Source organism: Neofelis nebulosa, chromosome 9 (genome assembly GCF_028018385.1).
Source record: "Neofelis nebulosa isolate mNeoNeb1 chromosome 9, mNeoNeb1.pri, whole genome shotgun sequence".
NCBI lineage: Eukaryota > Metazoa > Chordata > Mammalia > Carnivora > Felidae > Neofelis > Neofelis nebulosa.
In genome coordinates, this window is record NC_080790.1 from 58,137,037 (window position 1) to 58,209,125 (window position 72,089).

At 44.9% G+C, this 72,089-nt stretch overlaps 1 protein-coding gene across 1 annotated transcript; it reads right to left on the reverse strand.

The window, feature by feature from the left end:
• Nucleotides 1-1,321: 1,321 nt before the first annotated feature.
• SLC1A4 (solute carrier family 1 member 4) lies at nt 1,322-23,508 on the reverse strand. Its single transcript, XM_058683909.1, has 8 exons — nt 22,982-23,508; nt 14,671-14,713; nt 12,397-12,459; nt 10,902-11,068; nt 8,065-8,298; nt 6,676-6,870; nt 6,234-6,368; nt 1,322-4,259 (listed from the first exon to the last, which is right to left on the reverse strand). Exons 1-8 carry the CDS (start codon nt 23,506-23,508, stop codon nt 4,025-4,027), a joined length of 1,599 nt encoding a protein of 532 aa, XP_058539892.1. The 3' UTR covers nt 1,322-4,024.
• Between the last annotated feature and the right edge of the window lie 48,581 nt (nt 23,509-72,089).

Genomic DNA, 72,089 nt, shown 5'->3' on the forward strand with positions numbered 1-72,089 from the left:
GATTTGAGAGCCAACAACTGCCAAAGCACATTCCATGCACAATAGCCTGTGCCAATGGTAAGAATATTATCCCCATTCAGGGGCACCTGGGTGGCTCAGTCGGTTAAGGGTCCGACTTTGGCTCAGGTCACGATCTCACGGTTAGTGAGTTTGACCCCCTCGTTGGGCTCTGTGCTGACAGTTCAGAGCCTGGAGCCTGTTTCGGATTCTGTGTGTCTCTCTCTCTTTGCCCTTCCCCTGCTTGAGCTCTGTTTCTTTCTCTCTCAAATAAATAATAAAACATTTAAAAAATTAAAAAAAAATTATCCCCATTTTAAAGGAGGCTGAGGCACGGAGGGGTTATTGTGCCTGGGGTCACAGAGAAGGCAGACAGTGCGCACTCCTCCTTGCTGCGTCATATCTTCATTGATGCTGTTGGAAGCAGGCTCAGATGATCCAACAGATCAGCATAATTTCTGGTCCCCTGGGAAGAGGCAGCTTATGGAATTTCTCCTCTTCATTTGGCTGTCTTGAAAAGCAGAAGCACTGAGTACTGATCTCAACCTTCAAACACTCTTCAAAACCAAGAAGCAAGACAGCTGCACTCCAAGGTGGGAATCCAAATTGTCCTTAGTGGCAGGCCCCATCAGGCCCTTGGTCTGTGTAAACTCTGTTCTCATCCCTTTGGGCCTTGCCCAGAAATTAAAACTGGTGTCCGTATGATACGGAGAGCTGGAAATGTCCAAGGTCAGAACGGGACCTGTTTCTTCAGAGGCCCCAGGGTCCGGAAACTAAGGCTTCCAGTGTGAACTTGTAGGATAATCTTTTATAAGAGGCTTCTAAGTTCCCTAATTGTGCTGGAATGTGGTATCATTGAACATGAGATTATATAAAAGAATGGGCTGGGTGTGGTGTGGATGATGGTGGAGGCCTGGGCCAGTGCCTCATGGAGGGACTATCTCAGTAATTCTATGGATGGGGGCATTCTTCCAGTGTAGCTCATGGCCTACAGATGCTTAGTTAAGGCCTGTTGACCCAGTTGTTCCGACAAGACTTAATTTTATGGAGGTATGTGGCAAAACCACTCACTTTTTCACGAGCCCTGCTAGTGTTGAACAGGAAGCAGCCAGGAGCAGCTGGACGTTCACCTCCTGCAAGCCGCATCAGTGACCGTCCTGCAGGGTTCTGCCCCCCTGAGTCAGCCTACCCTGCCTCAGGGGGTCAGGCTGGTTAAGAGCTGCTAGAACCAAAATCAATTCAGTCACCCTCAGGCGATGCCCTAGCAGAGCTCCATTGGTAAATGCCACTTCAAACATAAGAAAGGAATAAAGGAGCGTGCAGATCCTAGTAGAAATACTGTATTCATTTTGAGGACTGCTATGTTTTAAGGCAAATGTCACACATAGAAAACAGTCAGAGATTAACAGTATCTGAACAGTATTTATGACAACATGTTAGAATAGCAGGGGAGACAGCTTCAGACAACGAGAAAGTGGGATTTTCCCCAGCTGGGTCACTCCTGCTCTGATTCCTCTTGTGGACTGAAACACGGGGAGAAACACGGCACCTTCTTCCTCCCAGGAGAAGTGGGGCGATCATCAGGATTTCATAGAGAGCACCCTTCTCCAGGCCACAGCATGCTACCTACTGCATTGCCAGTTTCGGGACAGAGCGTGTGCAGTCACTGGATGTACGGCTTTGATGTTTATATTTTGTGAAAGAATTCACTTTTAGAAACAGGAGAATCAGTTTGCAGAAGCCCTAAAACTTAGGGTTAGATCACCTCTATCCAAACTCAAACTTGCTTGGATTGGAGCTAAAACAATGTGTCTAACACACATACACATGTGCATTCGTGTGCATATGCAGCCATGGATATATGTGGGAGAAGGAAAGATAAGATCTCTAGAAGGCAGAAAAATCGTGAATGTTCACTTGCGATTTGGGATCAGTGTGATTGTCTCTCTTTTAAAAACAGAAGGGGATCAACAACCAGCCAGAGTGTAAAGGTTTCCAGGCACTTCTCAGCTTGGTTCCTGGTCACTCCTGGCTTCACAGGGGACAGGAGAGACTTAGCTGGTTTAAAGAGATTTGGAGGGACTTGGGCCTCCCCACCAGCCGGACTGGCTCTGTGTAGCAGGGCTCTTCCCCACTCCTTCCACTCAGGAACACAACCCCCGGTTTTAAAACGGAGAAGTCTGACGGTTTCCGTCCTGCCCGCCCATTCTCAGTACAATGGGACACACATCCTAACGTGTGTGTGTGTGTGTGTGTGTGTGTGTGTGTGTGTGTTTCGCTTCTGCAGGGCCTGGGTGACAGCAATGCCACGGCAACAGGGAAAATAAGAAAACGAAGGATGCCGACAGTCTGGGAGCCGTTGTGGCCTGTTGTGAGTGGCAGAGCTGCTGCCGGGTCTTGGAGTCACACGGAAGTCAGGGACCCAGAAATGTGGTGGAAGGTGGGGGTGGCTGATTCAGGAACACTTGAACGACATCAGGAGGTTGCACTTGATGCTATCAAATAACTACAAAGAGAACGAGGGGCGTGATAGAAGTGGTTAATGCACACGGAGCACAAAGCCCTGGTCGTAAGGGATATTTTTACCAGCAGGATGAGGCCTCTGTGGAGAAAGGTATCACTTAGGTAAAAACTAAGAGCATTGGGGTGTCAGCATTTGATATCCAAGAGCTGAAATGGTTGTTTTCACGGATTCACTAACTTTGCCTCACCAAATCCCTCTGAGGTAGGTAAGAGGCAGGTGACATCAGCCCCATTTTACAAATGGGGTAAAGTGAGGCCCAGGACTTGCTGCAGGCCACACCAAGGATACACACCACAGCCACAGTGAAATAGCATTCTTGTGCCTTTCAGTCCTCCCTGTCCCTGGCAACGCCGGTCTTCTTTATGAAGCCTCCTCGCCTACATTCAAACCCAGTCAGTAGGCATCTGGAGGAAGCGGACATGTGGCTTATAATTTAAATCTTGATGTACTGGCAGGAAAAGAAACTAAGCCCACAGAAATCAGCCAAAGCTGGGGGGTTTGGGGACCTTGGAACGGGGGCATCCCACCCTAATTAGTGAATGGGTTTGTGGTTTTCTTTTTGTCTTTGTTTTGCTGTAGTGCAGCATTTTAGGGGTCTGGTTGAATTATAATAATAGGCTGATTAAACCAACAAGGGTTCTGAATGTGATGACCATGGAGGAAGAGGCCCCTCTCTGCCTATTGCCAGATCAGAGTGGATGGGGATAAAGCTACAGTGTGGTCAGAGGCCAGGTCACAGAAGTAGCAAATTTCCCCAGGGGCTGGGACGAGAATAAGGATGACTGTGTGTGTGTGTGTGTGTGCCCATCCTGATAGGGTGCATCCCTTCCCCTGCAGGCTGCATGCCCCCTCCTTTCTCTGACCTCAGAATTTAAACCGTTTACTTAGTGCCCCTGACCAGAGACCCCCGCAGTGCTAACACCATCTAGAGTATTTCTAACTTGACAACATGCAGTGCCTCCAAGCCCACAAGCAACCAGTGAATCAGAAGCCAGCCACACCTCGCAACAGTACAAAATCTAGACACCTCGAGTCCCAGCTCAGTGAATTCCAGCCAAGGGTAAGAATTTAGGAATTTTTCCAATTACTCCGGCTCATGAGGCAATGCGACAGATGACTGTAAACCCCCTGGGTTTGCCCAGAGAGCACCCAGTGCAGAGCTGACTGGGCGCAATGAGGAGTACATGTTCCACACTCTGACTGCCAGGACCTGTGAGCGTGCTACGCACCCAGCCTGGCAGCTGAAGGGCGTGTTTCCAAACAGAGCACACGCGGTTGCACCTGGACACGGATGAAGCCGAATATCAGAGTGCCCTGGTCTTCGGTAACCAGTTCCCACTGGGAAGCCCAATGCCTGTGCCGAGAGGTAATCCTCAAACTGGTGACTGGGCCAAAGCATTGCTTGGAGGCTAAAAGTCAGAGAGCGAGCGCGGTGTCTGGCATTCGGCAGCTGCACTAACAGGCCGGGCACCGCCGCTGCAGGCAAGCCCAAAGCGAGCCCTGTCACAGAACCGACTCCTTGGATTCCAGTTCCGGGGCGCTGGCCGCAGGGCCGGCGGGGTTCTGGTGTGTTACCAGGGGCGATGTCTCCTCCTCCGATTTGCAGTTGGGGACGGCCTCCACCTTCACCTCGCTCAGTTCCTGCTCCTCTTTCTTCATCGCCTTCCGATTCAGGTGGTGGAGAATGCCCGCACCCAGGGCGTCCCCTTCCACGTTCACCACGGTGGTGGTGCGGTCCCTGCAGGAAAAGACAAGGCAGGCCTCACACCGGTGCTGCGGTGACAGCAGCCTGCAGGCCCTGCTGTTTTCTGGACAGCAGGCTACTAAGGGCACAGGCCTCACTTTACTCTAAACTGATTTTCTTTCAATATTTCTTATTTCGTGAAACTAATAACCTGATTGTGGAAAACCTGGAAGAAAGAGAAATATAAAGAAGAAAACAAAAGTCAGCCATCCATACCTCACAACTCTGAGAGAATCTAGTAACATTTGATCTGTTTCCTTCCAGTCATCTTCCTGTGTATGTATTTTTGGTAGAATAGACATCATCATACGAAAATCACATATAACTAGGACGGATAGTGTAGACGTGGTTTTGTATCCAGCTTCTCTCCCACTCTCAGTACACCGTGGGCACACCCCTTCTTTTTCTCACCTCAACACTGCGTCTCTGCTGAATGTTAATCTTCGTATGTATTCCATGGTGGTTGGCAAACACCATCTCACAGCACTGTCCTTTCCAGAAGCTTGTCTTCCCATAGATTAGCCCAATAACCTTCCTCTCTCCTGGGGCTCAGAACAAGTACAGTGCCCACTTTGAACAGAGGGGAAAAGGTGTGAACTTGCCTGACTGCCCCAGAGAAGCTGAGGGCTGTGGAAGCAGAGGCCACAGGGTGGTGGAGGGCTCACCTCCTGAAGTAGAGACTTTAGGTCTCTACTGTGTGGCCCACCTGGGGCCCTATTTCCCTGTTCCTGACTAAGTGCCTCTTAAAGGCCTGCCTTCCCCATGCAGAGGCAACTGAGTAAGAAAGCAGACGGGGCCTCTGATGCTCCACTCTGGTCCTGTCCCACTCACCAGCTCAGGGACTGAGTTCCATCTGATGAGCTGTCCGGATGATGCGGGTTTCTGCTGCACATTTCAACCTCATTGTGCTGAGGAGCCATAAGGATTCTGAGAGACTCCTTCAAATCTCCAGGGCTTACACAAAGGGCTGGAGACCACCATTCCCAGCCACAATGGGCAGAGCCGCAAGCCCAGTGCCAGGTTCCAGTTTAGGTTATATGCCATGCCTGGCTCTGGCTAGCCAGGAGTGTCTTTCTTCACTAAGGTACTTGTTTACCACCATCCTGGAACTCTTCTATTCACTGTGGAGGTGCTAGCTCATTTAATCTTCAACACAGCTCTGATGTAGGTTGTGCAATTATTCCCACTTGACACGTGAGCACATTAAAACACAGAACAGTTCCAATTACACAACTAATAAATGGCAAAGCTGAGATGTAAACCCAGGTACCTGGGCTCCACGGCTCATTTTCTTATCCATATGTTGCTACTGTCCAACATTAGTAACTCAGGTGAACTTCCCTATAAAATAAGTATTGTTTATACTCAAACAAGGTATCACATGACTCAAGGAATCAGAACTCAGAATCAACACTCACTGTTCCGTGCCGTTACAGGAGCGCTGGTGATGGTGGTGCGAATCACACCTCCTTCCTCACTCCATTTCCTCTGCAGTCAAATGCTCTACCACTGAGCTATACCCCCTGAGTCCGCTTCCTCTGAGCCCAAGCCACTCACATCAGCTGGGTTCATCTTCACTTCCCTCTCAGAAATCACTCCTTGGATGTTCCAGGCCAAGGACAATCATTCCCAAAGGCTCCTTGCAGCCAACAATCTCCATTAGACCCTGTGCCGCCTCGGCCTGCACAGGGGGCCCAGCCTGGGCCTTGGACCCCTGCTTTCCTGGATGCTCTGACCAAGTTCTCAGTAATGACATTTCATGATCATTCATGGGCCTTTGTCTCTCATATTGTTTAATTTTTTCTAGCTCTAAATTTTGTCTTGCCGGCTCAACTGTAGGCTCCCTTCACAAAGCAGGGAGCATGTGTGAAGTTTCTCTGCATGCCCCAGGCCCTGTAGGGCACCGAGCTCCCAGGGAAGTCAGCACAGACTTTCTTTTATTTAGTGCCCTTAGGACTTGCTACTTACACAATCCAGTCCACAGCCAGGATCAGAGAAAGGTCATGAGTGGGCAGCCCAATGGCCTCCAGGATAATGGCGATGGTGAGGACCCCTCCAGCGGGCACGCCAGCTGCTCCAACGCTGGAGGCTGTGGCCGTCACTCTAGGGGGTGGCACAGAAGATTAGCCGTTAACACAGAACATGGTGTGGGCACAGAGAAATATGCAAAATATGGCAGCTATGGCTTAGAAACTGAAAACCACACAACCCTAGATTCTGCCGGCTGTGCCCTTGAGAGATGATTCACTCTCTTCAAGTAATGAATTCACGCTGTCGTTTTCCTAATGAGACATCCCCAAGTCATGGTGAGACTGGTATTCATGAGGTTTTCCGAAAGAAATCACACATGTGCAAAACCCCTCGAGTTTTGACCCAGGCCTAGAGGTGAAGAAAAGAATAGTGCGCTTACAGAATCGTGAAAATCTGTCCTGCTTTCAGCTCGATGTTGTTGAGCTGGGCGATGAACACCGTGGCCACACACTGGAAGATGGCCGCTCCGTCCATGTTCACGGTGGCCCCGATGGGGAGGATGAACCTGCTGATCCTCTTGTCCACACCGTTGTTCTCCTCAATGCACTTCATCATGGAGGGAAGTGTTGCTGAGCTGGAAATGGAAGAACAACCCACCGTGAGAACAGTCCTTCCCAGCCAGGCTAATATATCACTCAGCTCAGATCCAGGAACAGAGCAATTAGCATCGTCCTCGCTTTTGGCCCCCGCACTCCGAAATCGGAGAAGAATCGGAATTGTTTCAAAGTTTCTGTCATGATGTGGGGTTTTGTCAATTCCCAAAGTATTCAAGATCTGACTCCCTAGATTTACCTGTTATTTACCTACATACACCTGTTCAAAATATTTCAAGAAACTACACACTACCTCATGGTGCAAACTGTTCTCAAGAGAACAAAGAACTATTTATTCATATGCACATCTCCTATGTTGAATTTTTCCCCCAAAAAAGTAAAAGGCAAGCTATGATTTTTTTTCCTTTTTAGGGCAAGAAGTAGCAGTGGCTGTGAGTCTGGAGAGTAACTGTGTTCCTAGATAACTCGAAGGTCAAGCCCTACTCTCTCCAGCCTGCTCTGCAGGCTCCACAGAGGGTAGCTGGCACAGCTGAGAAGTAGATTTGTTTCTGTCTAAGCCAGAGAATTTACCTACCTAATTCTTTTTACCACTCCTACTGTGTCATATAAATAGCCAGTCAGGATGGGAGGAAACATGCAGTAGAGAGGCAAAAACCAAATGTATAAACGCAATGGGCCACCAGCCTTTGAAAGTTTTTTTTAACATATTTGGAAAGCCCAACTGTTTTGAAGGATTTCCAATAATGATAAGGTGCATCTTTTGTACTAAATTAAATAATCCCACAATACTGTGGATGACGCATCCCTCACCGTGATGCCTTGGTCTTATTTTCTAATTCATGTATCCAGAGGTAGAATTGGGGAGGTGTCATTCTGGAACTTCCCTGTGGTGCATTTTGAGTTAAGTGGTTGCCTTCTTTTACTCAGGCAAAGGTCTTACTAATTAGGGTGAGGACCCACAACTGGGTTAAATAATGATTCGACCTCTAAGGAGCAAGAAGGAGGAGGGAATGAGGCAATCCCTCTTTTTGGCAACCCCAGAAACCCACTTCCATAAAACTGTGGGACTGGTAATTTGAAAAAACCAGACAAGACCAACTGAGAGTTTTCAAGAAATTAAAATATGTCGAGATGTTGGTTGTGCATCACCGACTGGGCTCTGGTCCCACAGTAATATGGCTCCGAGCAGCCAAGGCCGCTTGAAACCGACTCACCTGGAGCACGTGGCAAATGCTGTTGCAAACGGTGTGAGGAGGCCCAGGAGGAACCTGAATGGGTTTTTTCGTGTGAACACAAAATAAATAAGTGGCAGAACAATTCCTCCATGAATAAAATGGCCCAATATGGATGTGAAGATATATTTTCCAAGGCTGGTCACCAGCACAATGATGTCTTTCATTTCCAAAATCTTGCTTCCAACCAGGAACATGATGCCCACAGGCACATACCTAGGGCATGAGCATAGGGTACTTGTCAGTAAGAGTGACATGATGATGGGGCTGGGAGATGCAGACCCTTCCTGAAACACAACACAGGGACTTCCAACTAAGTGGTCTTCATTTCTCCTTAGGATAAGCCTAGGGGCTCCTGACTGGCTCAGTGGGTAGAGCATGCAACTCTAGATCTCAGGGTAGTGAGTTCATGCCCCACCTTGAGTGTGGGACTTGCTTAAAAAAAAAAAAAAAGAAGAAAATGAAGCTCTCCCTAGTATGATTCTGAGGAATAGAAAAGGATGGGCCCATTTTATAGGCTGTGAAACTAAGTAAAATTAACATGATAAATCACCAGGGATAAGAGAGTCAGGACCAGAACCCAGACTTCTTTCCCCTTGGGTATATTATGTTCTTAACAGAGGGATGCTACCAACCACCTGGGCTCATCAGTGGAAAGCCAAGGAACTCCTCAAGATCAAAGCCTCTCGGACTGAGAACTTGACTTTCAGCCGTGGTCAGGCTTGTTCTGAGAACTTAGAAAAACAAAAGACTAACACCTATTTTGCAGAATTGCTGTGATACAGAACTGAGCCAAAGCTGGGACTTTTGTGAAGTTTTAAAATCCTTGTGGTTTGCAAAACATGATTCCGTGGGAAAAAGTCATTAACAATGACCCTCAGGGAACACTCCTCGAACGTGAAGAATTTTTTAATGGCAAGATGGGAGGAAAAAAGGTAAGAAATGAACTATGGGAGCTACAGAAAACAAAAGTCAGCTGTTTTGAAGTTAATATAAATTTAGGAAGAATTTTATAACCATTGACTTTGTAAGTTTCAATTACATAAATATAATGTCACATAGTTCAAATGTGAAAGTGTTCCAAAGGATGAATAAAGTCTCCCTCCCACTTCTCCCTGCAAGTACTCAGTTTCCTTCCCTGGAGATAGCCAATGTCACTGGTTTCTTGAATTTTCTTTACGGATATTCTAAGCAGTATTATTAATTTTAAATTCCATAGCAACTCATGAATGCACTGTCCTTTCAAAAAATTAGAACACAGATTAGGCCAAAATCCTCTTTAGGCACCACCCTCATGCCAGACTCCTCCTCAGAGAACTACTTTGCTTACTATGCATTTAGATACATAGGTATGTATTTAAGACTTTTAAAAGTTTTATTTATTTATTTATTTATTTAGAGAAGGGCGAGGGGCAGACAGAGGGAGAGAGAATCCCAAACTGGCTCTGCACTGTCAGCACAGAGCCTGACGTGGGACTCGAACTCACGAACCGTGAGATAATGACCTGAGCCAAAATCAAGAGTTGGATGCTTAACTGACTGAGCCACCCAGGCGCCCCCAGGTAAGGCGTTTTAAACCCTAATTCTGGTGAGATGCACTTACTGGGCAACAGATCGCCACTCCAGTCAGACACACGGCAGGCTCTGCCTCTGTGACTAGTACCTTGAATTGAAGGAATGACTATAAATTGGTTTCCAGATTGAAAGTGTCTTAACCCAAGAACATCACTTTCTTGAATAATCTCCTGTAATCTAAATTTTTGAGAAGATTTTAGACTAAAAATATAAGCCAGGAAAAGAACCTGACATGTGATGAAAATACTTTTTCCTTTCTGAAAATATTTTTCTCCCCAGAACAACAACAGTCATATGAAGGATCATATTTGCAAGGATAGAGTCAGATTCTGGAATTTTTGGTTGGGGAAGATAAACACCACCAGTGGGGGCTCTGGACTTGGCCTCCCATTAATGATAAACTTCACTACCAAATTCCAGGCTTCTGTCCTAAAATCTGCCACCCTGATGCTATCTGATAGAAGTTCTGGGATATTTAAGGGTTTACAATAAGGAAAATGCTTTGTGTATGAATGGATAAACTAAGTTTTTTGACAATGTATGTGGAGAAGTTAAAACCCATAGAAGTTTGACTTGAGTAAAACAGCAAGATAAAGCTTATAAGGGATAGGTGCTGGAATTGGTAGGATTTCTAAGAAATCATTTTGAGAGATCTGGTCCAATTTTTACTTGTTAGCCAGAATCAATCAAATGGTTTTTATTAAACAATTGCCCTTTTATTGATGCACATAAAGAAACATTTATGTAAAAAGAGACCATTCCAAGTTTATATATGCGTGGGATGAAAATGAATTTGTCCTCCATGCTGTGAAATATTATAGTAAGGGGCCCCTTTGAAGCCTGAGGTGTATGGTTTTAAGATAAATAAGCCTTATTTTACATAGCAGATAGCAGATTTATGGAGCTGATTGACCCACAAGATGGTATGGGCATCCTATATGATATGGATAATGGTAGAAACCCATAAATAAATCACCAGTGACAGAACCATAAGGGGTCACCGTGGGTGGTGAAGAAGGCACAGGTAGCTATGGCACATTCCTGATTCTCTGAGACTGGGGACGTGAGGAGAAACCTCTCCACCTCCACCACCCCCTCTATCAAGTCTGGCCTAAGGCGCATCAACCACAGATGGAGTTCTGAGCCAGGTTGGCCCCACAGGGGTGACCTCGGACAGTAGACTGGGATTCTTTTCTGGATGGCAGGAGAAATGAGAGGGAGACTAATGCACAGGCCAAACTTACCACATGATCCATGACACCAGCACCATCGTTGCCTCATTGAAGGCATTGAAGAAACGGATGAGCTCTTCTCCTTCGGAGCCGAGTTTCTTTAGGGCCACTCCTAACACCAGGGCAAAGAGGACCAGTCCTAAAATGTTCATCCCTTCGATCTCGGTGCCAATGGGGATCTGTGGGATCAGAAGGGACAGAGGATCTAAGTTTATAATCTATGAGTGAGAATTCAAGTAGAGGTCAGACGATCACTTCAAAGGGTTGCTTTTAGGAGATCTGGTTAATATAACATTGTATATCAACTACACTTTGATGATAAATATAAAAAAATAAATTTAAAAAAATAAAAGAGCTGGTTGGTGAAAAGTTTCTTCAGATCGAGAGTCAATGATTGTAATTGTGCCTCCCAAATGTCCACAAATTCTTTGTTGCTAGACTGTTGTGGTGGCCCTCCTAGCTGACAAATTTCACAAAAGATTTTCAAGATCAACATGGATATTTTTAGGATATTCTTTCCTAAGTCACTGACTTAAAATATATAGACATACTGTATTCCTTTTTTTTCCCCATAATGCTCAATCGCACTACTACAAGCATATACTGGAGTAATGTTTATTCCATCAAAACACACCATGAAATTCTGAACAGGAAACATATGTCAGCACGGCAAAAATAGAAACAGCATTTTTACCACAGATCTGAGTTCTAGTCCCAGCTCTGATATTAAATGACTTCTCAGACTTTCAGCTTCTTCAACTGTCAGATGAAATGGACTGGACTAATTAGTAGTTTTCAACTTTTTTTTTTTAAGTAGAACTTTTCCTCAATCAAAGAAAGACTGGGATAACTCAGAGCCCCTCAGCCCTCAGAAGCTGTATGTGTGGGGGTGGGGAAAGGGTAAAGTACCTGCTTCTTCCCATGACAGCTCTGGAGAAGCACTGAATAATCCTCAAGGTCCCCTGTCCCTTCCAGCTCTATCATGAAGGCTGGGACCTCACCCAGTGTCTGGCCAATAATAGCTGCTCCAAGAACATGTGTGAATGAATGATGGCAATAGTGAGTTAAGGCCCCAAGATAAGTTCTATGTGTAGAGGTAGTTATATTTTATTAGTTATATTTCAGGATGGCAGAAGGGGTGTTATAATATATATATATATATATATATATATATAATATAAATATATAAAATATATTTAATATATTTTAATATATTTACATATAAAATATATTTAAAAATTGATAAAATATATTGAAGAAAAGGGATATTAGTTCCAATTCAATGAAATGGATCTACTAAAGATTCCAATACTACAGATGCTGGCCTTTGGCCATGTTGGTAAATAACCTAAGGAACAAACCTAATGTATGTTCTTTGGACAGTTCATTCAAACACCAGAGTTTTCAACCCTGCTGAGGAAAAGATGCATCACATAAGCTCCTGCAATTAAAAGCATTATTTGCTTTATAAGTCATTTGCCACAAGTGATCTTATAAAGAGTTTTACCTTTTCATGGGTTATGTTTCCAGAGCTCGTGTTGTGGGTCATCTCTCTATAATCAGTTGCATACTGGGAACAAGAGAAAGAAAAACCCGCTCGCTGTTAGTTCACAGGTGAAGACCAATCAGAGGAAGGGAGACGACTGTGGGGCCTCTTGTTATTCCTCACTATTCACTCCGAGTGTTCTCAGAATTCCTCACTCGGTTGGCCTGACAAGGGCCTATGAGAACTGTACAAAAGTTACTTAAGGCCAAGGCAGCATACACCCCAAGAGGCCTCTGCATTATTCAGGGACCCACAGCGTTAGGGACAATGGTTTGGAGGAGGAGGTCTGCACAATTTCATCCTGATAGTTTGATATTTCAAACAGCTGACACTTTATGTTATTTGGAGAACATTAATTTCATAATGCTGAAGTTTACTTTTCAATGTCTTATTTTATTTTTTTAATTGATTTTTTTAAATGTTTACTTATTTATTTTTTTATAGAGAGCACAATGGAGAGGTAGAGAGAGAGGGAGACAGAGGATCCGAAGCAGGCTCTGCACTGACAACAGTGAGCCTGATGCGGGGCTCAAACTCACAAACCGCAGAATCATGACCCGAGCCAAAGTCGGAAGCTCAACTGAGTCACCCAGGCGCCCCTATTTTCATTCATACATTTATGCTCCACTTTGTTCCAGAACTTGTTTGAGCTTGACTGCTTTTTCAACATCTACTTCTAATTTGCCTTGGCCTCTACTCTCCAAAGCAAAGGATGTGAGGCAAGATGGCATTTTCTGGCTAAGTCATCTGGGAGACTCACTTATAAGTACAATGACTCTCCAAACTCTGGTCCTACAGTTGACTTCACATACTTCTGCCTGATGCACACAGCTGTCTCCCTGTGGCGGTATGCACAATTGAATGGAATCCGTTATAAAACACCTTTCCTGACCTCTTCTAAGGACACCTGGCTCTGAACTGTCCCGAGGAGCCCTTTAGGGTATACTGCTTTGTGCCTACTGTTGATGAGGTCTGGTTTCTTTCAGCTTTGATTTATCAAGCTTTCAGACAGACAGAGGTGTTCAGCTGTCCTGTGATTAAGGGTGACAGGGGAAACAAAACCCACCCTACACCTTCTGCGACAAGCACTGAAAACTCCATAAACCTTTTTACTTTTTTCCTATCTCACAGTATAAATACAAGTCACAGCTGTGTTTACATGCAGTTCTTAAAAAGAGGGGGGGCACCTGGGTGGCTCAGTCGGTTAAGCAACTGACTCCTGATTTTGGCTCAGGTTATTTTGATCTCATGATTCGTGATCATCATTTTGATCTCATGATTCGTGAGATCAAGCCCCTCATTGGGCTGTGCATTAACAGTGCGGAGCCTGCTTGGGATTCTCTCCCTCTCTCTCTGTCCCTCCCCAATTCACGTGCAAGCTCTCTCTCCCTCTCAAAAATAAACAAATACACCTTTAAAATAAATAAAATAAAAATAAGAGAGAGGGGGAGAGGGCTGTAAGTAGAAACAGAAACGTTTGCTTGGAAAAGGTAATGAGATTAGTCTATCTAATCTAGATCTTTATATTCCTTCTCCTCACAAAGCAGGACTATAGGGACATTACTTGCAGTCTTGCAAACATTAGAGAAAAACAGAAACAATCTATCAATACGGGACTGACAGAAAGAAATTATGATACAGAAAGAAATTATGATATGCTCATACAGTGGAATACGGCCATTAACATTATGCAGAAGGATATTTACTGACATGAGAATGTTTATCATATGCTGCCTTAAAGCAGAGATTAAAAACAATATGTGTAGTATGTGTACATACTATTAAAATGTGTAGTATAATTATTTTTATTTTCAAAATGTGTGTGTGTGTGTGTGCACATGCAGAGAAAAAACATATCTGAAGGATGCATACCAAAATGTTAATGGATATCTCTAGGTAGTGGTTATGGTGATTTTTAGTTTCTTCCATATTTTTCATATTTTGCACTTTATTTTTTTGCATGAGCATATATGACTTTTATAATCAGAAAAAAAGATAAAAGTATATATATCTTTCCCAGGTGATACGAAAAGATGATGGAACCAGGGGGATATTTCAGGAAACCTTTCTGTTTTTTGTGGTTTGGTTTGTTTTTACTCCAGGGTCCCCTCTATAAGCCAGCATACCAAGTTTTGTTAACAATACTACCCGGCCTGTCCCGCCTTACCTAACTCTACAGCCGAATTTATACACCCAGTCAAAGTTTCCCGTTCTTAACAAAGCATCAAGCCTTACCGTGCGGAAAGTGGCAACCACAAGATTTGAGGGAAACAGGTTTCTGTTGGAAAAGAAAGCACTTTGTCAGTGTTCTTAAGATTCAGCATTCAAAGCGTCTGCTCTAAGATGCCCATTCCTGACAGCTCAACACACAATGTTCCCTCTCTCTCCACCTCCAAAAGTTACTGTGGCCCCTGCTTGACCCAGGCACCCTACTATGCCTTGGCTGCTGGGCCACAATAGATGCTCTGAGAGCACAGAGTCTTATGCTCATCTCCCTCGTGGTACTCCAGGAAAACCATAGCACTCTCTTTTCCCCAAGAAGTTAAGCCCTATTGCAGAGGTTTTCAGCAAGAGTGGTACAGCCCACTGGTGAAATCCAAGGGAGTGTTTTCATTGTCAAAATAATTGGGGGGCATTCCTGCAGTTGGAGGAGTGTGTATAGCGGAAGGTGCCAGGTCCCAGCTATTCATTCTACTGAGGCCCTCACGTGGCCCTCACGCTGTCCAAATGTCCTATATACCTGTAGATGAAAACCTTATTTATAATTACCTCAGCCTAAACCAACTCCAAAACAAGGTTGGTTTTTGGGTTTTTTGCACAATTTGAACTTACACTGAATTTTCCAGAAATGCAACTACTGTGTAAAATGTGGGAGAATTTTTTGCTTTATTCAGAATCTTGCAAAAAATTGTTCATCTTTCTGGAAAATCGCATCACGAATGGCAAATTGTAGGATCTGAGTCCTTAATTACCCACACAAGTATCAAGTACCAGCCTGCATTTACAGCTGTCTCATTCACAGTGAATGTAAATTGAGAAGCAAGCACCTAACCACTTTGTTTTAGGATACTTATGTATTAAAACATATTATTTTTTATTATACATTACTCTCCTTTTATCTTTTTATATTACTGTTGAGTCATGTTGATGCTTTGAGATTATGTGTGTAGGTAAATTCTATTTATGGATTTCATTTCAGGATGAAGAGTTTTATAAAATATTTGTCATAAAAGGAGGGCAATAGAACTGATCAAATTAAGCTAGATTTTGAAACCAAAATCTATTCATGCAAACAGTTTTTACTGAGAGCCTCCTTTGGATCAGGCTCTATGCAAGATGCTGGTCTTAATATATAACAAAATTCCAGTGACATTTCCCTGTCCATTGGTTGTACCACTTCCTTTAAGAATAAGTCTAGAAGAGGGGTGCCTGGGTGGCTCAGTTGGTTGACTGTCCGACTTTGGCTCAGGTCACGACCTCACAGTTTGTGGGTTCAAGCCCTGCATCAGGCTCTGTGCTGACAGCTCAGAGCCTGGAGCCTGCTTCAGATTCTGTGTCTCCCCCTCTCTCTTCCCCTCCCATGCTCATGCTCTGTTTCTCTATGTCTCTCAATAATAAATAACCGTTAAAACAAAAAAAAAGAATAAGTCTAAAAGAGTGAACCACTCCAAATCATCCTTTTCAATTTATGTCAAACTTATCCAGTAATTCTGACTTCTGTGGTTGAATTGTTTCCCTAGCACTGGAATCTCTATGCAACTATTTGCAATGCATTTGGCTTCAGAGGTAGGCAGCTCTGACTGCAACCCGGCTTGGCAAGCGGTCTAAGATAGGCTCCTGGTAGTCACATCTTGTGCAATGCCCTTCCCTTCAGTGTGGGCTAGAAGGACCTCCTTCTAGCCAGTAGAATACAGCAAAGGTGATGGGGTGTCATTTTCAAGATTCAGTTACATAAAATCGTGGCTTCCTTCTTGCTAGAAGACTTTCTTTATTGCAATTCATTCTGTATTAAAACTCATTGAACTGTACACCTAAAATGGGTGCATTTTATTGTACCTAAATCACATCTCAAAATTGCTTAAAAAAATAAAAAGATACAGTGCTAACTGCAAAGAAGATTTTACAACCATAAAAATGCATACTTTCAATGGGATGACTGAACTTTCTACAGCTCAGCTCTCAGATGTGAATCCCTGGGAAGGCACCACCTGGGGGCAGTGAGATGGAGCTCATGCATCCACAAAATCATTCTCCTCTCCCTTGGTCCCTCTGGTCACCACAGAACATGCGCAGTCCCTCTTGCCCACACCAAGGGCAAGGAGCTGAGATTGTGGCAGTAAAGCAAAACATTTCTCTGAGCTCTTGACAGATTGTGCCTTTGGTGTTGTAGGTGGGGGGCGGGGGGAGTGGGGGGGTTGGTATATAGATACAGGTGCCATAATTTAAAAGTGTCAAGTCCATACTAAATTCAGAGAGCCAAGTCAGACCAAATCAGGAGACAGTGAACGGACAAGCCTTTCCAGTGCTATAGGAGTCTTTGGGTACACTACTTAAACAGAAAAACCAGTGTGGGCTGAGGCTGAACTGCCGGAAGAACTTCTGTCAGCGGTAGCATATGCTCCCGCAGCTCACACAGTGAAACACTTCAAAGATGTTTCTTCTTTATACATTGGGTACCGTTTGCTCTTCTGATCCTATTTGTCAAGGGTGGTCTGCATTTCCCTGTCCTATATGAAAAGAATGGAAAACAATTTACTTTTGCTTAGGTATATTTTTTGTTCCAGAAATATTTCCTTTTATTTAAGTTCAAAAATTCTTTACCAAATTTATGAAAATTTCAAAGACTCTTCAGAACAGGATATGGCACGGTATGTGCGCCTGCTATATATTTATTATCCTTAGTGTTTATTGTTAGAGTCCGTTAACAGGGACATGCCCCTTCAGATCTTGCTACCCCCTACAAGGCTGGGAGCAGAGGAAGGGCTGGGGGTCCTGGGCTTGCACTATGGTGACAGTAGGGGGCAGGGGGAGTAATCTACCCTCTTCCTAAGGCCCATATGCAGTTTTAGATTCCAGCTAGTAAGGTTACTGCTGGGCCCCCGGGGTGGGGGACTTTTGGGGAAATGAGGCTAAGAACAGCACTAATTCTCTGTAGTAAGTAGCCTGAGGGCTGTCCTTGAGGGGCTGGGACACTTGAGAATATTAGCAAGACACTCCAATATTCACTCATTTAATACTCATAACAAGTGTAAGTAGTAGATATTATTATTAGCCTCATTTTACAGATAAGTAAACTGAAGCACAGAGAGGCTAGCTGACTTGTCCACACAGCTAGTAAGTGGCAGAGCTGGATTCAAACCCAAGTCTGTTTTTATTTGTTTGTTTGTTTATAAGGTTCATTCTTGACAGAGAGAGAGAGAGAAAAAAAAAATGGGAAACAGAGCACGAGCAGGGGAGAGGCAGAGAGAAAGAGAGAGGGAGGCACAGAATCCCAAACAGGCTCCAGGCTCCAAGCTGGCAGCACAGAGCCTGATACGGGGCTCAAATTCACCAATCGCAAGATCATGACCTGAGCCAAAGTTAGACATTTAACTGACTGAGCCACCCAGGAGCCCCCTTCAGTGTCTGCTTTTAATCACCACCCATGTGGCCTCTCCGGGGGCTCTTTTCAGTCTCTCAACTATTCAGGTAGCCTCCTGGGTGGCAGAAGGAAAGATGTCGGGTTAAAACCTTTTAGTGTTTGTTTTTTTAAAACAACAAAGTGTCACCTTTTCCCTTTAGTGACTACTTAGGCTGAGAACCCTCGGTTAATTTGGATCCTTGTTAGATTTGCTAAGAGTCTTCATCTTGCCTATAGAAGAGAGACATAGGGCATGGGTCAAACAACCTGCTGAGGCCCAACAGCTAAAAGAAATTATTCACTATTCACTGTCTTGACTGTGATCTCGGGGCTAATAATAGAGCTCAGTCTGATAGGTTTCTTTGCAGCTATTAAAGAAATGTGTCTTTTGCAGAAAGGCATCCTATTCACACCAGTCCTTGAAAGGAAAAGGAAGTCCCTTATGTCTCCCTCTGCGAAGGGAAAGGCTTGTAGCACTATCCACTGTTGAGAAAATGAGCACGAGAAAAAAAAAAAGCCTAGAAAACTGAGCAACAGGCAAAATCTCATTTGTGTTTACCATGCACACGGCTGCACCCTGCTACGCTTTTGCAAAAAACAGTGGCCCAGGTCCATTTTTCTGGTTGCCAGTACAGACGGAGCCCTGAGCCCAAGAGCTGTTCCTACCTGCTACCTTTGCAGATAAGCCTCTGGCTTTCCATTTGGAAACTACAAATTTTAGCACCCAAAGGAATGTTAGGAGCCAGTTGTCTCAGTCCTTCCCACTTATAGCTGAAGAAAATTGAGGTCAACTTTGGAGATCACAAACATATAATGCAGGGAGGAACAAAACTGGAATGTCAGGGAGGATATGTGAAGATTTCTGCTCCCTTTTAGAATGGAAGGCTCTTCTGTGTTTAGTTTTCACTTTTCCACATTTTCCAAATTTCCCGTAGTGCTGATTCTATCAGTCCAAAATATAGTAACTGTTCACTTCTTTTTCTTCAAGCTCGTGTGGTTCCCAGCACACTTAAAGACTACATTAGCTTCAAGTCCTCCTCGGCTGTCCCCGTCTGTTTACTCTCGCTTCTTTCAGACTACGGAAAGAGGGCCATCCCCATAGAGTCACGTGAAACAAAAATCCCAATCGCTCTTAATACTGCTCCATTTATAACAAGAGCAAGCATATATTGGGCGAGCCCTGTTCTAAGAGCTTTACAGACATAACTCATTTAACCCTCAGAACAATCTTCTGAAGTAGTACTTTCATGATGGCCGTTACAAAGATGAGGAAGCTATGACACAGAGGTTAGGGACATGCTCTAGCACTCATGATCAGGAAGTATTGTTAGGGACCAAGAAGTTCCATAATTTTTTTTTAATTTATTTTATTATTTTTTAATATAATTTATTGTCAAATTGGTTTCCATGCAACACCCGTGCTCATCCCAACAGGTGCCCTCCTCAATGCCTGTCACCCACTTTCCCCTCTCTCCCAGCCCTCATCAACCCTCAGTTTGTTCTCAGTATTTAAGTCTCTTATGGTTTGCCAAGAAGTTCCATAATGACTGAGTTCCTGATAACCTGTTTCTGTCTCTTTGGTGCCAAAACCATTTCATTTGGGATGGAAAGTCACAGCTCAATCACTTGGGTCACATCCAGTTCTGAGAGTCCTGTACGGTTCCGGGGCCTGGGCACAGGGCTCTGGGCTGCTCAGGAGGAGACTGGGACTTTCCCACCTGCCAGTTGCCATCCACCAACTCTATCCCTTCTCAACTCTCAAAGGGCCTGCTTCTAGCAGTGCCTCACACCCACTTCCCAGCCCGTTATTTCTAATCCACTGTGCGTTGGAAAATCAAACCACTCAGTAATGGCATTCTGAAAACCTTCTAAAAGTTACAATGAATATCTGTTAGCTTCATTTCTTTCTGGCTTGTAGCTCCATCTTGAGAAAAATTCAAAATCTAGGCAGAGAGACCCTGTGGGAGTTGTGAGGCCCTCACCACCAGGAAAGCTCATGGGCTTTAGCAAAGCCTTGGCAGCAGCTGCACAAAGTCATCAGAGACTTCTCTCTGGTATTTAAGTTCTGGGCCCTTACCCGCTGAGGGCCTGCTGGATAACTGAGGTGTTTTTGCTGGCAGTCTCATTTCATTCACTGCCCACAGGCAGACAGGACCACACCCTGCCTTTGCCAAGAAACACGCCCAGAATCACATAAAATCAGCATCTGTGGGGTTTCTTTGAAGGAAGCAAATTTAAAACTTCTACCCAGAGAGTGAGGAAGCATTTAGACATGGCTCAGAGCTCAGTTTCCTCTCATAAGCTGCTCAACGTCAAAGCCAAATCTGAGCAGCAGTAAATAGGCTTTTCTTTGCTGAAGAGGCTCAGATCCTCTGTTTAGAGGAAGTGGGCATTGGCCCTGACCCAAATTATATTCTTACCTGATTCCCATTTGGCCCAGAGCAAATATTTCTGAGATGGTCAGACTAGACCAGCAGCATGGCATCATTACTATGGCATTTTGACTGGGGGAAGGGGAGAGTGGGAGAAAAAGAGCCCTGGTACACAAGACCCGTAGTTTTTTTCTTTCTTTCTTTCTTTCTTTCTTTTTTAAAGATTTTTTTTTTTTTTAAGTGATCTCTATACCCAACATGGGGCTTGAACTCACAACCCTGAGATCAAGAGTCACATGCTTCACTGAGTGAGCTAGCCTGGCGCCCTGACCCATAGTTTTTCTAATCCCTCTTTTGGTAAACCACCCTGTGACCTTGAGCAAATCACTTAATCTCTCTAGTCTCAGTTTCCTCAGTCGTAAAATAGGATCATACCACCTGCCCTACCTTTATCCGAGAGCTGCTGGATTAAAGGAGGTTGGCTGTTGGAAGCATTATGAAATGCAACCTATTCCCAACAAGCCACAACAAATGTTCTCTTAGTCCTTTCCTGCAGTCCAGTCACTGAAAAGTCTGCACCAAGACTGGTCAATAAGCCATGATGCTGGGCCACCATTCACTTCAGAAGCAGCTGCTGTAGGGGCTTGGATCTAAAACTAGAAAACCATTTGGGGCGCCTGGGTGGCGCAGTCGGTTAAGCGTCCGACTTCAGCCAGGTCACGATCTCGCGGTCCGTGAGTTCGAGCCCCGCGTCAGGCTCTGGGCTGATGGCTCGGAGCCTGGAGCCTGTTTCCGATTCTGTGTCTCCCTCTCTCTCTCTGCCCCTCCCCCGTTCATGCTCTGTCTCTCTCTGTCCCAAAAATAAATAAAAAATGTTGAAAAAAAAAATTAAAAAAAAAAAAAAAAACTAGAAAACCATGATCAGGAAATAAGATGTCCCTTCTGGGAAGGGTGGTAATAAAGTAACCCCTCACCTTAACTTGCCCCATTTTTTGGCCACTGTCCCTCTTTTGGAGAGAAAAGAATGCTACTGAGCCTCCTTATGGGATACCACCAGCAGGTAAGGGCTGGGCATCCACATTGCCTTCTCTGGGCTACTGATCCCTGCAAAAGAGAATCCTTTACACCCCCCCCCCCCCCACGCCCCCCAACCACCTTCCCTCCCAGGGAAAGCTGACTGATATAGTACTGAATGTAATGAGCCAAAGGCAGTCTCAACCTCAGCAGACTTTGTTTTCAGTGCCCTATTTAAAAGTTCCAAAACTTTAAGGATCTCTAAAGACTCCAAATATTAAGCTGCCAGATACCAGAGACTGCGATCATATCAAAGTCCTAATGGGCCACTTCCACCTGCCCTTTTGGTAAGAATTTTTTGGTCCCTCTCATCAGACGTCTTTTTTTTTTTTCAAATGCAAGTCTTGGACTTCCTGTTGTTATAGTTTCAAATGAACACACTCTCTCTTAAGTGGCAGACAGTCATCACATTTTCCAGAGGGAGCAAAGGAAGTAGCAGGAAGTCAAATCACTTTGCCCAGGGTTTGCTGTTTTTCACGGCCTCAGCAACGTGGAGCTTTGCTTCGTGACTCAAGACAAAACACACCTCCAAGGCTCTGAATCTAGAATTATCGGAAACCTGGAGAGGGAGCCAGCTGAGCTCCTCACTCAGCTGAACCTGGCCAGGCCAGAAGGTGCCTCCAGGGTGCAGTTTTCCCATCTGTGAATTCTAGGCTAACAGAGAAACCAAGGGATGCTGAGGCTTTGGATAATCCAAAACAACAGAAACAACACTGCATCTCAAGGGATAAAATGCAACTTCTAAGGGTCACAAAAAGCAGGCAAAACTTCCTCCCATCTTGAACTCACTCTTCCAGAAATAAAGCTCCTTGAAACTCACAATACTCTACAGTGGTCTTGACTATGGGGTGAACAGTAACCTGTCCCAAGCCACCAGAAGAGTCAGGTTTCTGGGCTATGGGCCTCATACAGCTAACCCCACCCTTGCTATCCTTGGGACCACTGACAACTCTTCAAAAATTGCCACCATCCGTGTGCGTTGGTGGTATAGTGGTGAGCACAGCTGCCTTCCAAAAATGGCCACCTTACTCTCAGCCAAAGGGCTGAAACAGGGACGGCCAGAGATTACAGGTGAGGATGACCCAACAAGTACAATTTAACCAATGCTCCCAGAAGTTTTCAGGCACTGTGCAGATAAAATGGGGTGAAGATATCCGGCCTGATTGGAACGTTTTTAATGGTGAGGGTGGCCAGAGAGCTTAAGGAGTACAGTACAGGTGAGACAGCTGCCTCTTCCCTCACACACACTCGTACCTAATGGTGGGGCTGGTTCTTGGCTATAACATGCAGACGGCATTTTCATATTAAAAAAAAATGTTAAAGTCCACCAGCAGCCAATTAAGAATGAACTCTTAGCAGTATATGAGGGTGATATGTGTGTGTGTGTGTGTGTGTGTGTGCGCGCGCGCGCGCGCGCACTGGAGTGTATTTGAGAGCTGGCATTCTTCACTGTGCACTTGGCGAGGTGGGGGAGCGTTACCTGGCCAGGTCGAGGAAAGAGTCCACTGTCTCTTTGGGGACCGGAGGGGACCCCGACTCTTCCAGTCCCAGGTCGCTGGACTGAAGGGTCTGCGCGCCAGACCCAGGCTTGATGATGAACGCCAAAGCGACGGCGAGCGCCGAGGCGCCAAGCGTGGTGAGGCCGAAGTAGGCGATGGCGATGCCGCCCAGGCGCCCGAGAGAGCTGGCGTCGAGGGAGGCGGCGCCCGACACTAGGCTGCAGACTACCAACGGCAGGATGATCATGCGCAGCATGCGGAGCAGCATTTCGCCGGGGAAGGCCAGGTAGGCTACCTGCGTGCGGCTGAGGCCGAGCCCGCGCAGCGCCGCGCCCAGGCCGGCGCCCGCCACCACTCCGGACACGGTGAACAGCACGAGCGCGTGCCGCCGTAGTAAGCCCGCGCAGCGCCGCGCGAGTCCCCCCGCGGACCCCGGCGCGCCAGGCCCTGCCGCAGGCCCCGCCTGGGTGCCGTCCAGGTAGCCGTTGGTCTCGCTGCTCTTCTCCATGGCGGTGCCCGCGGCCCCGAGCTGTTGGAGGCGGGGGACTTTGCTCTGGGATAAGACGAGGCTCTCAATGAACGGATCAGGCGGAGCTGGCGACGTCCGCCAGCTGTGTCCCGCGGGTTTTGGGAGGCGGCCCGCGGAGAGCTCCCGACCTGGGCGCAGAAGCAGGTGTGGAAAGGGCCAGGAGAGGCGCGGGAGAGAGGGCTGGAGCACCGGCCTGAGTGTGTCGCGCCGCGCCCAACCTTCCCACAGCGGTCGCGGGCTGGAGATGATGCAACGCGGGAGCCGCGAGAACGGACGCAGATGGGAAGAACCGAGGGAGCTGGGAGCGGCCCGAGCCCGCCCCTTCACACCCGCCGCCCCGCCCCCCGCGACTTCGGCCAATCGGCGTCCGGGAGCCGCCCCCGCGCGCCCCTCGCCCTGGCTGCCCGCGCGGGGGGAGGGGCGGCCGGGCGGGGGGCGCTGCTGAGGCCGCTGCTGAGGCCGCTGGGGCGCCTGCCGAGCGGGCCAATCCGGGCGCCGGCTGCCGCCTCCCGGCCCCGCTAACTGGGGCCGGCTTCGGATGACCTCCGCGGGGCGCGGCCTGAGGGACGGCCGGCGCTCGTTGGCACCTGCCGGGGCCGCTCGGGTCGGCCGGGGTCTGGGCCCTCAGGGTCAGAGGGCCGGGGAGAATGTGGAACCCAGCGGCGTTCACTGTCCTGGGGATTGGGGGAGGGGAGGGGTTCCCGCCGGGGTTGGTGCTTTCGCTCCCGCGCGGCCCCGCGGTCTGCGGGAGAATCTGACAACCTTTCTTGCAAAGGGGCTGCGCGCTGTAAGGGGGCCACGGACTCCAGGAGTCCTGTACCATAAAGCACGCCGGGGTGTCCATCTTCTGTCCCTGAGACAGGAGATGGATGGCTGGATGAATTAGAAAAACCTTATCCCAAGTTCATTAAAGGCTCTAACAAAGATTCACCTGTAAGTGAAACGGAGCTCTGGGTGGCACCAAACCCAGCGCACGGGTGTGCCACTGCGCACGCTAGCGCGCTCCGAGGCGTGGGGCTTAAAGCCTCCGGTATAGGCCCAGGGTTACCCGGCAGCTGTCTGCAGTATGTGGGCTGAAGACGGAAAACTCTTCCAGGATCCACAGCTCTCTCGCCCTGACTTCCAGTTGCGTTTCTACCACGTAGAAGGCACTAGGTTTTTTTTACCCTTTTCCATCTCTTGGCTTCCAGCAGTCTCAGGAAACCAGTACATATAGTGGTTTAGCCAGCCTGCAAAGATGGTTTCTTAATGTTAACATCCGATTCGTTTCCTTTTTATTTTAACTTTTATTTAATAGCTGCTCTGGTCATGGCAGATATCAGAGACCTCTGCAGGGTCGTTTTACTCTGTCACATGTATTAGTTTTTTGTATTTTCTCATTCTGCTTTTAAAAAATTGTTCTTTTAAGACCAGTGGAAAGGAAGTCTTGCATGTGGCTAACCTGAGTTAAGGAGGAAAGCAGTTTGCTATAATAATCTCTTGCTGAAAAGGAGTCATCTTAAAACGTCCACACAGATATTTGTGCAAATCAAAATGCCTTCTTAAGGAACTTTAAGGAGCTGTCCAAATTTTGAGACACTGAGGATTCCCTTGCTTGAAGCCAGCCAGCCAAGCCATTGACTGGACTTTGTAGGTTTTTTTTTGTTGTTGTTTTTTGTGTTTTTTTTTTTTTTTTTTTTGACGAAGGGAGGGAAGTATGTGTCAGGTGACCAGCATATTTTTATGTTTTCAGAACAGTTTATTTCTCTTGTGTACACTGAAGGAAGGATTTTCTACAGACACACTGTTTTGGCACCCAGCCCTTGCCTTTGTTTGGACTACCACATTGATGCAAAGGACTCTCAAATCATGCTCCAGAAATGAATTTTCTCCTCTCTTTTTAAAAAATGTTTATTTATTTATTTTGAGGGAGAGAGTGCACACAGGAGGAAGCAGAGAGAGAGAGAGAAAACCCTGAGTCCGTTGTGGGGCTCCATCTCACGAACCAGGAGATCATGGCCTGAGTGGAAATCAAGGGTCAGACCCTTAACCGACTGAGCCACCCAGGTGCCCCAGAAATGAATTTCCAATTAACCTGCTTTATATCTCCACCTGAATATCCTGCAGGCATACCGACACAACATGTCCAAAACCAAACTCATGGCTGCATTCCTCAAGGCTAATCCCCTTCTGAATCCCCTACTTCTGTTACCAACATTACTGTCCATCCAGTCACCTCTGTTTGAAGCCTCAGAATGACCTTTGGTTCTTCCTTCTCTAGTGTCTCCTCTCATCTGATCAATTGCCAACTCCCACAGACACTCCTTTCGCAATATTTATCACATCCACCCCCCTCCCCAACCCATCCATTCCCACCGCTACCATTCTGGCTCGGTTCTTATTTCCTCACTTCTTATCTTGACTATTAAAATGTTCTCCTAATTAGTCTTTCCGCCTCCAATGCTCTTCTTGTTCCAGCCATCCTATATTTTGCCTTACCCCAGACCAACCCTCCTAATGAATAACGTACATGTTAGGATTATGTTCAGCTTCCATCCAGCAAGAAAAAAAGGAGAAATGTCCTCTCCCTTTAAGAACATTTCCTAAAAGTTGTTCACACTATGTGCTTTACATTTCCTTAACCAGAATTTAGTACATGACCTCACCTAGCTGCAAGAGAAGTTAAGAAATGTAATATTTATTTTGCACAGGCATATCCCCAGCTAAAAAATGGTGCTCCTAATGAACAAACCACAAGGGTGAAAGGTATAGCATAGGGAATATAGAATGGTATGGTAATAGGTTGTACGATGACAAATGGTAGTGGCATTTGTGGGGAGCACAGCACAAGGTATAGCCTTGTCAAATCCCTGTGTTGTGCACTTGAAGCCAATGGAACACTGTGCATCAACTATACTTCCATAAATACATTTCTTTTAGGAATTAGTGCTTCTGTGACTAAAGAAGCAAGAAAGAATGGTATTCCAGGAGAGCTCCTTCATGCCACTTCTTGTTCAACAGCTTGCAGCGGTGCCCATTGAATTAAGAATACGCTAGAGGCGTCTGGGTGGCTCAGTCGGTTAAGCATCCGACTTCGGCTCAGGTCACGATCTCACAATCAGTGAGTTCCAGCCCCGCGTCGGGCTCTGTGCTGACGGCTCAGAGCCTGGAGCCTGTCTCCGATTCTGTGTCTCCCTCTCTCTCTGCCCCTCCCCCGTTCATGCGCTGTCTCTCTCTGTCTCAAAAATAAACAAACATTAAAAAAAAAATTAAGAATACGCTCTTCATCCTGGCATTCAAGACCTACCACCATCTGGCCTTGGCTTACTCACCATCTATGCATGCTACAAAAACAGGACTGTGTGCTTCTTCCACATTTTCTTGCCTCTCCACGCAGTCCCAGTCAACCTCTCTCCCAAAGCCTTTCGTAATCCCCCTCGCTCCAGCTGTGCTTGCTGCACACAGCTGTGTGTACCCCAGAGGTGTGTTAATAGTTAACCCTCAGTCGGGAGTGAGGAACTCCCTGCCCTGCTGGCACTCTCATTGGACATAAGTGTGGTGTGGTGTTGGCGGTGCCTTATGCCATGCCTAATGTCTGAACTAGCAAAACCTCTCTTTAAGTAGGAGCTGGTGTCTCGGGGGCTTCTTCCAGACACTGGCTGCCCCATAGCTGCTCTGCCTACATGTGAGGCAAACCAAGAAATAGGATATCTGCTCTCAGCCTCCCCAACAGTTGGTATAGGGTTTAACTTTCTGTTTTCTTTTTCTCTCCTTTCTTCCCCCTTAATTCTTCTTCTTCCATTCTACCATTACATTTCTTCCATCTTTTCCTAATTTTATGTGCCTCCTCCTTGTCAGTGTGTAGTACGAAAAATTATTGACTCCTGTATTTAGACACCTTCCCCTACAAAACTTAATGTGTTTTCTCTGGATTCTGGATATGTAAGTATCAAATTACAAAATACCTTAAAAGTGGTCCAGTCTGATGCCACCATCACCACCACCACCATCATCTGATGTTTGAAACTCTCAATAGGTTGGAGTATCGTTCAGCAAGAATTTCCTCCCTTCTTCCTCCCACTTGGATGGGAGTATATTTACTCACCTTTTAGATTTTGACCTTGACCATGTGACCTACTTGGCCAATGAAATAAGTGGATGCGACTCAAGCAGAGGCAGCAAAATGTTTTACGGAGTTGCACTTGGACTCCTGCTTACGTGTGACTAGGCATGCCCCAGGTAGATATTGTCCTGTTGGCCTGGTATCAGAACAAAGATGAGAAATGTGTCTGAATCCGGCCTGCAGCTGCAAACCCGTCTGCCTTGCTGCCTAAAGAAGACATCCCAGGCAACCCACGGACCTATAAATTCTGTTTATTGAAACTTACTGAGTTTCAGAAAAATAAATTCTGTTGTTGAAACTTACTGAGTCTTGGAGTCACGTGTTATGCTTTATCATTGTGGCAATAGTTGAATAATATAAACCCTCTCTTCTACATCTGTTCCAGTTATCTATTTTTATGTAACAAACCACTCCAAAACATAGTGGCATAAAATTACAACCATTTTCTTATGCTCATGATTTTGTAGGCCAGAAATTCAGACTAGATCTTTGGCTGGGGTGGCTTAATGACTGGAGATGGCTGGAATAGCTCAACCAAGGCCATATTGCTGTGGCCTCACTTCTGGCTATCTGCTGGGATCCTTGCTTCTTTTCCACATTACATCTACTGAGGCTGGAATGTCTAAGATAGATCTTTCAGTCACGCCACTGGTGCCTGTGCTAGCGTGGCTGGAATAACTGGGGCTGGCTGAGCATCTGTCTCTCTGTCTCTCGGTGTGGCTAGCTTGGGCTTCCTTACAACATAGTGATCTCAGTGTAGTCAGACTTCTCGTAGTGGTTGACTTCCCTCAGAGGGAGTGTTCTAAGAAATCTAGGTTAGAAGCTGCAAGACTTCTTCTGACCTAGCCTCAAAAGTTCCACAATATCACTTCTTTCACACGTTGGTGGCCAAGAAAGTCACTAAGGCCAGTCCTGATTCAAGGGAGGAGAGTTAGGCTCCACCTCTAAAAGGGGGAGAAGCAAAAAATTTGCTGCCATCTTTGATCCACAGTAACGTCCTTAAAGCTCAAATGTGGGGGCACCTGGGTGGCTCAGTCGGTTAAGCGGCCGACTTCGGCTCAGGTCATGATCTCGCAGTCTGTGAGTTCGAGCCCCACGTCGGGCTCTGTGCTGACAGCTTGGAGCCTGGAGCCTGCTTCAGATTCTGTGTGTGTCTCTCTCTCTGCACCTCTCCTGCTCACTCTCATGCTCTGTCTCTGTCTCTCTCTCTCTCTCAAAAATAAACATTAAAAACATTAAAAAAAAAAAAAGCTCAAATGTGCATGCATTCTAGAACAGTGCTGCACACATATGTCACTATTCCCAAAAATGCCTTCACTCTGATGTCTCTTTGGACACCTCTGTTAGAAAGTTTTTGGGATCATTTAGTCATGTTCTTAAATCCATGACTCCATCGTTCATCATCCATCGTGAAGAATTTGTTTCTCTCACGAAAGCAATGCTATGGATTTTTTACTTATGAAGTGCTAAGAATGGTGTTTTTCCTACATTGTCAAAGTGACTGTTTTTCACTTCCAATATACTTATGTATTGGTTGATGGTTTGTATTATACACACTTGCAGGCTTCTGCTAGTAAAGAGATAATCTCAGTTCGAATTTCACATCTGATGCCAGTTCAGTATTTCCACATTATTTCACTTGAATGATCATGGCATCACTGGAATCACACAGCGGGAATTATTTTCTGCCACAAATGGACTGAAAAAGGAAAATGGTATCCCTCACAGGCAAATTTGGATTCTAGAGTACTTCTGTACCTTTACTGAGAGATACTAGATAGTTTAGCAATTAGAGCTAATAATTATATTTAAAAAGTTAAACTCTAGTCTAATTCTTTCCATGTCAGCAAAACACAGCTTTGTAGAAAATGCAATGTGATTTTTTTAAAAAAAGAATATTTGCCTTTCAAGTAGATTAGATTACTGAACAAACAAACCAAGCAAGGTGAAAATCCAAAATAATGAATAAGGTACTTTCCTTCCGTGGTGGACACCTTAGTGTGCCATAGCATTGTGGAGTCAAAGTACTGGTGACTTTGTAATCTGTAGTCCTTCCTCAAGGCTCCCCTCAATATCATCTCTACCCACAAAAAAGAAGGAAAAGAAAAAAGGGGGTCGTAAAAATGCCCCTAGAACCAAAAGTTCAGGTTCAGACTCAGATAAACACAGTGAGTCAACACTAAAAGGGAATTTGGTCAGAGTGGGAGTAAAAGGTAGGATGAAACAGAAATAATGTTTCTATGGTTTTAGAGAATAACTAAAGCTATGTTAACTCACATGTTCTTCTTAAACAGAACAGTGAAATAAAAGCATCAGAAGAAATGAGTTACAAGATGGGAATATACATTAGTTGGGTGTCTGTGTTTTGTGGACAAAGGTTCTAAGGGTAGAGATTTAAAAAAAATTTTTTTAATGTTTATTTATTTTTTATTTTTGAGAGAGAGAGACAGAGCACGGGCAGGGGAGGGACAGAGAGAGAGGGAGATACAGAATCCAAAGCAGGCTCCAGGCTCTGAGCTGTCAGCACAGAGCCTGATGCGGGGCTTGAACTCACAAACCGTGAGGTCATGACCTGAGCTGAAGTCGGCAGCTTAACCAACTGAGCCACCCAGGCGCCCCTCTAAGGGTAGAGATTTAATTCAATAATACCACTGGATGTTTACTGAGTGGCTTACTGAATACAAATCACTCTGTAAGGTCCATAGAGTGAAATACAAAAAAAAAAGGAGTGTAGGTTACTTGGGGACCTGATCAAAATGCATATTCCTGAGCCTGGAGGATGGCCTAGGAACCTACATTTCAACAAGCCACTCCTCTTCTCCTGCATTACCCCACCCCACTATTCAATAAAAAAGTATTTACGAGGTATTGAATTAACAGAGTTTAGAATGAAAGAGAAATTCAAGAAAAAGTCTAGGGCTAGGCTTTCGAAGCCTATAAACCAAGTCCTTCTTACTGAGTAGGGATCTTCCTTGACTTACAGGGTTACATCCCCAAATTGAAAATATCGTAAGTTGAAAATGCATTTAAAATACCAAAATTATAGCCCATCATAACTTAGCTTAGCCTACCTTAAGTGTACTCAGAACATTTGCATTAACCTACAGCTGAGCAAAATCACCTATCCATGTCATTGATTGAATACTGTACTGGCACACAAAATAGAATGATTGCATAGGTGCAGAATGGTTGTTAAGTGTATTGGCTGTTGGCCCTCTTGATTGTGTGGTTGACTGGGAGCTGGGGCTGCCACTGCCCCAGCGTCATGAGAGAGGATCTTACTGCATATCGCTAGCCCAGGAAAAGATCCAAATTTAAAATGTGAAGTACTATTTCAACTGAGTGCATATCAATTTCACATTATGGTAAAGTAAAAAAAATAATAAGTTGAACTATCATAAGCCACACCACCTGTCCAATGCTAAGAGAAGCAGGTGGGATTAGAGGGTAGGGTAGGAAATGGATATTAATTAGAATGGGTTATGGTTCTCCCAAGAACTTATTAAGCCAGGCCCTATAATTCTCTGAGGTCTGTTTGGGAAACAGTGGTGGACTTTTGAAAAGATAACTAACCGTACAAGTAGAACTCAATGGTGCCCAAACTTGACTCTCATCAGAATCATCTTGAAACAGTTTAGAAAGGATAGATTCCAGGGCTCCAACCCTGAAAATTTTACTTTTGTAGCACTGGGGTAGGACGAATGCATCTATATATGTTCTTATTCCTCCAGTTAACAGATTAATCCGATATAACAACCAAATCCAATGGAATCTGAAATAAAAGCAAAGCAAAGCATACTTTTGATACCACTGGGGAAATTTCATGTATGTTAAACATAATGCTGGGTTTCTTAAATGTGGCAACAATGTTCTGGATAGTAGGACGATGGCCTCATTCTTGGGAGAGTGAGGAGAAGTATTTAGGGATGGTGTCATGGTGTCTGCACACCCCTCTCGGGTGGCTCGGCAAAGAGCAAGTGTGTATACATATACAGAGAGCAAAGCAGTGAGGGAGGCAAGCTGTTAATGGCTGATAAAACTAGGTGAGGAGTGTATGGATGTTAACTGTTTTGCCCTTGAGACCTTATCTTCAGGCTAAAAGGTTTTCAAGATCATAAAACATTAATTATTTTTATAAGAGGGCATAAATGATGGGGGACGGGAAGTGCATGGGGTAGGAGAGCTCCATTCTTGATTTTGTTGCACAACGGATTTGAGTACCATTACTGGAAGGTATGGGCTACAAAAGCTTGAAGCAGTGAGAGAGAGGTCACTGTGGGATACAGCTGAGGTTCTCCACTCATTTCCTTCTAGGACACACATGACAAATGATGCTTCTACTCAGTGCCCGCGGCTAGGGGTGAACCTAGGCTTAGATGTAATTCCTGGCTACTGACCTGTCACACGACAGATTTTCCTCCTACTTAAGAAAGAATGTTGGCCTGCAAGTAAGTGATGTTATCATATGGATAACCTTGAGTTCTTTCAAATTTATTTTTTTATTTTTTTTATAAATTTATGTGTTTATTTTGAGAGAGAGAACACGTGCACGAGAGCAGGAGAGGAGCAGAGAGAGAAAATCCCAGGCGGGCTCCATGCTGTCAGCACAGAGCCCAACACGGGCTCAAACTCACAAACTGTGAGATCACGACCTCAGCCGAAATCAAGAGTCAGAGGCTCAACCAACCGAGCCACCCAGGCACCCCTCATTCAAATGTATTTTAAAAATAATAATGCCCAGACTTCTCTATTTTTGTGTGGAAGGGGTTTGAAAATTCAACCAGTCACTATAATGCACGAAGAAAATGTAGATTATTTGCTGTCTGTAGCTGATCTAATCTTTGTCATGGGCAGTCACAGCACTAGGTCACCAAGGGGAGGAGAAGATGACTTTAACTTGACAGTGAATGTAATGGAAGTTTTTCTCCAGTTTAAATAGCTTCCTGTGGATAACTCAGAGTCTGTTGGTAAGTAGTCAGCATTTCAGACTTCCTCTCTATCAAGTTGCTCTGCAATGATGTGGTTACAGAAAATTGTAAGAGAGGTTACACTTTTTTATAAACTGAGAAAGAGTGGTATTTTACTAATAGGGAACATGCATGGACATGGTGGTAGATTATGAAAATAGCCCCATTCTTCACCTCTTCCTGTATCCTGACTTTTTGTTATCTTACTTTTCAGGGTCCTCTAACTCAGTCTGGGCTCAGCTGTATGGTTTTCTTTAGCCAATTGGTATAGCTGACCCAAGGCAAGCAGAGGTTTGAAATAGGCTTACACATGAGGCTTTCCTCTTGTGCCTGTGTGAGCACTATCACATGCCTAATGGGAGATATGAGACACGTGGAGCACAGCTGATCCTCAGTCATCATGGCAGAGGTCATCCTAGATCAACTACCAGACAGACTTCTCCAGCCAGTCAGCTGAGCTGTCTAGTCACCTGACCCCCGCCACTCAGAAATGAGAGCGATAAACACCACTGTTGTGTGCCATGGAGGTTTTGTGGTTCAGTGTTAGTCCAGATCCTCTAAGAAGCAGATGCCAAGGTGGAATAAAATGTACAAGGATTTTATTCAGGAAATACCAATGGGAGAGAAAATAGAGAGGCAACCGTGAGCTAGGACAGCTGTCAGAAGGCCACGCAAGTCTGACCCACATGAAGGAAAGAGGGAAGGAAAGTTGGGTAGAAATGTCTGCCATGCAGTCTAAAGAAAGTTCAACAAGGCTATGGGGAAGCTCAGTCAAAGTCAACTGTCAGAGGAGTCTCGAGCCTCCCAGGAACAGGTCTGCCTTAGTATCCCCACTACATGCAGCCATTGGCTGGGAGAAACCTATGGGAAGCATGGCCTTGGCACAAAATTGGCAGTGGGTTTCAGAGCACACTAATTGGCCAACTAGGCTCATAAGTCTGCAAGGTGTTTTTTTCATGGCTGCCAAAGCTACGTAGCATTATCGTGGTGAGATTTAACAGAGGCATCAAGAATCTACTTACTTGTAGAAGAGCAGCTCTTGACATGGCTGATATTGCTTCCTGGGGGGAATTTTGGAAACGAATGGGGGCATTTTTTGGCTGTCATCATGATTGAGGCAGTGCTACTGGCATTTAGTGGGCACTGGCCAAAGATGCTTGATGTCCTGTAAATCCCTGGACCATTCTGCACAAGAAACCATCCTGTGTGCTTCGTGAAGTTTCAATGTCCTGTTTGATATCCACAAAGGGAATAATCTGTTTAAAATGATCTGAGCCAAGAACGTAACTCCGTTTTAGACAGAAGCATCAAATTTTTTTTTTTTTTTGCCCAACACAAATATGCACTGTGTCTATGATTACCGTTATTGTGGACCTTGAAGAATGATTGCTCCGTTTCAAATGTTACTAAACGTATGTGACCCATATTAGGAAATCATGCCACCAAGCAACAGTACTTGCAGTATTTGAATTGCCAAAATGATGTCCCGAGACAGTCTACATTGATGTGCAATGTGCAAACATTTAGTTATTTCATTACATACCCTGTGAGATCATTCCCAGGCATGTATTTACAATAAAATATATATTATTCCATTACGTTGATTTTCCTGAAATTATGTGATAGGTAAGCTATATTATTTTTAAACTTCATTTTTGGATGAATGAAAGTGCTACGTCTGACAGGGTTAAGAACCACTCCTGTAGAATGGGGGGGTCAAAAAGCCATATATGGATTACAAAAGTAAAGGGAAATGTACACCCGTGGTCATAGCAGTGTTATTCACAACAGCCAAAAAGGTAGAAGCAACCCAAGTATCTGTTGACAGATGAATGAATAAACAAAATGTGGAGTATGTACACATATACATAACAGAATATTAAAAGGCCTCCAGGGGTGCCTGGCTGGCTCAGTTGGAAGAGCATGTGACGCTTGACCTCTGGGTCATGAGTTTGAACCCCACAATGGGTGTAGAGATAACTTAAAAATAAAATCTTTAAAAAAAAGGGGAAGGAAATTCTGACGCATGCTACAACACAGAGGAACCTTGAAGATATTATGCTAAGTGAAATAAGCCCAGTCACAAAAGGACAAATATTGCACGACTCTACACCAATACCAGTTACCTAGAGTAAGCAAATTCATAGACAGGAAGTAGAATGGTGGTTGCCATTGGCTGAGGAGAAGGGGAAAAAGGGGGATTGTGAGTTATTGTTTAATGGATACAGAGCTTAAGTTTTGCAAGATGAAAAGAGTTCTGGAGATGAGTTGCACTACAATATGAATATATGCTTAACACTACTAAACTTAACAACGATTAAGATGGTAAATTTTATATTATGTCTATTTTACCGCAACGAAAGAGAGAGAAAGGGAATGTAATTCCAGCCCAGGTCAGACTCTGAGAAAAATAGAAATGGATACTAGTGTGTAATAGTGGCCATTGATGTTCGATGGATATTTAAATACCGTGTCATATAAATGCGTATACGTATATATTTGATGTCATATTACAATTGATGAGAGATATGACACGTGGAGAACTGGTAAGTCAAAAAATATTTTACCCCAGGACAAGATTTAAAAAAATAATAACTGGAAGAAGCGGGAGTTTAATTGGAAAGTCCTGGCGACCTCACGCCCCTTCGTGCTGTTTATCCGGCTATTGCCACCCACTCCCGGCCCACCCTTCCCTGCTCCGGGATGTTGGGGCTGAGCCACAGTTCCCACATTTCCCACATTCCCTTGCCAGCCAGCTTCCTGCGGTTCCGGGAGGCACTGGTGGGGCAGAAGAAGGGGGAGGAGGGCTTCTTCCCTGCTCCTACCTCCTGTTGGGAGATGACTGACAGCAGCAGACAGCTCCAGCTTCTAGCTTCTTTCCGCAGCCCCACCTGCGCTCCCCAGGCTCGCACAGCCCCTCCGAGGGGCCAGCGCCTGCCAGCTACGTCTTCCCCAGACGCGAAGCTCCCACGGAGCCGCGCCCCTCCTGGAGGACCAAGCGCGCACCTGCAGAGAGAGGTCCAGGCGTCAGCTCTGCGGAGCCCTGCTCTGAAGCCTTGGTTTCTAGAAATACCACCTCTTCCCATTTGCTCCCCAGCCCGGTGGTAGCTGCTAGGTTATTAATCTCCGGTTTACCTCAGCATTCTTGTTTTCCCTTTCACCACCGGCCCCCCAACCACCCGCCTCCAGCCTCCTAACACCTTTGTAATCAACTACCTATATTATATTTCATCTGATGGAAATTCCTCGTGTGATTTCCTTTAAAAAAATTAATATTTATTTATTTTGAGAGAGAGAGCGAGAGAGAGAGCGCGTGAGCACAAGTGGGGGAGGGGGAGAGAAAGAGTCCCAAGCAGGCTGGGTGCTGCCAGTGTGGAGCCCCACGCGGGGCTCGAACCCACGAACCTTTTTTTTTTTTTTTTTTTTTAATTTTTTTTTTTCAACGTTTTTTATTTATTTTTGGGACAGAGAGAGACAGAGCATGAACGGGGGAGGGGCAGAGAGAGAGGGAGACACAGAATCGGAAACAGGCTCCAGGCTCCGAGCCATCAGCCCAGAGCCTGACGCGGGGCTCGAACTCACGGACCGCGAGATCGTGACCTGGCTGAAGTCGGACGCTTAACCGACTGCGCCACCCAGGCGCCCCTCGAACCCACGAACCTTGAGATCATGACCTGAGCTGAAATAGATTTGGACCCAGGCGTCCCTCCTCCTCCTCCTCCTCCCCCTCCCCCTCCTCCCCGTCCCCCTCCTCCCCCTCCTCCTCCTTTTCCCCCTCCCCCCTCCTCCTCCTCCTCTTCTTCTGACGTTTTATTTATTTCTGAGAGAGAGCACAAGCATGAGTGAGGGAGGGGCAGAGAAAGAGGGAGACAGTATCTGAAGCAGGCTCTGCGCTGACAGCAGAGAGCCCAATGCGGGGCTCGAACTCACAAACTGTGAGATTGTGACCTGAGCCGATGTCATATGCTTAACCTACTGAGCCACCCAGGCGCTCCTCTGTAGTGTGATTTCTGTTTTTCTGCCTGGATCCTGCTTGATGGAAACTTTGAAAGATATACCACATCTATCTGTCAGTAAAGTGATCTGATAGTGATGCTGCCTCCCCTTGTTTTCCTAGGAACAATCTGGTGTGGATCCCTATAGCAGCAAGATTTTGGTCTCTAGTATTTTCTACTGAAAGGAACCAGGTTCATTGGAGAGTAGCTGACAGAGAGTAGGCCTCTGTTTGGAGCAGAAAGCAGAAATGGGTTAGAAAGTCTCACTGTTGTGAAGAAGCAAAAATGCTTGCAGAGATTTCTGGGACTCCCATTGGCCAAATTGTAACAACTTGAGCACTGGGGAAAAAAATCTGTGCAAAACAAGAGTACATAATGATACTCAAAGGAAAAAAGTGAAATATAGTACATTCAAGGACAAAGCAATTAAGAGTTTCAAATAGTGTTTGCAGAAAATGCTCTGTATGCTAATGCAAACCATACACACATCAGAGTCAGATTTAGTTAGCACCTAGGCACCACCAGTAAAATCCAGGAGGTAGCAATTCAGCTTAGTCCAAAACAATACTTGCTTGGGACAAGATCACCCTGGAAAGAGAACTTTGACCCTGTGTTTCAGTCCCAGATCATAATTCATGTATTTTATAATTCAACCAATTATTTCAGTATTTATCAAGTGGCTATTATTGTAGGCACTATTCTAGGCATCTGGGATGTGGCCGTGAAGGAAAAAAACAAAACAAAACAAAACAAAACAAAACAACAATACAAAAACATGTGTCCTCACGAAGCTTACATTTTAGCTAGGAGAGATCAGTATGCAATAAGCCTAATAAAGAAAGAGGCTAGGGGCCCCTGGGTGGCTCAGCCAGTTAAGCATCCGACTTTGGCTCAGGTCATGATCTCACAGTTTGTGAGTTCAAGCCCCACATCGGGCTCTGTGCTGACAGCTCAGAGCCTGGAGCCTGCTTCGGATTCTGTGTCTCCCTCTCTCTTTGCCCCTCCCCTGCTCGAGCTTTGTCTCTGTCTCTGTCTCTCTCTCTCTCTCTCTCAAAAATAATAAATACACGTTAAAAAAATTAAAAATAAATAAATGAAATAAAGAAGGAGACTATACACGTAGGTTAGAGGGTAGTAAACATTGTGGAACAGGGTGAAAAGATCAGGAGATCCAGAGGCGGGCAGTACGCAGTTTGAAATTGGAAGGCCTCATTGCAAACATGAGATTTGAGCAAAAACTGGAGGAGATGAGGAAGTTAACCAAGTGGGTATCTGGAAAGAACATTCTATATGGAGAAGAGCACGACAGGAGCCCTAACTCGGGAATGTACCGGTGTGTTCAAGGAACAGCAAGGAGGCCAGTGTGATTGGAGTGAAATGAAAAAGGGAAAGAGTGACAGGAGCTATGGTCGGGGAGGTGTTGAGAGAACCGCCCAAACAGGGCCTTGTAGGGCATCACACTGACTTTGGCTTTTGCTATGAGTGAGAGGGAGAGCTGCTGCAGGGCTTTGGGGCATGATTCTGCTGGTTTAAAATATCTGCTGTGTTAAGAATAAGACTGTCCAGGTATCTAGAATAGAAGCAGCGGGCCTTGCTGGGAGACTATTGTAATTATCCAAGCATGAGGCGATGGCGGCTTATAGGTCAGGGCAAGTGGCACAGAAGCTGGTGAGAAATGGTTCAAGTCTGAATGTATTTTGAAGGAAGGGCCACTCTTATTTGCTAATGGATTGCACATAGGATGTGAGAGAAGGGGAAGAGACAGGGATGACTCTGAGTTTCTGGCCTAAGCAATGAGATGGATGGAACTGACATCCACCTGAGGTGGGAAGGTTGAGAACAGCAGGGTTTTTAGGGAGGAAGATAAGAAATTCAGTTGTAGGGTGCCTGGATGGCTCAGTCAGTTAAGCATCCGACTTCGGCTCAGGTCATGATCTCAAGGTTTGTGAGTTCCCACCCTGCCTCTGTCTCTGTGCTGACAGCTTGGAGCCTGGAGCCTGTTTTGGATTCTGTCTTCCTCTCTCTCTGCCCCTCCCCTGCTCGCACTCTGTCTGTCTCAAAAATCAATAAATATTTAAAAAATAATAATAAAAATAAAAGAAATTCAGTTGTGGTCCTGTTAGGTTTGAAATATCTATCTAGATATCCTCGTGAAGCTATTGACTTAGTATCTACAGTTCAGGAGAGAGGTGTAGACTGATAAATACTAGTCAGGACGGGCAAGGCAAGGCTGCAGTGACAAACAATTGCACTCTCACAGGATTCACACTGCATTTCTTATGCGAAGGGCTCTGCTCCTTATCACTTTCACTGTGGAATGCAGACTGATAGAGGCTCCCCTACCTGGACTATTGCTGTGGGCAGAGGGAAAAAAAAAGCGGAGAGCCTCACACCCGCAATGAAATGCTTCCACCTTGGAGCGGCCCCTGACTCCTACTCACATTTCCTTGGCCAAGATAAGTCCCGTGGCCACAGTTCACCTCAAAGGGGTGAGAAAGTACAATTGTCTTGTGTTCCTGGCAAAAGAAGCACCAGGAATACGGGTGAGCAACATTAATGCCTACTGGTGCCGAAGGTGCACAATAGGGAGTCACGGGCACATACATGGCGTTTGAAGGCATAGGACTAGATGAGATGGCCAGGAAGTGAGTGCAGATACAGAAAACGAGAAGTCCAAGGGCTGAGCCCCGGGGGGGTCACCAGTCCAGAGCCCATTGACTCCAGTCAATATAATAAGACTTTGGTTTCATAGTAATGTGTTACTACAGGTGAAGTAACGAATCAACAACACTGATAACTTAGTGTAAATTGTGCTTAAGTAAGTACAACGCCAAGGTTTTAAATTTCTGTGCTGCTAGTCTACGGTTTGTTTGTTTAGATGCCTTAAAATGATTAAAGCCCATCTGGTTTATATATTAAATTCATAAATCTGCTTCAATTTGTGAGTTACTTGAGTAATCAGGAAGGTATTTTTTATTTTTTAGATTTATCATCTGCTGTTTGGTGTTTGAAGTTCTTGGGAGAATCAGATATGTTATATTTCTGACTACGGTTTGAAATCTCTAAAGGAACTTAAGGAATCAAGTTTGTAAATGTGTCTGACATTCAGGGAAAAATGAATCTTTCAAATGTATAAACTGAGAACAAATCAAAGATAAATGGCAAGTGAGTGTTTTTCATTTTAACACAAAAATTGCTGGATTTATCAATAAATAAAATCTGCATGTTGGGCTAGTAGGCTAAAATAGATTTATAGGTTTATTAGCTAATACAATATTAATGAAAACACAAGTAACATTTAGTGTTTTTTCCAGCACACAATAACACCTGTGGATGCGGAAAATCCAGCCAACACTCCTCCTGCTTCTGGTGCCCCTCATGATGGCATAGAGGCCACATAGATGATCCTGTGGTGATACAGGGGCTTCTTGGGTATGTACCCCTCCATCTCTGCGAGTTGTCTGGGGGCTAATTCCAACCCCTCCTACCTATTCCTAGCTGCCACTATTTAGATTGGCCTATCCTCCATCTTGATGGGTGTATGTCTTTTCTAATGGTTTGAATTGACTATTCAACATTTTGAATATTGTTTGTTATTTTGGATCATGGTCAAATTCCATGCCATTTCCTTTGGCCTCAAAATCACCACAGGCTGAAGTTCTTTATCCTGAACTAGGTCTCCTTTAGATAGCCAACTCTCCCAGCACCCCTGAATCTGCTCATGGGCATGTGGGGACTTCTGGATCCCCTGCACTCTTGGGGAAAAGTGGACCAACAGTGAGATCTTTATGGCCAGGACTCTGCTTTATGTATCCACCTATTCCCAGCAAGTTGCTCAGAGCCTTGTAGGCGCTACTGTATGGGGACATGCTGTGCAGTGTAGCAACACGGAGTGGTGGTTTGTTGATGAGTAGCTATGTGGTGGTTTGTTGAGCAGTGTAGAAGTCTGGAGTTCTGGTTTGTTAAGTGGTATAGCATATGGTGTGAGGAGTCAGACTGTGTTTCTGTCTTTCCTGGCTACTTACCAGCTATGTGATCTTGGGCGAGTTAGTTAACCTTTTTGTGCCACGTATAATCATCTAGAAATTAGAGCTAACAACTGCAAAACGTTCCTGAGAATTACATGACCTATATATATATGAAATAATTAGCAAAGCTCCTGACACATTGCAAAATGCTTAAACATATTGCCTAAAATAACAATTATATAACACAATTTTATTACTGTTTTGTGTGGTCTAGTCAGTTTCTTGAACTAAATAACATATCAGAATAAAGAGGAGGGGAAAACAACATTCCAACTCCTAATTCCATCCAAGGAAAACGAATTTGAATTCTTGTCTGATTATTGCAAGAAAGAATCCAGCAAAACCTTGCAGTGTAACAGAAGGGCAGGGTAGACATCTTCTAGTGAACCTGTCAAATCTAATTCCTGTTTTCTTTTTTCCTTTCCTTGTATTCTGGACTAGCTTTCCTGGACTCCTTATTGCCTCTGAGAGTGCTGGGGAGTGAGTCACCCTCAGGAAGGCACTGCAGAAAAGAGGATGTTGAAAATCCAAGCTGTACCAGGAAAGGTCATCCCCAGTGAACAGGAAGAGGCCTGGGCACTTGGCCCTGCTTGGCAGCTGACCTTTGCCCTTGACTAGCCTCCCTCATGGGTTTGGCACACTATAGGAGTGGGCAGGTCATCCTGACTCCTCTCCACCCTGTATCTCCTCCCGTGCTCAGGGCCAGTGTGAAGGTCACACATCTCTCTTTTGAATCATCTCTGTGTTTAGGCTGCCCAAGTCCAAGCTAACTGGGGACACTGACTATTATGAACTGGAACCAGATCTTCACCTTGATGTGAAAGGCACAAGGTTCCATTTAGCAGTATATGAGGAATGGTTAAATTTGCATAGGAGTCAAGGTCAACAGCAACAGTGGTACGTCATATTGGTAATACATACCTTTGATGTGATGTGATGAAGATGGCTCTTTACCTCTATGGTTTTCCTTCCTGAAACCCATAACCCTGTCTAATCACACGAAGAACATCAGACAAATCCCTAAAGAGGGGCATCCTACAAAATACATGACCAATACTCACATCTGCCAGGGTCATCAAAAACAGTGAAAGTCTGAGACATTGTCACAGCCAAGAGGAGCTTAAAGAGACCTGGTGACTAAATGTAGTATGGCCTCCTGGAGGGGATGTTGAACGGAAAGGGACATTCGGTAAAGACTAAGGAAATCTGAATACAGTGTCAGGACTGATTTATTAATTGTGACAAATGTACCACACTAAAGGAAGATGTTAAAAACAGGGGAAGGTGGGTGTGGGTATATGAGAACTCTTTTCCATACATCTTTTCTGTACATCTAAAACTATTCTAAATTAAAAGTTTATTTGTTAAAATTCTACATAAGAGAGGCCTGTAATGCAACACCTTAGCCTGTTAGCCATGGAAGGGGCGTGCTGCCACTTTGAAGCCCTACTGTGTGTAGATAAAATGGTTCTGGCCTACCCTTCCAGAGTGTACAGTCCAGCAGGTAAGGCCTTTGTATACTTTTGCATTGTTGGAATTTCTCGCAATGAACATGACCTACTTGCATAATCTGATTATTTTATAAATAAAAAAATGCAATAGAAAGCTGAATCAAAGTGACAACTAGCAGGTTCTCCTTGTGCATGTTAACCTGGATTTCCTAGACCACACCAACTCCTATTCTTGGACTATGGTTTTTTTTTTTTTTTTAAGTTTATTTTTTTTAGTAATCTCTACACCTAATGTGGGGGTCAAACTCATAACTCCAAAATTAAGAGTTGCATGCTCTTCTGACTGAGCCAGCCAGGTGTCCCTTGGACTATGATTTTTAAACTTTTCTTAGGTTAAACTAGAGATCTTATCAGTTTAGGATAGAGTTTCCCAAACTTACTTAACCTTGACCATGGAATACATTAAGAATGATAATGTATCAATAGAACACCAGGGGACATGGGTCTGTTGTAACGCAAGCTGGTATAAAGAAGGCAGCGGTAAAGGTCTCACAGAGGAATTTCCATAAGGAAAAAAAATTCAAGCAAAACATGTCTTTATTTTTCATGTTCCTATAAAACTTTTAAACATTTTCATTATTATTATTTTTTACTTTAGAGAAAGAGAGAGAATGCGCACAAGCAGGGGAGAAGGGCAGAGGGAGACAATCCCAAGTAGGCTCCACACCCAGCACGGGGCTTAATCCCATGACCCTGAAATCATGACCCAAGCTGAAATCAAGAGTCAGATGCTCGACTGACTGAATCACCCAGGTACCCCTTATAAAACTTTTTAAATAGTTTTAATATATGTTGCGTCTTATCTATTTGTGTTTAAAATTTTTGTATATTTTGTGTCTTTTATGTATTTGTGTTTTAAATATTGTATGTCTTTTAAAAGTCACCTCTCTTTCTTTTGGAAACAGCCTTGCTGTGGCTGAGAGGTCTATCAGATGCAGCTCTGGCCTGTGCTTGAAGTGCTGCGTGCTGTGAATAGTCCCACCTTGACCAGGTACATTGGAGCAAAGTTGGAAAGGATGTGAAGCTATATGTTGTGTGATATCTGTGTCCTCTTAAATTAGGCTACTGTAAATAGTGTTCATTGTTTCATCTGGGGTGACAAACACCTAGATTTTTTTTTTCTTTTAGAAAGTTAAAGCTCAGTTTGCTTATCTTCACTTTAAAGTGGTCTAAATTTGTGTTTGGTTCAGATACCATTTAGAACCTCAAGATCCTTCTTTGTATTTAAAGCTTTCTTATTTTGGTCATAGATCAAAGTTACACATGCTAGTGTTGTATAATTGTTTAATATTGAATAAGCGTTGCTTACTATCACGAACATAAGCTGAAATTATGTGATCAGGTATGTGACATTTGTAGTAATCAATCAATGATGTACATGGGCAGGCATACAAAAGGATTGCATTTGCCTGCATGTAACAGGAATCTGACAATGGTTTAACTAAATATATTTTTCCCCCACAATAAGAAATCTGGAGGTGAGCAGACCAGAATAGGTACAGTGACTCTATGATGTCATGAAGGACCCCAACATTGTCTAGTTCCTTGGGTCACCATCCTTAGCATGTGACTTTTGTCCTCATGGTCACAAGTGAGCTGCTGCAGCTCCAGATGTCAAGTCTATCTGTGCCTCAGGCAGGAGAAAGGACAAGGACAAAAGGCAAAAGTCTCAAAGCAACTGAGTCTTTTCCTTCCATCAGGAAAACATCTTTCTGGAAGCCCATTCAGTAGATATACCCTTATATCTCACTGCCCCAAACCCTGCTACATGACTGCTACTAACTGTGAAGGAGCTCAGAAAAATCAAGTCTTATGACCTGGGCACCCTGGACAAAACCAGGGTTCTACTGATAAGGGAAGTGGGTAGAGTGCATGTTGTAGAGGCAATTTCAGGGTATGCAACCATGAGTTTACAAGTCATTTGGTAAATGCTACCCCTGCCTCAAAGCACAGAACAAATGTCCTCCAGGGAATGGCTTCATTTTTAAGTATACAAATAATACCTGTTATGAAAATAATACACACTCGTTGTAAAAAACAACAACAACAACAACACCCATTTATGTCTTAGCTAACAAAAGCTCCCTCTCCTAGATAACTGTTAACACCCTTTCCCCTCCTCTCCCTCGGTCTTCATCTCAGAAGTGACAATCTGGTAGGTGGCTCTAAGAGAAAGACCTGGGCACACCGGCCCCAGCCCCTTCCTCTTTTAGGATGGGCCTGTATTCTGGTTGACATCCCTGCTGTGCATTTTAAAGCGTTCATCCAACTGGGCCCCAGACCAGGGAATGTGTCTAATTCAGAGGTTAAGCCTTCATAAACCCACTGGCCACAGACTTCAGTCATGTTATCTTAACAGCTCTATAATAACAAGAATGATATTTTCATTTCCATCAGACAGACTCCTATGTCTGTGTCTCAAATAGTTCAAAACTCAGGAGGGAGGAAAAAAAAGGATATTATTTCTTTGACTTCCTAAAACACTAACAATCTTTATGTGTCAGAATTTTTCCCATCCTTTAAGGCCCAGACCAAATGCCAGCCCTAGTACCCTTCCTCCTGAAAGCAGACATAATCTGTCCTTGGTTCAGTCTTTCTATGGCCTTCCTGGCCTTGCTTTTGGTCACTTGCCAAATTTGGCTTGAGACTTACTACATACTTACACCTCACTGCTACTTAGCGTAGGTTATTCTCCATGTTAATGGCTGGGGTTTAAGACAACCTAAACTTCCTTTTTACCCTCTAACTGACTCTCCTAAACTGAGGGCTGTATGCCAAATTCGGACACTCGTGCATCAGCTAAGAAAAATGAACATTTCCAGCTCTCACACAGTGGAGTCACTTGCCAGCCAACGGCTCTGTTCTGGAGTTTTATTATTTTTTTTTCAATGTCACAGTTTGGGGATGATTATTTAAATATTTAATTATATTTGCAGTGGTTATTTTACTTTTTTTTTTTACTTTTTTTTTTTTAACGTTTATTTATTTTTCAGACAGAGAGAGACACAGCATGAACAGGGGAGGGGCGGAGAGAGAGGGAAACACAGAATCGGAAGCAGGCTCCAGGCTCTGAGCCATCAGCCCAGAGCCCGACGCGGGGCTCGAACCCGCGGACCGCCAGATCGTGACCTGAGCCGAAGTCGGACGCTTAACCGATTGAGCCACCCAGGCGCCCCGCAGTGGTTATTTTCTAAAACAAATGTAAAGTGGAAAATGAAAATGCTCACCCTGGCGATCAAAAATGAAGAGCTCAGACTTCGTTCAGTTAAGGCAAACCTAGAAATCGTTAGGCATGCTGACTAGTTGACCTCAATTTGGAGATTTGTTTTATTTATAGTAGTTGACTCTTGTATTGAACTGTGAAGGAACAGAGTAAAATGAAAACAAAAAGCAAAAAACAAAAAACCACGTATGCCATGCTGCATCATTCAGGGTTCCCCAGAGAAAATTGGCATGTTTGTACCACCCCTGGATTGATTGGACCAGGGGAGGCCACCTGACCAGGAGATGCCAATCAGCTTCCCTTTCTTCGGAATATGGAGCTGGGAGTGAGAGACTGCAGGTTTCTTCTTCTTTTTTTTTTTTTTTTAAATTTTTTTTTTATTTTTTAATATATGAAATTTACTGTCAAATTGGTTTCCATACAACACCCAGTGCTCATCCCAAAAGGTGCCCTCCTCAATACCCATCACCCACCCTGCCTTCCCTCCCACCCCCCATCAGCCCTCAGTTTGTTCTCAGTTTTTAACAGTCTCTTATGCTTTGGTTCTCTCCCACTCTAACCTCTTTTTTTTTTTTTTTTCCTTCCCCTCCCCCATGGGTTTCTGTTACGTTTCTCAGGATCCACATAAGAGTGAAACCATATGGTATCTGTCTTTCTCTGTGTGGCTTATTTCACTTAGCATCACACTCTCCAGTTCCATCCACGTTGCTACAGAGGGCCATATTTCGTTCTTTCTCATTGCCACGTAGTACTCCATTGTGTATATAAACCACAATTTCTTTATCCATTCATCAGTTGATGGACATTTAGGCTCTTTCCATAATTTGGCTATTGTTGAGAGTGTGAGACTGCAAGTTTCTTAATGTGGGAGGATAAGCATGAGGAGTGAACTCGGGAGCCGTGGAGAGAGGAAGGCAGTGAGCATATTCCATTCAGCGGGCCAGAGAGACAGAGAAACCAAGCTGTAGAGAGCATGTGGGTGAAACAGAATCACTGACAAATGCTGAGACAAAGAAGAGTCTCCATGGCCCTTCAGTTCCTGATTCTATTCCTCCCCGAGACCTCTTAGCATTCCTGCCCTTGGGTTCTGCAATGTACCCCTGCTCCCTTACAATTTTCCTTTTCTGCAACCAAAGAGTCTTTTTTTTTTTTAATTTCTCTTTCTTAATGTTTTTTATTTATTTTTGAGACAGAGAGAGACAGAGCATGAGCAGGGAAGGGGCAGAGAGACAGGGAGACACAGAATCCGCAGCAGGCTCCAGGCTCTGAGCCGTCAGCACAGAGCCCGATGCGGGGCTCGAACTCACAGACCATGAGACCGTGACCTGAGCCGAAGTCGGACGCTCAACCGACTGAGCCACCCAGGCGCCCCCAAAGAGTCTTAACTAAACACCTGGAATAATGCCTACAAAATCAAGAAAGTCAATGACTCGCCATATTCTTTTTTTGTTGTGGTAAAATATACATAACATAAAGTTGGCCATTTGAGCCATTTTTAAGTGTACAGTTCAGTGGCATTAAGTATATTCACACTGTTCTGCGACTGCCATCCATCTCCAGATCGTCTTGCCATTTTCCTAATCAGGGTCCTTCATGATGCAAGGACTGATCGTTGTAGTTTATGAGCGTGAGCTGAGGTGCTATACTCCGGCACTGTGAGATGGCTTTTGGGTTCATTCATTTTGGTTATAGTCCTAATTTGAATTTATTGTCAGGGGACTTGCTTCTTCCTCATAATTTTAGAGTTTAGAAAAATATAATGGTTACCTGTGGGTTCCAGTTAACCAAAATTTTGGCTGTTTGGGGCACCTGGCTGGCTCAGTCTGGTAAGTGTTCGACTCTTGATTTCAGCTCAGGTCATGATCTCACAGTTGTGAGATCAAGCCCCGCATGAGGATCCATGCCTAGAGAGCTTGAGATTCTCTCTCTCCCTCTCCCTCTGCCCCCCCCCCCCCCCGCTCTCTCTCTCTCTCTTAAAAAATTTTTTTGGCTGTTTGATAAAATTCGCTGACAATTGCTTTCACTTCATATCCTTTTGCTAAACATCAGAAATAGCTTTACACCTAGACCTACATTCATATGATCCCCATTTTGCATCACAACTTCCCTCGAGGAGTTTATAGGCAGTCCCTTAATGTAATATAAACATTGAAATCATTCGTTAAAGATCCAAAATAAATGCACAGAATGCACAGAAATAAATTGTACACATGGGGCGCCTGGGTAGCTCAGTCGGTTAAGCGGCCGACTTCAGCTCAGGTCATGATTTTGCGGTCTGTGAGTTCGAGCCCCGCGTCGGGCTCTGTGCTGACAGCTCAGAGCCTGGAGCCTGTTTCAGATTCTGTGTCTCCCTCTCTCTGACCCTCCCCCATTCATGCTCTGTCTCTCTCTGTCTCAAAAATAAATAAACTTAAAAAAAAAAGAAATAAATTGTACACGTTAGATGGGATATGTGCATGGCTACATTTATGCCTGTCATGTTTTCACCTCTTGCAAATATACTTTATCACTTCTCAACTTTTCTTCTTCTAAGTTATGGGGATTTTTAGGTCTTTTAAGCTAGCTACTTAATTCACAGGCGTTTCAACTTCCTTACAAGACATGTTCACAATATGTACGAACAACTACTAAGAGCTGAGATGTGTCTATAGCACAGCCCCTATCCGGGATTCCAGAAACTTCAACGTTGTTGAAGGAGCCACAACAATTCTCTGATGGGATGATGTTGGATTCACATAGTGAATTTTGAGTAAAAATGTTGCCTTGTTTTTGCAGCAAACATTTGGAGAGTGAGAGTTCAGATGGTTCTGGGTATCTAATGATGGAGAGAAACAAGGGTCTCCCTCTTTGAGGAAAACTTCTCTATTGGACTGATGGATGCTGGCCTCAATTCTGGACCTGCCATGTACAGTGGGCTCTTTTTAGGGGCCAACTAACTCTTACTCCCTGGAAGGATTATGGACACTCTCAACCCCTTTGTTCACAGAATTCTGGGAGTTAGGCCACACTGATCTCATTTCAGATGCAAACATCACAAGTGCGTCCTCCCACAGGTCCACAGGGACATGTTGGGCAAGGATTTTTTGTTGTTGTTGTTTATTATTTTTGAGAGAGAGAGATAGAGAGCAAGCAGGGAGGGGCAGAGAGAGGGAGACACAGAATCCAAAGCAGGCTCCAGGCTCTGAGCTGTCAGCACAGAGCCCAACGCGGGGCTCAAATTCACAGACCGCAAGATCATGACCTGAGCTGTAGTGGGCTGCCCAACTGAGTCACCCAGGCGCCCCTATTGGGCAAGGATTTTATCTTTAATCTTCACTTGGGTGCTTAAATAAAGAAAAGGGAGCAGAAAGAAGTTAATTCACTAAATCATTACAGAGGCCATTAGTGTCTGAGTGTGGGAGGACAGAGATGATTAAGACTTGGGACACTGACCACTGAGGGCTTACAGTTTAGAGGAGTCATAATAGAAATTCTGAAAAACTCAAGTCTTTTGTCTCCTGGGAAGGCTGACCTCACCACATAATGTCTCTCCTGTATTATGTGTTAAACCATAACTGTAATTTTATGCATAATCACTATAAATAATCATTATAGAGAATGTGTTGCATTCTTTACAAAAACAAAACAAAACAAAAACTCTTGTGCTCACTGCTTCCCATAAGAAGCTGCATAGTGAGGGAGTCCTTACCCTGACACTGCTGCTTCAGGTGACCTCTGCAGGTAAGGGACTCTGTGTGTGTGTTAAGGGAGGGTGGACAGGGTCTGCCCATTCCAAATATGTAGTCTGGGATCTGGGTGGAGGCCTTCCTCTCCTTTCTGGGGTGGAAAAACTGTGAGGTGCTGTGCAAACTGGTGGCTTTAGCAGCTTCTCCTGATGAAGAAATCAGTGGTGTCTTTTAAGGCTCACTGAGGGATAAATGATACCCGCGTACCTATATTTCCACCTGCCTCCCCACCCCCATAGGTATGTCCTGGAAGTAGCAACTTCTCTTGCCTCATGGGGCAATCAATAGGCTTTTGTCTTCTAAAGCTCAGGCACATAAAACTCCTGGAATAAAACATATGGAGTAAGCTCCTTGACATCGGTCTTGGTGATGATTTTCTGGATCTGACTCCAAAAGCAAGGGAAACAGAAGCAAAAATAAACAAATGGGACGACATCAAACTAAAAACCTTCTGCACAGTGAAGGAAACAGTGAACAGAACACAAAGGCAACCTACTGAATGAAGAAGATTTGCAAATAACATATCTGATAAGGGGTTAATACCCAAAGTAGATAAAGAACTTATACAATTCAATAATAAAACAAACAAACAAACAGTCTGATTAAAAAATGGGCAGAGGATCTGAATAGACATTTTCCCAAAGAACATATATAGACCACCAACAGGTACATGAAAAGATGCTCAACATCCCTAATCATCCAGGAAAGGCACATCCAAACCACAATGAGCTATCACCTTACACTTGTGACAACGGCTACGCTCAAAAAGACAAGAAATAACGAGTGTTGGTGAGAATGTGAAAAAAAGGGAGCCCTCCCACACTGTTGGTGGGAATGCAAATTGATGCAGCTATTATGGAAAACAGTATGGAGTTCCCTCAAAAAATTAAAAACAGAAACACCTTATGACCCAGTAGTTCCATTACTGGGTATTTATCCAAAGAAAATGAAAACATTACTTAGGAAAGATGTATGCTCCCCTATGTTCGCTGTGGAATTATTTACAATAGCCAAGATGTGGAGACAACATAAACACTAAGTGCCCATCAATGGAAGAATGAGTAAAGAAGATGTGGCATGCACACACACACACACACACACACACACAATGGAATACTACTCCGTCATAAAAAAAGAATGAAATCTTGCCATTTGTGACAACATGGATGAATCTTGAGGGTATTAGGACTGAAATAAGTCTGACAAAGAAAGACAAATATCACCTGATTTCCCATGCGTATGAAATCGAAAATACGAAACAAACAAGACAAAACAAAACCCAGACACATGTATCCAGAGAACAGATTGGTGATTGTCAGAGGGGAGTGGTGTTGGGGGAAGAAATGTGTGAAAGGGATCAAGATGTGCAAACTTCCAGTTATAAAATAAATAAGTCGTGGGATTGTAATGTCCAGAACAGTGAATATAGTCAATCATCTTGTATTAACTTTGTAAGGTGCAGTTGGTAATTAAACTTATTGTGGTGACTGGCTTACAACGTTTACAAAGGTTAACACTGTTGTACACCTGAATGTAATAGTTGAATTATACCTCAACAAAATTTTTTTAATAAAATTTAAACACGAACAAAAAACCCCAAAGGTACCCACCAATGTGTTCATTAAATGTTAAATAGGTAATTGTTCAATGCTTTGTATCAGTGGTTCCTAGGCCTTAGCATGCATCTAAATCTCCTGGAGGTCTTGCTAAAGATCAGACAGCTGGACTCTATCCCAGAGTTTCTGACTTCGTAGGTTTAGTTTAGGGTCTGAACATTTGCATTTTTAAGTTTCCACAGGATGCTGATGCTTGCTGGTCTGCAACCACACTTTTAGGAACCACCGATCTATATTATTTAGAGCTCCTTAGTGGATTGTTTATAAGTGTTTGAGTGTTTTAGTGATTGAGAGGCTATTGGTTGGAGTTTTTGGTTAGGTTGGGAACGCATTATTATTTTTCCCATTTTAATTAATGCACTATAGATACTCGATATCCTAAAATCTCCAGCACACTTTTTGGGCAGATTAGATTCAGATAACCTGTTCTGCTCATGCTGCCAACTTGAGAACACCTGGGGAGTTGTTGGGAGCCACCTTCTGGCCTGGCGGGCCCACATTCAGGACTGGATGCCTTCTGATGGGTGGGCCCTGCTGGGAGAGAAGAGCAGCCTGAAAGGGACTTCACAGCCCTGTGAGGAAAGGAGACAAAAGCCCCTGCATTCTGCTGCAAGGCTAAAAAGCCCTTTCATTGCTAATGAAAACAATTCGGAGAACTTGGCTGGGAGCCTGGAGCTGGGGGAACCAGAGCCATGGGTAAGTTATTAAGTGCCCTGTAAAAGCCCCACTGGGCAATTTAGGGAGTGCCAGGCTCAGCTATTGGATGGCATCAATGGAAGGGACTCAATGGCCACCAAGCTCTCTGTGGGCCCGGAGGAGGTGTCAGTATCCCAGCCTGGATAAGAGCTGTAGGTTGGTGTGGTTTGGGATGCCAAAGGGGGATGTGAACATTTTGGAGAAACGGAGCAAGACAAGCAGTGTTTATTTGCCCAAGGAGTCAGGAAGCCTCACTTGTCTTACTGCAGTATCATCTTTCTAGATTCACCACTGCTCCTTCAGTCATGTCTGGAAACTCAGCTTTCTTATTGGTATTAAATCAGAAGATCCAGGGGCACCTGGGTGGCTCAGTCGGTTGGGCGTCCGACTTCAGCCCAGGTCATGATCTCACGTTCCGTGGGTTCGAGCCCCACATTGGACTCTGTGCTGATAGCTCGGAGCCTGGAGCCTGCTTTGGATTCTGTGTCTCCCTCTCTCTCTGCCCCTCCCCTGCTCATGCTCTGTCTCTCTCATTCTTAAAAATAAATAAACATAAATTTTCTTTTTTTAATCAGAAAATCCATACATTCCTTTTTTTTTTTTCCAGCCCATGAGAGGAGCTTGACAGGGGTTCTAGGAAGTGGGATCTGGGCCTTTCCACCTCTGTGTGTGTTTCCTTAAAGGTTGCAATGGTCATGCTAATGCTTCTTGTATTTATTAGTTCTTGGTCTGCCCATTGGGAAAATGGGGCCAGGAATATCTGTCCTATCCTTTGACATGAGGATGTTGGAGAAATCAATCCATTTGAAAGATGAATGAATGAATTATTGGAATAGTGACAAAGAGCGGAAGTCTCTGTGTTTTGAGATTGTTTGCAAGGAGTTCTGAACTCCACAAGGGCAAGGGTTTCTCTGATTTTTCACTGATGTCCCCAGCTCTTATTACAATGACTGATACATTGTAGGCACTCAAAAAAAAAAACGTTGAATGAATGAATGGGAAAAAGGAAAAACAGAACTACAGAATTTAACAATGGGAGGGCTCTTATGGTCTAGCTCAGACCCTGATTTGCAAGCCCAAGCAAGGTTTATACTTTTCCTCACACCACTGTAGGCTCAGGGGTCGAACCCCGGGCAGGTCTCCACTGTGCAACAACTCTGGTCTCCCGTTCATGTTCTCTCACTGTTTTGCCTTGTGAAAATAACTTAAGCTCTAATTATTGGTTCTTGTTTTGGCAAGGAAGAAAAAAACATTCCAGTCCAGCTCTGAGCATAACGTGTCTGGTCCTATTCACTTATAAAAAGTGAAAAAACAAACAAACTTGGAAATGTTCTTGGTATTCTGTGTTCTCATTCCAGGTTCCTGGAGGGGTCAAAAAACACATATCATCTGCAAACCCTTTCTCGGTCACAACTAAAGCCAGCTTGGCCTCCCAAAGCTTCTCCTACATCTTGGACCCACTGGCAGGTCAGCTTCCAACTAGGACAATCTGGGTGACAGTCCTCAATCGGAAAGGACTGGAGAGGTCTTGTGGTCCCTTCATTACAGAGGTTCCACGGCTTGGCATGGTCACCCAGCTGGCCAGAGGCAGACCCTCTTCATGTCCCAGCCTAAGGATGCTCTGTGGAAAGGACACTGCTCATCAACTGACCTGGACAGCCTTCAGATCACAGGGCCCGCCATGAGAGGCATATGGATGGCGAAACTGACCGGCTGTGGGTTAACGGCTGGGGAAGTTGCATGCCTCCCCCCACAGCCTCTGACGGCTCTTCCTCTCCAGGCTGCAACATCTGTTCATATGGCCACCCCTGGCTGCTCCGGCCTGTCCTGAACCTTCCCTGCCTCTTCCCTCAGCATCAGAGCCCATCTGTGTGTTTGTGTGAGCAAAGGAAAGGTGCAGAAAGATGTTTGTCACCTGTTAACAGTGGCTACCTTGAGTGGTGGGATTGGAAGCGGCAGATGGAGATGATTAACTTTTCTGGTACCCAGCTCTGTGTTGCCTGACTTGTTACAACTGGCATCTACTACACATGCAATTTTTAAAAATCCAATAAATTAAGAGACCGGTTGTAGAAGGAAGCATACAGTATGATATCATGCATATAAAATGCAAAACTACAAAACACAATACTGTGCATTGTTTATGAGGCTATACCTAGGTAGTAAAAGCCCCAAGTCTGCCCAAACACTACCTCCTAGTTGGGAAGAGCTGTTACAGAAGGGGGTGTAGTGGGGTCGAGAGAGGCAACTTTGAGCCATGACATTCTGTTTCCTTAAAAAAAAAAAAAAAAAAAAAGAACCTCAAAGCAAATAATGTTCATTGGAGTATTGGAGTGGGTGATGGGTACTTGGGTGACTAGTTAACAGCATTCTCCACAATTTTCCATACATTTGAAATACTTCATCAGCTAAAAGATTAACTTCAATAAAGGGAGGAAAGGACTGAGTATACCTTATTTGTCATGTATCATCTTAGCAACTCCCTGTCCGTTGTCCAGATAGGAGAAAGCAGGGAAGGAAAGAGGGAGGGAAGAAGGAGGGATCATGATGAGTTTGGGAGAGCTAGTCTGCTTTTCTGATTTTCCTTATTCTTTGTCTTAGTTACTTCGGGCCACTATACCCAAATACTGTAGACTGGGTGGCTTAAACAACAAATATTTCTTTCTCACAGTTCTAGAGGCTGGGAAGTTCAAAATCAAGGTGCCAGAATAACCTGTGTGGGGTGAGGGTCCTCCTCCTGGTTTGTAGACAGCCATCATCCTGTTGGATCCTCTTCTAAGGGTACTAATCCCACCATCAGGGCTCTATCTACCCTCCTGACACCATCTAAATGGAATCACCTCCAAAGGCCCCACCTCCAAACACTATCACATTGGAGACGGGGGCTTCCACACATGACTTCTGGGGAACACAAACATTCGGTCCATAGTATTCTTTCCCAGTTTGTTTGGTGATAAACAAGAGAGAGAGGCAAAATTGGGGCATCTGGGTGGCTCAGTCGGTTAAGCATCTGACTCTTGATATCTCCTGATATCGGCTTGGGTCATGATCCCACTGTCACTCTCTCTCTCAATAAATAAATAAATAAACTTTAAAAAAAAAAGAGAGAGGGAGGCAAAATTAATGTACTCTGGATAAATGACTGGATAGAAGGATGGATGGATGGATGGATGAGTAGGCAACCTAATGAACCAGTGGCTTCCAGGTTCTCGGTGCAGGTTGGAATCTGCCTTCATCACGAAGGCTCACAGAGGCCATCCCCTGCAGCTATGGGACTGCTCACTGATCACTTGTGAATGTGATACAAGGCATTCGTGAAGCTAGGCCCCTTGTGCTTTTGCCTGTCAACCTACAAGCACCTACATGTGGTACTAAGCAGTTAGAACACTGAGTACCTACCGCCAATTATCCCCCTTGTGCCACAGGGTGAATATCCCTGGCGTCCTTCCCCAGTCCCAAGTTGAGACCTGCAGGTGCAGGTATGGATCCCAGGGGACACTGGCTCACCTGCTTTCAGGGGATGGGAATAAACCATGTGACTATTCCATATGCACTATCTCCAAGTTTTTTCTCAAAAAAACAAAACAAAACAAAAACATCCCTGAGAAATAAATAGTGGGGCGGGCAAGTGTTCTTCATTTTACCCCTTTACTTAGAGGGTATACCTGGATCTGGGGAGTTAAAGGTCTGACTGGGGCCTCAGCTAAGGGCGTGTCTCCTGGCTCAGAGAGCAGAGCAAAGCTCACCCATCATCCCTCCCGCACGGGTGTGTACTAGAAGCCAGCCTGGTGGGGAGGTGCCCAGGCTACCGGGCCAGCTAATATTTGCTGAGCTGTTATTATGCTCCGGGTGCTGTGCACAGTCAGATAGCATTTAATTCTTGCAGCAGCTTTGAGTTAGGTGAGCTGTGTGGCTGGGATGTCAGGTGTGCATAAGGGGTGTGTTGGGAATGAACCTGCTGAGATGGGTCTAGGCTGGGCTGGAGAGGACCAGATGTCATGCCGAGGCTCCATCGTGGGTGACAGGGTTACCAGAGGCTTTTCATAGGTCACTGGCATAACCTGGCTTGGTTTTTGGGAAGGTCACTCTGGCTTCAGGGTGGAGAATGGAGTGGAGGGGGCAGAAATGGAAGCTGAGAGGCACCGGGGCAAGGGTGGGGTGAGGTGGGGGAGGGGAGGTTGCTGCTGCAGTTAGGCATGAGTCAGGGTGGGCGGGACCAGTGCCAGCCCTTGGGCAAGAACAGAGAGGCTGGCTCTCAGGTCTGGAGAGGAAGCAGCATGAACATCACTGGGGAAAGGAGCCAGACAAGAGGCAGCAGACAGACAGGAGGAAGAAAGTACAGATAGGGTCTTTCTCAGGCTCTGCCACCAACTGGCCTTGGGATCTTGGGCAAGTCACAGCATCTCCCTGGGGCTCAGTTTTCGCTTCTGTGAAACTATGGCGCTGGTTGTAGCTTGTCCCCCTGCAGTAACTCTGAGGTCTTTTGTACCATGGCCTAGTGCCTGACACTACCAGGAACGCCAGAGAAACTGCCAAAGGGGCAGCAGTGGTGGGCACACGGGAGCCACTTGGCATCACAGCCAGGAGAATGGCGATGCTGAGGCAGGGAGGAAGCACGCACTGCCGAGGCTCCCCGCCACGGCCAGGACACCGCAGTCACAGCTGCAGGGCTCCAGCTGGGTGCCGGCAGCCGTATCCCCTCTTCACACACTGTCTTCACAGCACCGTGTTTTCTCAGGCAGGTGGCGTGAGGCCGCTGATCAAATGGCTTTTGCAATCCTCACTGTCGGGTTTAAGCTTGGGCTAGGGAGCAGGAAAGAGTGAACAGTAATATGGCTTCGACATCACTCCAGCACTCTAGCTCAGTATCCTTGTAGGCAGGGGCTGGGGTGGGTCTCCTTCAGCTCCCTGTGACCTTGCCTTACTGGCGGCCTCTGGTTAGGAATCCTCCCTTGGAGACCCCACTCGGAGCTGGGCTCTCCCTGCCTTGGAGCTGAGCTCCTACTAAGTTTTTCAGGTCCTGCCTTGTGTTAGAAACGGGAGAGGCTCTTGAATGCCGTGGCTAAGTTCTTGGCCTGGCAGGATTCAAAGCCTGACCACTTTTTATGCATTTTCAGCTATATCGCCATGGTAAGTGACTTAAACTCTCCGTACCTCAGTTTTCTCGTGCCTGCAGAGAAAGTGTGGTGGGTGGGGCCCGTTGTGGCCCTCTACAGTGGGGATGATAATGCTACCCACTTAGCTCTTAGGAATATTAAGTGAGAAAATACCCACAAAACATTGAGCACAGAGGCAGGTACACACTGAATGCTCAATGAACTGACCGCTATTACCGTCAGTATTTACTGAATGTCCACACCGTGCCAGGCTTAGGGGATACAGTGCTAACGTATGGAGGGAACAGCACGTGCAAAGCCTGACTGAAGGGGAGGACATTACAGCAAGTAATTCAATATGGCAAGTGTGTTAGTCTGGGTCCTCTGAGAAGCGAAAGCCAGGAAGAGATCAGACAGCAATGGGTCTGATCGGGAGCCCTTGGCTGGGAGTAGCTCAGGGGACGTGTGGCCTTGGTGTGAATGCACTGAAGCTTCCCGCAGGATGGAAGCTGAGGCCAGCAGTACACTCCTCTGCCTGCAGCAGCAGACCTCAACAATGCGATGATGGCCCAAAAAGCAGAAGGGAAAAAGGAGGAAGTGGGGAGTGTGAGTCTGGAGAGCAGAGGAGGGGCTAGATCAGGAAGATCAGAAGAGTTTGGCTTTATCCTGGAGGCAGCCAGTGCCAAAGTATGGTTTCGTAAAGGGAAGTAGATGGACCTCACTCGCAGGTCAGAAGGATTACTTTGGCCACAGCGTAGAAAATGAAACGCAAAACCCATTACCAGCCTAGAGCAGTTCTCCAGCCCCCTGAGGTTTACTGGGTATGTAGCATTTGACAGACTGACTTTCTTTCACTTAGTAATACACATCCAAGCTTCCTCCATAGATTTTCATGGCTTGATAGCTCAATCCTTCTTAGAACCAAATAATATTCCACCATCTGGGTATACTATGGTTTATCCACTCATCTACTGAAGGACATCTGGGTTGCTTCCAAGTGTTGGCAATTATGAATAAAGCCGCTACAAATATGTGTGTGCAAGTTTTTGTGTGAATGCATGCTTTCAACTCGTTTGAGTAAATACCAAGGAGGTGACCTCCGGATCCTACGGTAAATGTATTCTTAGCTTTGTAAGCAACCTCCAAGCTGGCTTCCAAGGTGGCTGTACCATTTTGCAATCCCACCAGCAGCGAGTGAGAGTTTCTGTTCCTCCACATTCTTTTTTAAATTTTTTTTTTTTCAACATTTTTTATTTATTTTTGGGACAGAGAGAGACAGAGCATGAACGGGGGAGGGGCAGAGAGAGAGGGAGACACAGAATCGGAAACAGGCTCCAGGCTCCGAGCCATCAGCCCAGAGCCTGACGCGGGGCTCGAACTCACGGACCGCGAGATCGTGACCTGGCTGAAGTCGGACGCTCAACCGACTGCGCCACCCAGGCGCCCCTCTGTTCCTCCACATTCTTGCCAGCAATTGGTATTGTCAGTGTTTGGGATTTCAATTTTTTTTTTTTTTTTTTTTTACGTTTTATTTATTTTTGAGAAACAGAGTGAGACAAAGCCTGAGCGGGGGAGGGGCAGAGAGGGAAGGAGACACAGAATCTGAAGCAGGCTCCAGGCTCCGAGCAAGCAGTCAGCACAGAGCCCGACGCGGGGCTTGAACCCACAGACCGTGAGATCATGACCTGAGCCGAAGTCGGACGCTCAACCGACTGAGCCACCCAGGCGCCCCAGTGTTTGGGATTTTAGCCATTCTAGTGGGTATGTAATGGTATCTCGCTGTTGTTTTAATTTGTAAGTCTCTAATGACCATGGCCCCTTTATAAACTTAAATTTATAGTGTATCTCTGAACTATTTCAGGTGTTTGCTTTACCTTATCTGCTGAGATTCTTTTTGTTTTATATAGAATCTCTTTTCAAGAATATATTTTATTTTGGTTACTGTGACTCTACCTATTTTCAAAATATCTACTTAAATTATTTTCCAAATGTATAAGAAAAGTTTGTGTACTTATAAGTCCAAGACTTCCCTCTTCTGTGACTCCCAATATCATTGCTGGAAAAGTGAGTGTGACAGGGTGGGAGGTATATATGGGGAGATGCTTGGGGAGACCTCTCAAAAATGCTAGGTTAAAACAGAAAAAGTAGTTAGCACTTTGGGTGGGTGGCTATTCCCCTCACTCCTCCCTGAGGAATTATTAGTAAACTGCAAAAGTCACATTTGAAAATACTCTGACACTCTTGCCTTATATCCATAAAAATTAGGAAACAAGTGAAACCAGAGAGGTAAGTGACTTTAAAGGCCACACACCTGGGTAGAGGAGGACCCAGAGGCAGGCTCCCAGCTGGGCCATGTGACTTGTCTCTCTATGTTTCATTCTGAGCTCTGAGACCTTGTGGTTTCAAGATAAACACAAGGCTGGCCCTAGGTCAGAACCTCCTGCCCTGCCAAGTCCTTACTTAGCTTTCAGGACTGGCAAACAGTTCAGCCACTGTAAGAGTTAAATGGTGTACCACGCCAGAAGAATTGACCTGGTTTAAATATTGGCAGGAATGGTGCCAGGGGCTCAGCTGAGGCTGTCTGTCCTCTGTTTCCCACTGACCTAGCCAACACGCAGCACTGGACCATAAAAGGTCTTGAGAACACTGTGTAGGGTTTCGTTCCCCACTTGCACACAGCAGGGTATGATCAATATTTGTTAACTGACGACAGTGAAAAGGAGGCAGAGATGAGGCACGAGTCTTTGACCGCACCCCTTAGCCCTGATCTGTGGAGCTGTTCAATAATCTGGTGGAAGGTGCTGAACTCTGAGACCTTGCAGTCTGAAGGTAAACACAAGGTGGACCCTAGGGGTGCAGGGGGGCCTGGGTTTCTGTCCAGAAAGACACAAGTCTCTGGCAGCTGTGGAGCGAAGCCACCATGTTTTGTAACTGGGCATTACCGGGAGATTAGAGGCCACTGGAAAGACTTTGAGAACAAAATCAATACAGGTCCTGCCAGGCAAGATTTCATAGCAAGTTTTAGCCATTTGTGGGTGTTGAACTGGAGAGTCGAGAGGGGCCCCAGCTGCCTTGCAAGGAAGGGGAGGCTGTTCGCAAAATCCGTCTAGTAGCCACTCAGGGAAGCTCCCACAAGAGAAGAAATCTAATCTTTCTTACATCTGAGGTCAGAGGCCTCCCCAGCAAATAAGGGACGGGATTTGAATAGAACAGCAGTACAGTTACCGATCATATTGAGTAGCTACTGATTACCAGGCATTTGTATATTAATCTTTACAACAAGCCCATGAATCTAATAGAGGAGGGTCATATGACTTGACCGAGGTTGTCCAGCTGGTAAAGCTGAGAGTTGTGATTCCAGCCCGTCTGCTCCAATACAGACAGAGCCTGGCTTCCTCCACGATGCCAGCTCCCAACAAGGACACAAGCATGATTTAGACTCTGTATCAAGAAAAGAGAGCATATCTTAGGTTCTCAAAGAACAGCTTTATTTTTTTTTTAAGTTTATTTATTTTGAGAGAGGGAGAGACAGTGTAAGAAGGGGAGGGGCAGAGGGAGGGGGAGAGAGAGAATCCCAAGCAGGCTCTGCACTGTGAGCTCTGAGCCCAACTTGGGGCTCAGTTTCACCAACTGTGAATCATGACGTGAGCTGAAATCAAGAGTCGGACGCTTAACTGATCCAGCCACCCAGGCGCCCCTCAAAGAACAGATTTAAAACATTTGCTGGGCTGGTAAGAATTTTCTGTCTCACCTTAGAAAATGGGCATTGTCTCTATCAGCCACAAATGGGAAGCAAGAGAAAAAGAACATTGTCACCTTGCTGATCTAGCATCTTTAATGGATAAAACATATGAGAGAAAGCTGCCTGTTAGTTCTTTAACAATACCACGGTTTGTGGACAACATTTCATCTAGAGAAGAGATAGACCATGCAGAGTATTACCTTTACAACTGTGAACAATCCTACTGTGAACTATAGACACACTCACCTGTGTGTATAAAGAAAAAGAAGCTTGTTCACTACAGCACCATCTGTGGTAGCAAAAGATGTGAATAACCTAAAGCTTGTTAAATAAGGGACTGGTCAAATAAATTCTGATTTTTTTCTTATAGTTTCAAAAAAAAAAAAAAATGGCCCCTGCCATGCTCATCAGGCTTCTTCAGAGACACTCCCACCCCATTCCCAAGTCTGGAGAGAGGTTTGTGCCTTCTTCCCTATAGTACAGCGACTATCATCCCTACAGAGAACCTAATAAAACAGGCAATGGGTATTTAATTCTAAATTTTCCTTAGGGATTTCCTGATTTGGCTTAGGCCCAGCCTAATTTCTCCCCAGACTGGTAGCACAGGCATAGCATAACCACTTAGGTAACCTAGAAAATGGTGCAGTGGTTTTCAGTTGCACCAAATTGTATATTGGAGTTAAGATTTATTTCTCCAAGACCCTCACAACATTGCACCAAAAAGGAGTTGTGGAACCATATGTAGGATATAAACCCGTTCCTGTGAAGCTAAAAGTTGTAAGTAAACTCATATGTATTTGTGGGAAGTAATCCGAGAGGATGCTTAGTAAACAGCTAACAATGGGTAGGCTAAAGGCTCTGTGTTGTGTTTGTGTGAAGGGCCCTTCTACCTTCTCCTTCCCACGCTTCTTTATTGTTTCCAACATTTATAACAATATGAATTATTTTTAAATTGATCCTTAAGTTTTTATATAGTCAGTAAAATTCACTTTTTTTGGGTGTATGGTTCTACAAAGTTTGGCAAATGTATAGACTTGTGTAACTACCACCACAATTAGAATATATTTCTATCACCTAAAAAAAAAAAATCCCTTTATAGACAGTCCTCTCTCTATCCTAATCCTCTAATCCTTGGAACCGGTGAGCTGTTCTTCATCACCATAGTTTTGCCTTTTCCAGAACGTCATATAAATGGAATCTTACAGTAGGCAGCCTTTTGAGTCTGGCTTAAGTCCACACCACTATTTTGAGATTCATTCATGTTGTTGCATGTACTGGGGGTTCATTCCTTTATTGTTGAGCAGTTTTCCATTGTATGACATACGCAGTTTGTTTATTCATTCACTCCTCGGAAAACATTTGGATTTGGGTTGTTCACGGTTATGAACAAGCTATACATAACCATATAACATGGTTATGAAGCAGCTATATACATTCATGTACAGGTTTTTAAATGGACATAATTTAGCTTGGGTAAATATCTAGGAATAGGATTGCTAGGTCATGTCCTAAGTGTGTGTGTAGATATATGTAAATATATTTATATGTATATATATACATATATATATATATACATGTATATATATATGTTTATTTTGAGAGAGAGAGAGAGAAAATGGGGGAGGAGTAAAGAGAGAGGGAGAGAGAAGGAGGGAGAGAGAGAATCCCAAGCAGGCTCTGCACCGTCAGCATGGAGCCCAATGCGGGGCTCGTACTCACGAATGATGAAATGACCTGAGATCCTGAGCTGAAACCAAGAGTCATATGCCCAACTGACTGAGCCACCCCAGGCGCGCCCTAAGTGTATATTTAACTTTCTTAGAAATTGTCAAACTGCTTTCCAAAACAAAAAAATATAGGAGAGTCCCAGCAGCCCTGCATCCTCTCCAGGACTTGAACTAGATTGTTGCCATTTTGAGAAATGTGTGGTAATTCCTCACCATGGTTTTAGTCTACATTTCCCTACTGACTGATAGTGTTGAGCATTGCTTCATGTGCTTAATTTCCCTGGCATCTTTTTTTGGTACAGTGCCTGATAACATCTTTTACGCACTTCTGTTCTATTGTCTTGTTGTTGAGTTGCATTACTCTTTTTAAGAAGTGTTTCATGTATAATTGGCCTACAATACAAAACTGCATGTGTTTAAAATGTACAGTTGTTAAATTTGATGTAAACATACATCTGTGAAGCCATCGCCACAATACCGATAATGAATTTATCCATTACCCTCAAGAGTTTCATACCCCCTTATAATTCTTCCTTTACCCTTACTGCTGCCACTCCACCCCAGGCAGTCAGAAATCTGCTTCCTGTCACCATGGATTAGTTTGCATTCTATATAATTTCACATAAATGGAATCATGCAGTATGTATCCTTTTAGTATGGCTTCTTTATCTCGGCATAATTATTTCGAGATCCATCCATGTCAAATGTCATTGCGTGCATCAACACTTCATTCCTTTTTATTGCTAGGAGTATTTCATTGAATCAACACGCCTTAATTTGTTTGTTCATTTGCCTGCTGATGGACTTTTGGGTTGTTTTCAGTTTTTGCCATTACAAATAAAGCTGCTATGAACATTCATGTCCAGTCTTTGCCTGGGCATAGTTTTTCATTTACCTTAGGTAAATACAGTAAGTTCCTAGGAGTGGAATGGCAGGGACATACAGGAGGTGTATGTTTTGTTTTTTTTTAATTTTTTTTTCAACGTTTTTTATTTATTTTTTGGGACAGAGAGAGACAGAGCATGAATGGGGGAGGGGCAGAGACAGAGGGAGACACAGAATCGGAAACAGGCTCCAGGCTCCGAGCCATCAGCCCAGAGCCTGACGCGGGGCTCGAACTCACAGACCGCGAGATCGTGACCTGGCTGAAGTCGGACGCTTAACCGACTGCGCCACCCAGGCGCCCCAAGGAGGTGTATGTTTAACACTTCAACAAAATGCTAAAATGTTTTCAAAGTAGTTACCCCATTTTACGTTGCTATCTTAACTACCAAAAGTAATTTTTAAAAAATGGTTTTGCCGGTGTTTATTGATCCCTACATGAAAATTATAGAAGATTTCCTCAGTCACAGAATTTGGGGTGGGAGTTGCAGAGCTAAGTTCTTCCTCATAATAAAGGGAAAGAATTGGGGGTGGGGTAGGGCCCCTAGGTGGAGCCAGGAATCTGTGCCCTTGTGGCAGAAACACTGAAAATTAAAAGATCCAGTGACTGGGTACCATTAATGGATTGGGAAGAACACAAATGTCTCCTATGGGATTTTATGGCCCTTGTGGGGCATGGGCTGTGCTATATAGAGACCCTGTCTTAAAAATTTTTTTTAAATGTTTATTTATTTTTGATAGAGAGCAGGGAGGGGCAGAGAGAGAGAGGGAGACACAGAATCTGAAGCAGGCTCCAGGCTTTGAGCTGTCAGCACAGAGCCCAACACAGGGCTCAAACTCACGAACTGTGAGATCATGACCTGAGCTGAAGTCGGATGCTTAACCAACTGAACCAGCCAGGCGCCCCTAGAGACCCCCTTTTCAATCTTCCACTGTAAAATCTCCAGCCAAATCTGTACTGCTCGCCAACACTTTTGTGTGAGTGGATTCTGTGGACCAGTGTTTCCTAAACTTCAGATAAACATCTATTTTATAACGTAGTATTTTTCTCTAAATCAATTCACTTTTACCAAATTCATTTCATGTTCATCTCGATCCTAAAAAGATAACTATTTTATTTTTTTAAGTTTATTTTGAGCCAGAGGGAGAGAGAAAGAGCAAGGGAGCAAGGGAGCTCAGGTAGGAGGGGCAGAGAGAGAGGGAGAGAGAAAGTCCTAAGCAGTCTTTGTGCTGCCAGCGCAGAGCCCGATACGGGGCTCAGTCTCACCAACGGTGAGATCATTGCCTGAGCTGAAATTAACAGTCAGATGTTCAAGCGACTGAGCCACCCACGCACCCCATGAAAGAGAACAATTTTAAAAACTATCTAAATTAGACACATTAGCCTCTGAACTCCATCACTCATCTCACGGGCCCCCAGTAGAACTCACCACCACACACTCTAGGAAATGCTGTCTTAGCATGTAGGGGAGGTTAAAAAACCCTTTCCTCTACCTCTTAGGGTTAGTAGCTGCACCATTTCACAGGGGACGCAAGCCACACTGATAAAAGACAGATTAAATAGGAGAAATGTTTATTTGGGGGCACCTGGGTGACTCAGTTGGTTAAGCGTCCTATTCTTGGTTTCGGTTCAGGTAATGATCTTGGAATTTCGTAAGTTTGAGCCCCACATTGGGCTCTGCATTGACAGCATGAACCCTGCTTGGGATCCTCTGTCTCCCTCTCTTTCTCTCCCCTACGTGCGCGTGCACTCTCTCTCTCTCAAAATAAATAAACTTAAAAAAAAAATGGGAGAAAGTTTTATTTTACATACATATGGGGAAGTCTTACAGGGAAAAGTGAAAACTCCAAACACATGGGAAGACCTGGGGACTTACATACCATTTTAACTAAGGGTGATAAATTGTGAAGTCAGACAAAAGGGTTGGCTTCTGGGGATATAAATTGTGGGAAGGTAACTATACAGGGGAAATTACTGGAAGATAAGAGTTATTGTCATACAGACTGAAGTTGAAGACTCCATGCATAAAAGACTTCTCTCTGGCAATTCAGAGTAGCCCTCCTCTTCCTGGTATAGGAGAGGAGACCCCTTTAGAAATGAAACTGGCTCCTAAGGAACTCAGAGGAAGAACTCAGGTTCTTTTCCTAGAACTCCCCCTCCAGTGACAAGTGCCCCAATCACCACATACGAACCATTGAGGGCCCATCTGATTTGTCTGAATCCCTATGAGATGTCCAATGCTCCCATTACAATCCAGGTTCCTGCCATTTCCACCTATTTATGGGGTGACCCTGCCTTGAACTGGTGGCACCAAGCAAAGAGAGTGGTCTCTGCATGGTCTGTCCCCAAAGTGGGGCTAAGTGAGCTTTGAGAGTCTTAATCAAACTCAGAACAGGTCAAGGATTAGGAGTTAGGAGTCTTGCAGGGAAAGGAGGGGCACCATCACCTGGGAATGAGCTCTGGCTCCTGGTTCCCCAGCCACCCTTCCAGTTCACGCTGGGTTTTTGACTAACAAGTACCCTGAGGGAGCTGAGGACATCATGGGGTGGGGCAAGGAGGGAGGCAGTGGTGTGGGGGGTGGATTGGGAATAATTCCTTTGGAGTAACATCCTTCTTTTGAACTGGGATTATACAATCTGTTCCATATGAGCCTTTCAGAAGTTTCCTGTTTCTCAAAGGGCTGTCCCTGGATCAGCAGAGGCAGCATCACCTGAGAACTTGTTTGAAATGCAAATTACCAGGTCACCCCAGCCCTCCCACCAAATTGGAAACTGGAGATGGAGCCCAGCAGCAAAAAAAATCCCCCACCATCCCACCCCAGATCACCACGCAATCCTTAGCCCCCAGTCTCGGTCTCTCTTTCTCTTTCTCCTTCCTCTCCCCCCACCCCCGCCCTGTCTCTCTGCCTGGCTGTCTGTCTGTCTCACTCACACACACACACACACACACACACACACACACTTGACTGGCGGAAAGCCACAGCTCAGATCTGTGGCTAGAAGAGCCCAGGTCGTGGAGAAGCAGATTTAGAAAATCATAAGGCTTCCCTTCCCCCTAGCTCTCCAACAGAAGCCTCCAGCTTCCAATAAGACTTTCACACAGTCCTCATTCAACTCTTTGTGCCGACCTTACTTTTGCATTCCAACTGGGCACAAAGCTGAGGCCTGTTCTCCCATTATCTGTCAGATGAATGCTTGGATTGGTGTCCCAGCCGTGCGGTCGTGCTCGGTAATCCGAAACAGAGACCTGGAAGTCGCGGGGCAAATTTATTGGCTTCTTGCGCGGGAGCCGGCTGGAAGCCTGTTGAAGAAGAAGGGACGTTGGTGACACAGCACCATCCTGTGGCAGCGAGGGGAAGAGCCACTTTTGGCCATGCAGTCTGCACTGGGCTTATGGTTGGCAGGGACCTTGAATCTCATCAAATCCAAACATAACAAAACAGCCATTTAAAGAGCATTTACTACGTATTAGGCATCATGATCATTTCTTTTTGTTGTTATAGCCTCAGATTTTCCTATTCAGTAGATAAGATCATGCACGTAATAAGAGCCAGACTAGGAGTCGCTGGAGTTTATACAGAAGCCACAGGAGCACTGCTCTGTCCTTGCAGCTACCTACCCAGTGGGGAGGCCTTCTTATAGTCGTGCTTTTCAAGCCCACATGTGCAGGAAGCACCTGCGGATCCTGTTAAAATGCAGACTCTGATTCAGCAGATCTGGGTAGATACAAGAGCCTGCATTTCTAAGGGTTCCCAGGTGATGCCAATCCAGTGTTGCGGCCCACACTGAAAGCCAAGACCTTGAGCAGTGCTGTCTGGTAGAACTTTCCATGATGATGCAGGTGTTCTAACTCTGTGTTGTCTAATACATTGGCCACTAGCCACGTGTGGCTATTAAGTGCTTGAAATGTGGCTACTGCCACCAAGAAACTAAAATTTAATTTTAATTAATTTCGGTGAATATAAATTTAAGAAGGCCCCTATGGCTAGTGTCTCTCATACTGGACAGAGCAGTGTCCCTCATGAGGGGGGCTCCGGCTGGCTTTGAGATGGCTTGTCATCGAAGAGTCAAAATTCCTTGGCAGGTTAAAGCAGGACTATCAATCAACAGATTTTTAGAGTCATGAGAGATTGATATACCCCAGCGTTGCCATTTTATGTATGAGGAAACTGAGGCCCAGAGAGGCGAAATGACTTGTTCCAGAGCCACAGAGTTAATATAGCATTCCTTCCACCACTCATGCTTTCTTTTAGGCCCACTGGCCTTCAAAAGAAAAATGTATGTTCCTTGTTTTAGCAACTCCTCTGTGAATAGAATGGCATAGCTAATAGATTGGGATCAAATGTTATTTATTACTTCATATACTATATGAATCAGCTCACCAAGTTTAAAAGTTAACCAACTTCCCAAGGAAATTAACTGATTTTCTGCTATATCATATTTATATTTTTATAACTGGGTCACATGAAAAGAATTCTCCCCTTTTGTGGGATGTTTTGCAAGGCCAGGATCCCTGGCCAAACACAAATTGAAGGCAGTCCCTGTCTGAGCTCCACTGGTGTAGCTGGTGCCTTTGCACAGGAGATGTGTCTGACTTTAGCTGGTACAAGTGCACTGGGCACTGGTGGTGACAAGGTGACTGAACAGGTTGTCCCTTATCACACTGGAACGAAAGATTTCCCTGACCGATCATTTGAAAAGTATTTTTTCTGGAGGCACCTGGGTGGATCAGTTGGTTAAGTGTCAGAATTTTGATTTCAGCTCAGGTCACAATCTCACGGTTGTGAGATCAAGGCCCAAGTTAGGCTCCCGCTGAGCGTGGAGCTTGCTTGAGATTCTCTCCCTCTCCCCCTGTCCCTCCCCTACGTTTGCGTGCTTGACAACCTCTCTCTCTCTCTCTCTTTCTCTCTCTCAAAAAAAAAAAAAATTTTAAAAATTAAAAAAATTCATGGTGCCTGAGTGGCTTAGTCAATTAAGCATCCGACTTCGGCTCAGGTCATGATTCCCCTGTTCGTGAGTTTGAGCCCCGTGTCAGGCTCTGTGCTGACAGCTCAGGGCCTGGAGCCTGCTTCGGATTCTGTGTCTCCCTCTCTCTCTGCCCCTCCCCTGCTCATGCTCTGTCTCTCTCTCTCAAAAATAAATAAACATTAAAAAATTAAAAAAAAATTTTCTGGTTGTTAAGCAATATATGTATGTTATCTAGAAATAAAATATTGCACAAAAAATATTTTATTAGTTATCTATTGCTGCATAAAAGATGATTTCCAGAACCTAACAGCTTAAACCAACAAACATTTATTACCTCAATTAGCAGGAGAGGCTTAGCCCCATGGTTCTGACTCAGGGGCTCCTGAGAGGCGGCAGTCAAGAGTCCTCCAGGGCTACCATTGTCATCTGAGGGCTGGACTGAGGCCGAAGGATCCGTGTCCAAGCTCATTCCTGTGGCTGTTGGCAAGAGACCTCAGGTGGTTCTCTTGATAGGGTTACTCATGCTGTAGCCAGCGTGCAGGGGCGCAAGAGCGCCTGGCTCCCACACAGACCAGGTCTGGCTACTCGCTACTGACAAAATGCAAAGGCAGAGGGACAGCAGTGGTGAAACAGCAAGGCCAACACAGGGTAGACAGCAGACTAGCGTCACAAAGACGGTCTCTAAAGTGCCAAAGATGCTCTCAGGTTTATATAAGAAAACTGTGGGACAAAGGTCGGTGGGTACTGCAGGTGAAGTGGAGGTCAAGTTGATCATGGTCTTGGAGTCAGTCAAGGGCAGGGTCTTGCTGGCTCAGAGCAGTCCTTACTACTTGAGGGGGTAGTTTCCATTCCCATCAGGGGATGATTTGCCCACGGTGTCTTCTGCCTGAGTTGAGATAAGCTGGAAAGAAGAACTTAATTAGGAAGTTTGAAGTCAAAATGGAGGTAGTGGGAGTCCTCCTTCAATGACAATTTTCCCCAAGAGTAAATGATGAGAAGGCAAGAGAGAGAGAGCCCAAGGCTGGAAGCCTCAACCTTTCACAACCTTAACACAAACTGTTCTATTATCACTTCTGCTGCGTTCTGTTGGCCACACGGACTAACCCTGGTTTCTTTTGTTGTTGTCGTTGTTTTAAGATTTCAGTTTTAACTAATCTCTATACCCAACATGGGGCTCAAACTCATGACCCCGAGATCAAGAGTTCCATGTTCTACCAACTGAGCCAGCCCCCAGAGCAACCCTGTTGCCTTCTGGGAGAGGACTACTCACTCTCCATAAATGATCACTGTAGTACTGACAGGTAATTCCTTTATGTCTTTTATATAAAAATAAAAACATATGGCAGACTTTTTGTCTGACTCTTCACTTGTGTATCATTCTCTGCATTTTTCCTCTATCTCCCTTTTTAGATGAAAATTCAGGCTTTCTTTAATCTCCTTCCCCTGTGGAAGATGTAAACTCAATTTCTATTATTTTATTGGATACCTTAAATTTCGAACATGCTTATTTGGTGTTACAACATATAAAATGAATCAATGTCTTTATTCCCCTCCTAAACATTAAATCGGATGATCACCCTCCCATTTAACATATCATTATCTAGTATTTAGTCCCATCCCATTTTTATATATCCTAAATTAGTTTTATAAATTACTATTATTGTATTTGTAGATGTGCCCATGGTCTACCTGTTTCTTCACTCACTGTTGGCTTCTTGCATCCTGAAGCAAGATTAAATCTTGTCTCTAGACTTGGTACCTAGAGTTTTCTTTTTTTTTTTTCCTTTCTTTTTAAAAAATTAATTAATTAATTAATTTTGAGAAAGACAGGGAGAGGGAAAGAGAGAATCCCAAGGAAGCTCCACACTGTCGGCGCCGAGCCCAGTGCAGTCTTGAACTCACCAACCGTGAGATCGATCATAACCTGAGTGGAAGCCAAGAGTCGGACACTTAATCGCGTGAGCCACCCAGGCGCCCCCCCCCACTTTTTTTTTCTTGAATGCTCAGCATTTCTAGGAGTTTGTAGTAGGAAATGTTTCAAATCATCCAGTTCCCATATTGCTGTAGTTCCTTTTTTTCCAGGATTGTAACACTGTAATAATACTTCTTCCTTTTGAAAAACTTAAACCCAATGAAGACATTATGTGTCCTGACTGGGGCGGGGGGGGAGGGCAGGAGGGAGAGCGGTCTTGACGTGGCAGAAACAGTTAGGAATGAAGGAAGAAAGGAAAGGCCAATGGGGGAGAAGGAAGGTGGCAAGACTTCAGAGGTGATGCCTCGGGGAGGGGGGTGTGCCTCTAAGAGAAGGAGTATCCGGGTCACCAAGATTCCTGTGTGCTGGTCAGTCACTATAGCCCACAGCCGCTGAGCGGGCAGGGGAAGGCTGGCAGTGGGTCCTGGGCTTATACACGACGCCGAATCCCAGGAGTGCACTGGTGGCTATGGACCAGAAACCCCAGCACAACTGTGGTGTTGCAAAGCCCTGATACCCACCAGGACCAGTGAGGGTTCATACGCGGAATGAAGTTTACTACAGAGGAATAAAGGAATTAAACATTTCTTGCTAGGATTCATACCTGCCCCCCACACTATTTTTCAAAACTGTAGATTGTAGTCATATTTGCTGTATCCTGAGTTTTTCACTTAGCTTATATTATGGAGATGATGCAAAGTCATTATCTATCCTTCCCGACCATGCCACAAAGTATCCCATCACATAAAGTGTCACTCATCGTGACTTGTCCTGCTTCACTGGCTGGGAGTGCAAAGTGGTTCACGCGCGAAGACCGCATGCTCCATGGACACTATCGGGAGAAGCTCTCTTCCCTTCCCAGAAGCCCTCAGCACTCTCATAACCCATAATAATCCTCCCTCCGCAACCTTTCGTCCCTCCACTTGTGTCTTCCGGCTGCACCCCCACCTCTCCTCAGCCCTACAGGCCAGGCCAGTTCTGGGAACCCTTACCTGGAGGCAAGAGACCAGTTCACTCTCTCCCCCCAGGGAGTTGGATGCTTCTTGGCTGCCACACCCACAGCTTGGCAGGTAGATGCATTTCCTGTCCCCAGGGATTGCAGCGACCCAAGCCGTTTCGTCAACCCTAAAATGGAGCTATTAGTTACCAAGTACAGGTTTCATAAGACTTCATGAATAAGAAGGATTAAAAGTATCCTAGGAATTGCTAAAGCTGACCACCTATAGTCTCATTCTCCCCCTTCTGGAAACATAGTGGAATTGCACTTCCCCACCCTCCTAATGAAGCCATGTGAGTTTTGGTGGTCAGGGAAGTGAGTGGAAGTGACCCGTGTGGGTCTGCCAAGTGGCAGACTCTATAAACTAATTCATGATTTGTCACATCTTCTCTCTTACTGCCGTGGCTGCTGTCACCATTCCAAATGGTGGTTACTCCCTCAGCATGGGACCGTTGTGCAGAGCCCCCAGCTACCTGAGACGGGTGTGTAGAATTAATATAAAATAAAACTTCGTTGCTTTAAGCACTGAGGTTTGGGCATTATCTGTTACCACAACATAACCTAACCTGACCTGACTGATTAAACTTTTTAAAAAGAATGAACACACTCAAGGTTATAAAGGCTTACTATTAAAACAGAAAGGCAGAAAGTATGCAGGCAGTTGGGACCTTTTTATGGGTCTTCTCCATTCCTGATTCACTGACAGGGGTTACAGCGGCCGTAAGTCAGGATGGCTTCAATGCCTGGAAATTGCACAGAACACTTTCCTTTCTACTCTTAAGTAAGTCCAGGTAACTATTTTTGGTACACCTCTGCCAGGACTCCATCTTGCCTATAAAATTTTATGGCCCTGGTGGAGAGCTGAATTCCCTATCCTGCCATGGAAACATTAGACAACTTGGGAGTTTTCAAAAGCAAGATGGCAGACTGAGTTCCAGAAGGGCTGAGGTGGGCAACATAAAGAAGACCAGATTCTCAAAAAAGTGGCTGTCAAAAGTTTTCTCCTGTTGCACACTTAGGATAAAGGCAAGGCCTATGTATTCATCAGGCACAATAGGTACCTAATGGACACGTGCCCAGGGCTCACAACACACTTAGGGGCGCATGAAAATGCATTAATTTCTTATCTAAATTAGGAGAACGTTTTAACATATGATATCAAAAGGGTCACCTTGATACCAATTCAGTAATAAAACATAATTTTTAACATTTTTTATGGATGAAGGGGATCACAAAGGTAAAAGTGCCTGGGACCCACACAAAAATCATACTGTAGCCCTGGAGAAAGGATTTCATAACTGACATCAATCTGG

Bases quoted from the DNA above. Each gene is read 5' to 3' on its own strand.
- SLC1A4 (XM_058683909.1), bottom strand. From the start codon at position 23,508: ATGGAGAAGAGCAGCGAGACCAACGGCTACCTGGACGGCACCCAGGCG. The intron at 8,299-10,901 runs GTAAGTTTGGCC...CTCATGCCCTAG, and splicing joins CTGGTGTCATGGATCATGTG to GTATGTGCCTGTGGGCATCA. The intron at 4,260-6,233 runs GTAAGTAGCAAG...CTTTTCCTGCAG, and splicing joins CTGGCTGTGGACTGGATTGT to GGACCGCACCACCACCGTGG.